Consider the following 72,089-nt stretch of genomic DNA (forward strand, 5'->3'; position numbering starts at 1 on the left):
ACCTAACATAAATGACCTCAATCAGTCCTTATCGTATTAAGGTTTCTCTTGGAAGAACTTGATGATGATGGTCATGTGAACTTCTGGCCTTTAATCCATCAACGTAGGGACATCACGGTGTTTTGATCGGGTTGTAATGGCGCAGAACGCCATCATAGAAAACCAGAAAAAGAACAGCAGAGAAAGTAGGGGTTAGTATGGATTTTGAAGCCACCATGAATAATAACGATAATTAATTGAATATACAGAGCATCAGCATTAAACTAAAATGAAGTTATGAAAAAGCCATGTTAAAGTAATGTGTTTTCAGCAGTGTTTTAAAGTGCTCCACCTTATTAGCCTGGTGAATTCCTATTGGCAAGCTATTCCAGATTTTAGGTGCATAACAACAGAAGGCCGCCACCTCACCACTTCTTTTAAGTTTAGCTCTTGGAATTCTAAGCAGACACTCATTTGAATCAGATTTAGAATATCTTTATTGTCATTGTAACAAATACAAAGAAATTAGGTGCAGTGTCTGCGGTGTCAAAATATAAATAAATATAATTACAAAAGGATAAGAAAGGATAAGAAGAAATAAGGTAGAAGACAAACATTCAACATAAGACCTTAATTGCACATGAACATTATTGTACAAGATGTCATCTATTGCACTGCTGCATTGGATGTGATAAGGTGGCATTCAGTGCCCTAGTTGCAACAGGGTAGTGTGGGGAACAGCCCGGGCTCAGACAGGTAGACATTGTTGGTTTCATCCCACACAAGTTTATTTACAATATTTACACAAGTGAAGCACACACAACCCAGTGCCGCAGCACCAATCACCCTCAAGTCCAGGCCCTTACACAATGCCTCTCTTCTGGTTCGCCTCCACTCCTCTCCTCTCTTCACCTCCGAGCCCCGTCCTCTTCCACCCGACTCCATTCCTCGACTGGAGGGAGGCGGCCCTTTTATTCTCACCCGGACGTGGGTGGCCTGGGAGGGCCGGCGGAAGTGCCGGATGTGCACCCGGAAGCACTCCGGGTGTCCCTGGTCTTCTTCCCCCCAGAACTTCCGGGTGTGGCCAGGGCTCCTCAGGGCACCCCCTGGCGGTGACCACAGGCCCCTATAGGGTTGAGCTTCTAAGCTCTGTTCCCATGGTCCCCAAAGCTACCAGGGCGGTCACCCCCTCATGGTCTTGAGGAGGCGTAAGCCCTCCTCTGGTCCTTCTGGGTGTCCTGGCTGGGTACCACCCCCCAGCCACTCGCCACAGTAGAAACTGTTATTCAGTCTATTAGTCTTTGTTTTGATGCTCCTATATCTTTTGCCTGATGGGGTGTGAGGAGTCTTTTAAGATATTTTCTGCTTTCCTGAGGCAGCGAGAGGTTAATAGGGGTTAAGAGTAGCCGATGATCTGCTGGGCAGTCTTTACGATCCACTGAAGTGTTTTCCTCTGCGCTGTTGTGGAGCTGGAAAACCACACACAGAGGCAGTTAGCACAGGATACTCTCAATAGAGCAGCGAAAGAAGGACACCAGCAGTGTTTGAGTTTTGATGATCTAAGGTTACGATTTGAAGTGTAAGGTGTAAGACATTCCGAAATATAAGATGGAGCGAGAATATTTAATGCTTTGTAAACCATAGGCAGCATTTTAAAGTCAATTCTAAATGACACAAGTAGCCAATGTAACGACGCCAAGACTGGTGTGATGTGCTTGGATTTTCTTTTCCTAGTTAAGATTCTAGCAGCTGCATTCTGCACTCGTTGCAATCGATTGATGTCTTTTTTTGGGTCATCCTGAGAAGAGTGCATTACAGTAATCTCGTCGACTGAAAACAAGAACGTGAACTAATTTCTCAGCATTTTGCAATGTTATAAGAGGTCTAACTTTTGCTATATTTCTTAAGTGAAAAAATGCTGTCCTAAAAATGCTCATGATATGGTTTCGAATTAGTTTTTTCCTGAATGAGAGCCAACTATCCAGTCGCAGATACAGCAAGGAACCCCTCAAGCATGATGCTCTCTCCAGAATACTTTATGGCTGTGCATAGTGTGGCACATTTCTGCAAAAGAGTTGTGTGTGTTTTTGTCTGAAACGCGTTGTGAAACTTCCAGGTGGTGTTTTGCAAACTTGAGACATGCTGTGATGTTTCTTTAGGAGACCTGTGGTTTTCTTGGTGGTGTCCTTCCATGAACATCATTTCGTGTTCAGTGTTTTTCTTGTGCTGGACACATGCATGGAGACTTTGGTAAGCCTGCAGATTCTTTGATGTTACTACAGTTTTCCTTTTCACCTTCTTCAGTATGGCAGGCTGCACTCTTCATGTGATCTTCTCAGAGTAGAGTAGCAACTGAATACTGAATTTCCTCTCATTTATGGTTCTCCTGCTTTACTGTGGGCTTAATTCTGAAACTAGAAGCTGTTGGCATCAGAGGGTACTTACAAAACTGGATGTCTAGTTGACAAAGAATACACATAAGAGGAGAATGTTTGAACAATTATTGCACACTTTCTGTAAATCCAATAAACTTCAGTTCACTTCTCAAATATCACTGTGTGTGTCTCCTATATGATATATTTAACTGACATTTTTTATCATAACAACCAACGATTTATACAGGAAAATAATGACTATTAACAAGGTTGCCCAAACTTTTGCATCCCACTGTAGAGTGAGACCATCAGTGGAATCCCGCAGGTGTCTGCCCTTGGACCCCCATTACTTTTTCTGATGTATAGTAATGACATTGACTTTGGTAAAAGACAGTCAACTTGTCACCTTCACAGATGACACTAACATTAGAGACAGTAAAGAGACAGCAAAAAGAATTCAAAATAACCTGGACAACCTTCAGGACTGGGCGTAGACCTGGAAAATGCAGTTTAATGTAGAAACATGCAAAGTGCTACACGTGGGAAAATGGAACATTAATTATAAATACAACATGGGAGACACAAAACTATAGGAAGCAACCTCTGAAAAAGGTTTAGGGGTTTATGTTGATGCAACATTTTCATTGACTAAGCAATGCACAGAAGCAATTAAAAAGGCACATAAAATGTTAGATCATATCATAAAAACTTGAATTTAAGTCAAGGGACGTTATGCTCTGTCACACACGTGAGCATGGGAGGCAGCTGGAGGGCTCACAAAGGGATAATTTCATGCCAGACCAGGGGGTGGCAGGGGGCACTAATCCTCCCTCTTTTTCATCGGCAGACCAAACATGGGAGATTTCGCCTGGACTCAAGGACATCACTTCTGGTCCCGGACCCAATGATGTCACTTCTGGTTCCTGCCCTGATTACATCATTTCTGGTTCCTACCCCGATATCATCACTTCCCCTGCCCGGCTTTAAAACTGCCATCTTTGTCTGTTATGTTTGTTCTATTGTTGGACTGAAGTTTGTTGAGACCTATTCTATGGAACCCACTTTTCAATTTTGGAAACCTAATTCAAGTATACGGGCAGCTGCCCCCAAACCTCTTCCTGTGTCTGTCCAATCTTTCCACAGCTCAAACTGTATAATGAACTCTTATGACCACATCTGGAGTATCGTGTTCAGTTCTGGTCACCACAGTACAAGAAAAACCATAGCAGCACTTGAAGCTGTGCAGAGAAGAGCAACCAGGTGCATCATGGGACTTAAGGACATGTCCTACTGTGACAGACTCAGAGAATTAAACCTGTTTAGTCTTGCAGAGGAAATTGTGTGGTGTCCTGATCCAGGTCTTCAGAATGCTGAAAGGCATTGATAAAGAAGACCCAGAAACATTCATTCATCTTAAGGGTGAATCACATACTCAAGGACATCTTTGGAATTTAAGGGGAAGTGCATTTAAAACTAAAGCCAGGAAGCACCTCTTTACACAAAGAGTTGTGGGACTCTGGAACAAACTACCGAGACATGCCATTGATGCAGAAACCTGGAAAACCTTTAAGAAGAATCTGGATGAGATACTGGGACAGCTTAGCTATTCGCTTAACAAAAGGGCTTGATGGACTGAATGATCTCCTCTTGTTTGTCAGATTTCTTATGTTCTTATGATGAACACCCAGACTTTTAGAAATGCTTTTGTAGCCTTTTCCAGCTTTCTTCTTCTTCTGAGGTTCTCTGATATTTCATGGTTCACATGAACAGATCTTTCTTGAGAAGAGTAGATTCTGTCAGTTGATGAGGCTGGCACCTACAAGCCACCTCTCCACTCTAATGGATTGGCCTGCTTCACTTACCAGTCAGTGATGTCTGTAGCCAAAATTTGCATGTACTTTTTGTAGTGTTCTCTAGATTGTAATAGTGACACACTCAGAATAACATTTCAAAAGTCGTTTATTGTTAACCCTGTTTTCTCAACTTCCCATTACAGTGTACCTTTTAAACCACAACCTTCCCTCCAGCAGCCATACATCTCACAAGACGCAGACCATAGCAATCAACATCCGAACATAAAGCAATGGACAAAAAAGCATCATTAAACAATCATATACAACACTTTTTCCAGTCTGGACCGTAACTTTGTTTGAACAAAGCATTAGTATTGACAAGTAGAAGGACAGTACCACATGTTTGTTGACTCTAGAATGCCCAGAGGGGGCTGAGTGGACTTAAGGCAATGAAACCCACCACAGATTTATTTTCTTCAACTTTCTGCCAATTGGAGTTTTAAATTTCCTCTCATCCCTGGCCATCTTACCATAATTGTTGTGATTGAGTGGCAATATAGTTTTCTACTGTGATAAATATTTTTTTTTAGTTTCTGTCTTCTTTAGTGGGGTGGCATAGCGGCACTGCTGCCTTGCAATAAGCAGGCCAGGGTTCTCATCCCAGGTCCTCCCTGCATAGAGTATACATGTTCTCCCTGTGTCTGTGTGGGTTTCTTCACGGTGAGTTTCCTCACACAGTCCAAAAACATGCAGGTTAGGTGGATTGGTGACGTTACATTGGCCATAGTGTATGGTTGGTGTGTATGTGTGTGTGTTTGCCCTGCAATGGACTGGCATCCTGTCCAGGGTTTGTTCCTGCCTTGTTCCCTATGCTAGCTGAGATATCTATCATGTAGTGCCTTTCATATCTATCTATCTATCTATCTATCTATCTATCTATCTATCTATCTATCTATCTATCTATCTATCTATCTATCTATCTATCATACAGTGCCTTTCATATCTATCTATCTATCTATCTATCTATCTATATATCTATCTATCTATCTATCTATCATGTAGTGCCTTTCATATCTATCTATCTATCTATCTATCTATCTATCTATCTATCTATCTATCTATCTATCTATCTATCATACAATGCCTTTCATATCTATCTATCTATCTATCTATCTATCTATCTATCTATCTATCTATCTATCTATCTATCTATCTATCTATCTATCTATCTATCTATCTATCTATCTGTATTGTAATCACCTGAAGAATTCGAGGAATCCACAGAAAAGAGATGAGGCGCCAAACAGGTGACCCCATTTAATTGTAACTGAAAGATTAAAAAAAATGTGCACAAGGCAACAGATGAAATTCTGGCAACAAATGCCACAAGTTAGCCAAGGTTAGGATTTTTTTCTTTTAATGTTTATGACAGGTAAGAGCTCCGTCCTGCACAATGCTCTGTTCTGAAATGGGATGCCTCCTGCTGGTGGAATGGGGGGCCTACTCTGGACATCATGGGCAGGGCCATGTGCCTTTCATATCTATCTATCTATCTATCTATCTATCTATCTATCTATCTATCTATCATGTAGTGCCTTTCATATCTATCTATCTATCTATCTATCTATCTATCTATCTATCTATCTATCTATCTATCTATCTATCTATCTATCTATCATACAATGCCTTTCATATCTATCTATCTATCTATCTATCTATCTATCTATCTATCTATCTATCTATCTATCTATCTGTCATATAGTGCCTTTTCTATCTATCTATCTATCTATCTATCTATCTATCTATCTATCTATCTATCTATCTATCTATCTATCATATAGTGCCTTTCATATCTATCTATCTATCTATCTATCTATCTATCTATCTATCTATCTATCTATCTGTATTGTAATCACCTGAAGAATTCGAGGAATCCACAGAAAAGAGATGAGGCGCCAAACAGGTGACCCCATTTAATTGTAACTGAAAGATTAAAAAAAATGTGCACAAGGCAACAGATGAAATTCTGGCAACAAATGCCACAAGTTAGCCAAGGTTAGGATTTTTTTCTTTTAATGTTTATGACAGGTAAGAGCTCCGTCCTGCACAATGCTCTGTTCTGAAATGCGATGCCTCCTGCTGGTGGAATGGGGGGCCTACTCTGGACATCATGGGCAGGGCCATGTGCCCTCAGTGGGCATTTTCTCTAAGCTGATGATAGAAGAGAACAAACAGTTATCGATAGCGCCACCTCTCTTTCTGGAATGATACCTCGATCTAACAGTATCAGTATAAGTATCAAAAATAAGGTAAGTGAGTTGGAGTTGTATGTAGCAGAGCATAATTATGATATTATAGCAATAACGGAAACCTGGCTAAATAACAAAGATGGGGATGAGTGTAACATAGAGGGATACACATTTTTAGGAAGGATAGACAGAACAGAAAAGGAGGTGGGGTTGCTGTTTATGCCAAACAGGGTTTAAATGTAAGTCATCTTCAGTTGGATGATGAGCCCCATCTTAGTGAGGACATGTGGCTTCGCCTGGAAAATATTAGGGAAAAAGGTCTCATTTTAGGAGTGTGTTATAGACCACCCAATTCAGACAGTAATTTCAACACACATCTTTTTAGTAATATCAAAAGGCAAGTTTACAGGGGATATTATAGTCATGGGGACTTTAATGATCCAAATATTAACTGTGATAACCTTGCAGATGGAGGAGCACAAGAGCAGGAGTTTTTAGAAGTAATCAGTGACTGTTTTTTAACACAGCATGTTAAAGCACCAACAAGGGGTGAAGCCTATCTGGATTTAGTATTCTGTAATAATCAGGATAGAATTGAGGGTGTAGAGGTGATTGAACCACTAGGGTCAAGTGACCATAATGTAATACAATTCTCAGTATTTTGTAAGAGTACAGATGCAAAGACTAAAATTGTTAAGTTGAACTTTAGTAGGGCTAATTTTGAGCAGATGTGACAAAGTCTAAGTAGGATAGACTGGGATAAGCTTTTAAATGTGGAGACAGTCGAGGAGCAGTGGAACAGGTTTAAAAATGTTTTACATGTAATGCAGGACAGATACATACCTAAATTTGGAAGTAATAGGAAACTAAAAAAAACTCCACGATGGATTAATAAAGATTTAAAAAGAAGTTGCAAAGGAAAAACTGCTGTATAAGGCATATAAGACTAATGACTGCAAAGAGAACCGTGAGCGTATGAGAAAATGAGGGCAACCATTAAGAAGGATATCAGAGAGGCTAAAAGACAGTTGGAGAGGAATATAGCAGATAAGGAAAGAAGACCCCAAGAGATTCTTTCAGTATTTTAGTAGTAAAAGAACAGTTAAGGAGGAGGTCAAGTTCATCAGGAATAGTAAAGGGGAATTAAAAGATACAGACAATGAAATAGCAGATGCCCTAAACTTACATTTTTCTGAGGTGTTTACAAGTGAGCAAGTGGATAACCTGCCAGAGGTAAACACAACTACTAAGGAGGTACTGAGGGATTTGGAAATTGTAGAGGGAGAAGTGCTGCTCAGATTAAATAAGATGAAATCAAACAAATCACCAGGCCCAGATAATATTTATCCTCGTGTTCTTAAGGAGGCTAGTGAGTACATATATAAACCCTTGACACATATTTTTAGGAAGTCACTGTGCACTGGAGAGATTCCAAAGGACTGGAAAATGGCAAATATCATCCCATTATATAAAAAGGGTGACAGGGCAGATCCAAGCAACTATAGGCCAGTAAGCTTAACAAGCATCACAGGAAAATTAATGGAAGGAATTATTAAGGATAAGATTGAGCAACACATGACAAGGACAGGAGTTATTCTGAACAGTCAGCATGGGTTCAGAAGGGGAGGTCGTGTTTTACTAACATGTTGGAATTCTATGAGGAGGCAACAAAGGATACGATCAAAGTGGAGCTTATGATATTATTTATCTGGACTTTCAGAAAGCATTTGATAAGGTGCCACATGAGAGGTTGGGCATCAAGTTAAAAGAAGTGGGAGTTCAGGGTGATGTTTTTAGATGGGTGCAGAATTGGCTCAGACACAGGAAGCAGAGGGTGATGGTGCGAGGAACCTCATCAGAACTGGCCGATGTTAAGAGTGGTGTTCCACAGGGGTCAGTGCTAGGGCCGCTGCTATTTTAATATATATAAATGATTTAGATAGGAATATAAGTAACAAGCTGGTTAAGTTTGCAGATGATACCAAGATAGGTGGATTAGCAGATAATTTGGAATCCGTTATATCATTACAGAAGGACTTGGATAGCATACAGGCTTGGGCAGATTTGTGGCAGATGAAATTTAATGTCAGTAAATGTAAAGTATTACACATAGGAAGTAAAAATATTAGGTTTGAATACACAATGAGCGGTCTGAAAATCAAGAGTACACCTTATGAGAAGGATTTAGGAGTCATAGTGGACTCTAAGCTATCAACTTCCCAACAGTGTTCAGAAGCCATTAAGAAGGCTAACAGAATGTTAGGTTATATAGCCGATGTGTGAGTACAAGTCCAAGGAGGTTATGCTCAACCTTTATAATGCACTGGTGAGGTCTCATCTTGAGTACTGCGTGCAGTTTTGGTCTCCAGGCTACAAAAAGGACATAGCAGCACTAGAAAAGGTCCAGAGAAGAGCGACTAGGCTGATTCCAGGTCTACAGGGGTTGAATTATGAGGAAAGATTAAAAGAGCTGAGCCTTTACAGTTTAAGCAAAAGAAGATTAAGAGGTGACCTGATTGAAGTGTTTAAAATTATGAAGGGAATTAGTACAGTGGATCGAGACTTGTATTTTAAAATGAGTCATCAAGAACACAGGGACACTGTTGGAAACTTGTTAAGGGTAAATTTCGCACAAACATTAGGAAGTTTTTCTTTACACAAAGAACGATAGACACTTGGAATAAGCTACCAAGTAGTGTGGTAGACAGTAAGACGTTAGGGACTTTCAAAACTCGACTTGATGTTTTCTTGGAGGAAACAAGTGGATAGGACTGGCGAGCTTTGTTGGGCTGAATGGCCTGTTCTCGTCTAGATTGTTCTAATGTTCTAACAAGGAAGGTGATCCCCAGACGCAGATGCGTGATACAATCTACCCGTCTCTGTCTCCTTCCATATACGCCCAAATACCAGCCAATCTGCTCAATGACAACTAACTGCAGAGAATGACAAAGAAGCTTTGATGTTCCAGGAAGTGTCCTTTCATCGGGGAGCACCTAAATAGTTGTACAGGTATGTAAATGAAAAGAGCAGTACTAAAGAAGGAAACACATTAAACTAGCTCATTCACATTCTGTCACCAGTTTTAGGTATTCACTATTGCTAATTTCAGGTGCAAGCTTTCAGAGTTGCAAAACACAGTCTTGGATAAAAACAATAAACTGTTCTCATATTTATGCAAATGTTACAGGTTCCCATTTTGAGGAAATGACTTCCATGTAATTGGTAAATAGAGAACAAATCTCATATTTCTGTCAGTCAGGCTCTTTATGTTAGATTCATAAGAGCACAAGTATTCCTTATTCTTTTTTACATGTCCTTATTTGGATGACTTACAACATTTTAGAGATAAAATTGGTCACATTTTGTTGGTTTTTCCACTTGGAGCACAGGCAGTATGATGATGCAGGTTCTGCTCCATCTGGCTTCTGGGAGTTCTTGAACCCGACACCGTCAGTAACGGAACTGGATGAGCTGGACAGTGAAGACATCAACGACGAACAAAGGGGATGGTGCAAAAAAGTGCAAGAGTGTTTTTATTTAAAACCAAACCAAAAACAGTGTTCAAATAAATTGCAGTGCTATCATAACTTTAATAAATAAATAATCCATTAAAAACAAGTGAAAAATGTGGAGGTTAAAATCCAATAAATAATTCCTTAAAAATGAGGTTAAAAACAATGGCTGGAAGCAGTTCTCTTTAAAACAAAGCCCGGTGCCTTCTTTCTACTGGCAGATCCCTTGCTTCTCCCATCCAGGCTATGCACCCTACCTGCAGCTGACCTTCTCTGCCTTCTGCTGGTCTGTTCACCCATCCGATGCCTGGCTCTGGTGGGCTCCCCAGCAACCAGGGTGCTCACGCTGGGGCTTTCACTTCCCAAGTCCCAGACTCCTGCAGCCATATGTGGCAAGCCATTCTCCTTCCGGTAACTCCCGCTCCTCACTAACGCTCAGCGGGAGTGACCACTGCCAACTGACCCTGGGTGCCGGCCAAACACCCCACTAGGGCTCACTGCCCAGCTGCCTTCTTTTTTTACAGTGAGCCTGCTCTTGCTCACTCGCCCCATCCCTCCCTCCCTAACACACGCACGCACAGGCTCCTTTGCTTCCAGCTGCCTTCCTTCTCCCTTAACCTCCGTTCACTTTTTCTTTGCCTTTTCTCCCCTCCGCACTCGCGCTCCTACTATATATATTGGGGACGTGGCTCAGGTGTGACGATTAGCAGTTCCCGGCATCAATTATGAATGTGGACGATTCCTCACCTGTTCACATAAACGAGGACCGCCCGCATCACAAAGTGCCCGGGATGCCATCATGAAAAATCCCCTTCATCTCCTCCAGGGGGCGCTCTCTTGGAGCACTGCTAGCTACAGACTCATTTGTTGATGGTGTGCTAAGAAGCACCTCTGAGGGTCTTTTTTGCCTGCTGCTATCTGGCAATTCAATGCTTCTTCCCAACGTACTCTTTAAATTCATTTTGAGATGTCTGCACAATATACCATTTATTTAAATTTTTATTTGTCGATTGATTGATTGGCTGTGTTATTTGTCCAGTGAGTCTATCTCCTTCTTTTTTTTTTGTTTCCACTGCTGCATGTATCTAAATTTCCCCTTGGGATTAATAAAGTGTATCTAATCTAATCTAATTTAATCTAATATGCAATCTGGTATGGGGTTCGTAAAAACAGTGTTAATGTTTGTAATGTGCCATCTGTTGGAATGACAAATGAAATGCATTTTATTACTGTAGATGTTTGTGATGTGCCATCAGTTGGAGCGACAGAGACATAGCAACTGGATGAACGCACACATACACAAACACACACACTTATTATTGTATTAAGGACGAATCAGGAAACAGCAATTGACAGAAGAGGTGGGTTCGTAAAAACAGTGTTAATGTTTGTAATGTGCCATCTGTTGGAATGACAAATGCAATGCGTTTTATTACTGTAGATGTTTGTGATGTGCCATCAGTTGGAGCGACAGAGACATAGCAACTGGATGAACACACACATACACAAACACACACACTTATTATTGTATTAAGGACGAATCAGGAAACAGCTATTGACAGAAGAGGCGGGTTCGTAAAAACAGTGTTAATGTTTGTAATGTGCCATCTGTTGGATTGACAAATGCAATGCATTTTATTACTGTAGATGTTTGTGATGTGCCATCAGTTGGAGCGACAGAGACATAGCAACTGGATGAACACACACATACACAAACACACACACTTATTATTGTATTAAGGACGAATCAGGAAACAGCTATTGACAGAAGAGGCGGGTTCGTAAAAACAGTGTTAATATTTGTAATGTGCCATCTGTTGGAATGACAAATGCAATGCATTTTATTACTGTAGATGTTTGTGATGTGCCATCAGTTGGAGCGACAGAGACATGGCAACTGGATGAATGCACACATACACAAACACACACACTTATTATTGTATTAAGGACGAATCAGGAAACAGCTATTGGCAGAAGTGAACACAATTACTGACACTGGGTCAGTTTATAGTCGCCAATCCATCGTTCATGCACGACGTTTGGATGTGGGAGTAAAGTAATAGCAAAGAAAAAAATCACAAGGTACAGGAAGAGAAAGTGAAATGTAAACATCGATAGAGGATGCAGATATAGACCTCGCGATTTAGCTTCTTGGTCGTGATGTTTGGAAATAATAAACGCAAGGCAACACAGTAAGCAGCAAGTGTGGCATCACGCGACAATATACGGTGACTGAATAGGCAGTGTTGTGTTGCAACGGCAGAGCCTGCAGTTCCTGACAACACGACCGATTGAAACGGCAAATGGAAAAAAACGAGAGGCGTGCAGACATCAAGCTGAGCAGACTTGTTTTCAGAACAGAGGGTGGAGGGGTGGGGTCATGGGAAGCGCTTTTTTTTTTAAGTATGTTTTATTTCCTTTCTGTCTTCCGATTCAAGTCCGCTGCCAAGACCGCCGTTTTTGGGAAAATGTAAAATATGCGCGAAACGTGTGACGCAAGTGAGGTGACTGGAAGAGAAAAACAGATGATCCCGGATAGGGGCGTGGCTACTGCGGCTTCTGCAATTCCAAAGAATGGTTAGCTTCCTTTGTGTCAGACGTCAGGTACATTCTGAAAAGTTAAATGCGCGGTATCAATGGATGATTCTAAAAGAGAAAAAAACAACTAGTGGTACACTGTACAATTTTTTAGCTGATCGTGTAACACATTTGTTTAGGGGTAATTCAATGTTATCGGTTAATGCATATATTTTTATTTTGAAACTGGAAAGAACCTACGACTAATAGAGAAATTGCCAACCGCATGCAGAAACTAGGTGTTGAACTCGATTTGAACGGTAGTAAGCCGATCGTCATAATGAAATAATACAATCTAATAGACGAGGCTGAAGTTGGCAACTTATTCAACAGATCATTGGTAGTGCAGGCTGCAGTTAAATCCATCTCTACTTATTTGCAACCAACCGAATAAAGAGTTCCAAAAATGTATCGTACTTCTCTTCCGTATCTGATAGACAAGGTGATTTTTATTTGGCAGATGCTTTGTCCTGTCCTACATAGTGGCGTCGTTAGGGGAAGAGCTTCTGATCTCTGGCGTCCAGCCCCTGATCTCCACGTGTGACCAATTGGATCTATCTGGTAAGTATGACTCCCAACTTAGGACCCAAACTCCTTTCTCTGATTTTATATTTTAGTAAAGCTGCGCTATGAATATACGCGAGGGGGGTTAAAATCTGCATATCCTGCAACAGAGTATAATTTCAGACAACCAATGAGGTCTAGTGGCTTAACGCCCCAATATCACAAAGCGCCCTCTACGTCAGTCACGAAACCCAACAGATATGTTAAGGATTGACACCTCTACCCCGTCCCTTTTTCCGCCAGGCCCCGCCCATTCCTCCGCCGATTATACGAAGCGTAAAATAACATTCTCAATTCAGTCCATATCTGAAGCAATGTATGGTGGAATATCGGACAACATAAATAAGTAAAAAAAATAAAAATACGGTGAAATGTGACAGTAAATGATAACATGAAATGTGCGTATGAATAATTAATTGTGTCAAGAACTATATTTCTATTGCTCTTAATTATTTCTTCATGTATTTATTTCAGTGACACGCACGCAACTTAAAAAAACGTCAGAATTAGGGCAAAACTGCCGTAATTCAGGATGTTCATAAGAAATGTAATGATTTATTTCACGGGGTAAAAGTTGAGAGGGTGAGCTCTAGCGGGTACCGTTTTTTTTTTAACTGGTGAATTGTTTTTTTTTTGTCTTCATTTTGATCGACTCGCTCTTCTAGAGTTAGACCCCTTCATTGTTTCTTTTTTCCTTAATGAGCAGACAAACAATCATGAGACAGCCTAGAAAACGAGCTACCACATGACCAAGTAACCTGCATCATTCATACAACATCTGAAAATAAAGAAGAAGATTTATTTCTGTAACATATTTCCATACAAAGGTCTGTCAAAAAGCTTTACAAGATGTCAAAGAGAAAGGCACAAGAAACGAAAAAAAAAAAACCAAATGAAGATTAGGTAAGAATATTAATGAATAAGTAACAAAGGAATAAAATCCTCACGATCTTATAAAAAATAGATAGTAGAAAGGTAGCGTCCGTATAAACAATATGATAACGTAAATCTCTAAAGATGAGTATGGTGATCAGGTCAGATGGTTGGGAGAACATATGAAAAAAAACAGTTAAGCTGGAGATGAGAGAGAGAGAGAGAGTAAAAAAAAAAAAAAATCATTTGGGTGGGGGGGTCCAAGGAAAAAAGACCATCCAGATTCCATTTGGCATTCTCGGTAACATTTCATTAAGTAATTTCTCGTTTCAGGCTTTGACTGAGAGGATTCAATGCATTGGGCTTCATGGACAACTGAGGCAACGGCCTTCATTCAGCATCATTTACTTATCTGGCTGACTCCTTTATCCAAAGTGACTTACAACATTTATACAGGAGAAAGTAGGATGAAATGACACCTTTAATTAGCTAACTAAATAGATTACGAATGCAAGCTTTCGAGGCAGCTAAGGCCCCTTCAGCAGGCAAGGATGACAAAGGACCCCCCATGCGTGGATTATGCATGTTCCTCTAGGTTTCCTCTAGGTCAGGGGTTCCCAACACCCAGGGGGTGTGAGATGACATTTCAGGGGGTATGACAAGAGAGGAAGGGTGCATCACGATTCACCAAAACTGAATGAGATGCGTTGTCCGACTTTGGTGCAATCGCTGTGTTGCAGTGTGTCGTCATCTGTAGGTCATTTATTACGTAGTGCTTATTGCACATGCAATTGTCACCTGCGAATGAGCCTCAGAAATGCACCTTCTCGTGGGTTGCTTCATGCGGGTGGAGCATTCATACGGGCGAATAACTTAAACTGGAATGTGGACCTTGCAATGATCCGTAGAGAGGATGGCGAGGTTGTGTATTAATTTCTGTGCAAGCCCTGATCATCAAACCTCACAGCAATTTTAGCCGTGCAGCGTATCTTTTTTTGAAGTACAGTGCAGGTGTTAGCAGGGGGGGTCAAAGGTCGTCGTTTGAATTTCACTGCTGAGTGGCTTGTCGACACCCATTGCTTCATGGTGGGGGCGTCTCCTGTTCCCCCAAACCCCTCGATCATTGATCATGTATCATTTTCTTGACACTCTTGATGCTTCATGGGATACCTCAGCCACCGGACCGTCACTTGAGTGTCTAAGCTTTTTGGGGGGACACATTTACAAAATTTTTGAAATTTGTTAAGGTAAATTGCTCAATTTATGTTTAAATTGTATACACTGAATTAAAAACTCATTTCCTTTATTTCAACTTGTTCACCCACAGTACTGCATGTGGTTCAAAAATTAGAACTCTGACTTCTTCATCTCGCCTTGCGATGGACTGACACCCTGTCTAGGGTTTGTTCCTGATTGTACCCTATGCTGGCTGGGATAGGCTCTAGCACCCCTCCCACTAATAATGACTGACTGACTTCTTCATCTTCAAACAAGATATTAATTTTGTAGAGGGTGCAAACATACGAGTAAATCAAACATTTTCTAGGGCTGCGGGGTACAGATAAGGTTGGGGACCGCTGCTCTAAGTAATCCATTTTCCTCTCAGTCCAAAGACACGCAAGTTAGGTGGACTGAAGACACTAAACTGACCCCAATGTGTGTGAGTGTATGTGTGTTCAACCTGGGATGGGCAGGCAACCTATATAAATTTAATATGGAGAAATAAGGGGCAGCCCCCAGATGTGATGCTTTATTGAAGAACAAAACATGGGTATCGTGGACGTCACCTTTGTTATGAGGCTCATGATGGGCAGACACTCATGAATAGACACTGAGGCCAGAATTATAGAGAGAGAGAGCACAAAATCTTGAACAAAGATATCCCCCAAACTCCTTTGCAGCGCCACCTGCTGCCTAGGAATGCTGCCAAGCATTATTAACTGCAGAACACCCTTGAGGTTTTCAGGAAGTCGTTTAGAAGGCAATTTGCACAAAAATATGGAGCAATTCACATTCCACATCAATTCAATATGGAACACGTCTTTCACTTTCCAATTAAGATTCCGCATTTTACGGGATGGCTGGCAACCCTACCAGGGATTGTTCCTTCCTTGCACACCATGCTTGCTGGAATCGGCTCCAGGTCCCCCACAATCAGGATAGACTATGAATGGGTGGATGGGTATTGAGCGGGGATTAGTCTGTCGCTGGGCCCACTCACCAGTCTAACTGGTACGTCTTTGAGAACGTGGGAGGAAAATCGGACTACCCCAAGGAATGCCCTCGTGTGCGAGGGAAGGGCAGACCAACTCCTACACACCACCGATTAAGCAGATCTTGACACCTTCAATTGTTTACTTGTGTATGTTAGATGACATCCCCTGGGGGTCACTCGGTGCACCGCCCACATTGTACTCTAAAATTAACGGTCGTAACCTTTCCAGCTCTCCGCTCATTACAGATGAAAGCAGCAGAGTTTTTTTGCTCAGTAGTGGGCGGGTCCACTGCACAGAAACGAAACAATTCGTCCCAGCCGAGGGATTTCCCGCTTGGGTCAGTTGGGCAAGAGCGTGACGAGAACAAAAAATAATCACCCGAACACCGGCCCCTCGGTCTCGTGGCCGCTGCCGCAGTCGTGTAGCCCAAAGCTTCCGGCGCTAATATGTTAAAGTAGACCTCCGGTGCGTTTCATCGAAGCCACAGGAGGTTATGTCGAGCGTCTGTGTTCTCGTTCGTTTGGGATTGTTAGCTTCCTCTTGAAGTTCAGTTGCAGATAACTTGACACTTCCTTCTTTCGCAGCATGAACTGGTCGCGTCATGTGTGTGAGAAAACCGTACTGAGATATCGGAAACGGAAAACTACCGCAGAGGTGTCGAAAGGGCGACAGCACGTTGGAAGCGCTGACTTGGAAAGACATGCAGATTTCTATCAAATGACGTAAGTACGCACAGAGGACTCATTCTGGACAAGTATGGCATCTGGGTGAAATTGGAATAACTTACGATCACCTTTTCTTCTTCTTACATACTCATACTCAATCTTAGAGTAAAATGCTATTAAAAATGTGGACGGGGTGCAGACTGGTAAGTTTCCTTCTGGCTCTAAAAATTGAATTAGTCTCATGTATATGCGCAGCTGTATTCTTCTTTTATTTCATCCCACAGACAAGTCCGAAGAAACCTGGTGTGGGTGAATGTGTCACGTGTTAGGATTGTATACCTTGTGTTCCTTGCAAGATGAAGGATTAAAAATGTTGACAATGCGTAAATTAAGTTGATTTAATTGCTTGCATTATTATGCAAAAATATGTAGTGCCTTTCATAACTAAAGTTCTCAGTGCCGTTTCCCTTTGTAAGATATAATAAAGAGGACTAGGAAAAGTGAGAATGGAATGAAAAAAGAAACTTAATCCCCCATTCTCACTGTGAATTTCCAAGGGAATTGCCCCTCCACTCGCGTGCGCACACACAGCATCACAAACTTAGACTCGGACTGAGGTTTTTAGTTTTAATCTATCTATCTATCTATCTATCTATCTATCTATCTATCTATCTATCTATCTATCTATCTATCCATCTACTATATAGTGCCTTTCATATCTATCTATAATATAGTTGCTTTCATATCTATCATAGTGCCTTTCATATCTATCTATCTACTATATAGTGCCTTTTGTATCTATCTATAATATAGTGCCTTTCGTATCTATCTATCTACTATATAGTGCCTTTCATATCTATCTATCTACTATATAGTGCCTTTCATATCTATCTATAATATGGTGCCTTTCATATCTATCATAGTGCCTTTCATATCTATCTATCTATAATATAGTCCCTTTCATATCTATCCACAGTGCATCCGGAAAGTATTCACAGAGCATCACTTTTTCCACATTTTGTTATGTTACAGCCTTATTCCAAAGTGGATTAAATACATTTTTTTTCTCAGAATTCTACACACAACACCCCATAATGACAATGTGAAAAAAGTTTACTTGAGGTTTTTGCAAATTTATTAAAAATAAAAAAACTGAGAAATAACACGTACATACAGTGGTGTGAAAAACTATTTGCCCCCTTCCTGATTTCTTATTCTTTTGCATGTTTGTCACACAAAATGTTTCTGATCATCAAACACATTTAACCATTAGTCAAATATAACTCAAGTAAACACAAAATGCAGTTTTTAAATTATGGTTTTTATTATTTAAGGAGAAAAAAAATCCAAACCTACATGGCCCTGTGTGAAAAAGTAATTGCCCCCTTGTTAAAAAATAACCTAACTGTGGTGTATCACACCTGAGTTCAATTTCCGTAGCCACCCCCAGGCCTGATTACTGCCATACCTATTTCAATCAAGAAATCACTTAAATAGGAGCTGCCTGACACAGAGAAGTAGACCAAAAGCACCTCAAAAGCTAGACATCATGCCAAGATCCAAAGAAATTCAGGAACAAATGAGAACAGAAGTAATTGAGATCTATCAGTCTGGTAAAGGTTATAAAGCCATTTCTAAAGTTTTGGGACTCCAGCGAACCACAGTGAGAGCCATTATCCACAAATGGCAAAAACATGGAACAGTGGTGAACCTTCCCAGGAGTGGCGGACCGACCAAAATTACCCCAAGAGCGCAGAGACGACTCATCCGAGAGGTCACAAAAGACGCCAGGACAACGTCTAAAGAACTGCAGGCCTCACTTGCCTCAATTAAGGTCAGTGTTCACGACTCCACCATAAGAAAGAGACTGGGCAAAACGGCCTGCATGGCAGATTTCCAAGACGCAAACCACTGTTAAGCAAAAAGAACATTAGGGCTCGTCTCAATTTTGCTAAGAAACATCTTAATGATTGCCAAGACTTTTGGGAAAATACCTTGTGGACTGATGAGACAAAAGTTGAACTTTTTGGAAGGCAAATGTCCCGTTACATCTGGCGTAAAAGGAACACAACATTTCAGAAAAAGAACATCATACCAACAGTAAAATATGGTGGTGGTAGTGTGATGGTCTGGGGTTGTTTTGCTGCTTCAGGACCTGGAAGGCTTGCTGTGATAGATAGAACCATGAATTCTACTGTCTACCAAAAAATCCTGAAGGAGAATGTCTGGCCATCTGTTCGTCAACTCAAGCTGAAGCGATCTTGGGTGCTGCAACAGGACAATGACCCAAAACACACCAGCAAATCCACCTCTGAATGGCTGAAGCAAAACAAAATGAAGACTTTGGAGTGGCCTAGTCAAAGTCCTGACCTGAATCCAATTAAGATGCTATGGCATGACCTTAAAAAGGCGGTTCATGCTAGAAAACCCTCAAATAAAGCTGAATTACAACAATTCTGCAAAGATGAGTGGGCCAAAATTCCTCCAGAGCGCTGTAAAAGACTCATTGCAAGTTATCGCAACGCTTGATTGCAGTTATTGCTGCTAAGGGTGGCCCAACCAGTTATTAGGTTCAGGGGGCAATTACTTTTTCACACAGGGCAATGTAGGTTTGGATTTTTTTTCTCCCTAAATAATAAAAAACATCATTTAAAAACTGTATTTTGTGTTTACTTGTGTTATATTTGACTAATGGTTAAATGTGTTTGATGATCAGAAACATTTTGTGTGACAAACATGCAAAAGAATAAGAAATCAGGAAGGGGGCAAATAGTTTTTCACACCACTGTAAGTATTCACAGCCTTTGCTCAATACTTTGTCGATTTTGCCTCAAGTCTTTTTGAATATGATGCCACAAGCTTGGCACACCTATCCTTGGCCAGTTTCGCCCATTCCTCTTTGCAGCACCTCTCAAGCTCCATCAGGTTGGATGGGAAGCGTCGGTGCACAGCCATTTTAAGATCTCTAGAGATGTTCAATCGGATTCAAGTCTGGGCTCTGGCTGGGCTATTCAAGGACATTCACAGAGTTGTCCTGAAGCCACTCCTTTGATATGTTGGCTGTGTGCTCAGGGTTGTTGTCCTGCTGAAAGATGAACCGTCGCCCCAGTCTGAGGTCAAGAGAGCTCTGGAGCAGGTTTTCATCCAGGATGTCTCTGTACATTGCTGCAGTCATCTTTCACTTTATCCTGACTAGTCTCCCAGTTCCTGCCGCTAAAAACATCCTCATAGCATGATGCTGCCACCACCATGCTTCACTGTAGGGATGGTATTGGCCCAGTGATGAGCGGTGCCTGGTTTCCTCCAAACATGACGCCTGGCATTCACACCAAAGAGTTCAATCTTTGTCTCATCAGAACAGAGAATTTTGTTTTTCATGGTCTGAGAGTCCTTCAGGTGCCTTTTGGCAAACTCCAGGCGGGCTGCCATGTGCCTTTTACTAAGGAGTGGCTTCCGTCTGGCCACTCTACCATACAGGCCTAATTGGAGGATTGCTACAGAGATGGTTGTCCTTCTGGAAGGTTCTCCTCTCTCCACAGAGGACCTCTGGAGCTCTGACAGAGTGACCATCAGGTTCTTGGTCACCTCTCTGACTAAGGCCCTTCTCCCCCGATCGCTCAGTTTAGATGGCCGGCCAGCTCTAGGAAGAGTCCTGGTGGTTTCAAATTTCTTCCACTTACAGATGATGGAGGCCACTGTGCTCATTGGGACCTTCAAAGCAGCAGAAATTTTTCTGTAGCCTTCCCCAGATTTGTGCCTCGAGACAATCCTGTCTTGGAGGTCTACAGACAATTCCTTTGACTTCATGCTTGGTTTGTGCTCTGACATGAACTGTCAACTGTGGGACCTTCTATAGACAGGTGTGTGCCTTTCCAAATCATGTCCAATCAACTGAATTTACCACAGGTGGACTCCAATGAAGCTGCAGAAACATCTCAAGGATGATCAGGGCAAACAGGATGCACTTCATGTCAAAGGCTGTGAATACTTATGTACATGTGCTTTCTCAATTTTTTTTATTTTTAATAAATTTGCAAAAATCTCAAGTAAACTTTTTTTCACGTTGTCATTATGGGGTGTTGTGTGTAGAATTCTGAGGAAAAAATGAATTTAATCCATTTTGGAATAAGGCTGAAACATAACAAAATGTGGAAAGAGTGATGTGCTGTGAATACTTTCTGGATGCACTCTATCTATCTATCTATCTATCTATCTATCTATCTATCTATCTATCTATCTATCTATCTATCTATCTATCTATCTATCTATCTATCTATCGTGCCTTTCATGTTATCTATCTGTCTGTCTGTCTGTCTATCAGTCTATCATTATATAGTGCCTATCTAAACCCTTTTAGTCCTTTATGTATTTGACATTTTTATTCAAATTTACATACCAGAATAAAGTACAACTGCTGATATACAGTACTGCTAGCTGTGCTACTTGACCGGGACAGGTTGAAATCTAAGTAATCAACATAGAGCTCAGAGTTAATGTCTGCATTGCACCATCTACTGGAATGTATGTTACACTGCATGTCAATAAATAGAACTTAATTTGTCCCAGAGGAGAAATTTGGCGTTTTACAGAAGCTCTTTAAATGAGTAAATTAATTAATAGAAACAGATGTATACATAATAATCCCAGTCTAACACCAGATTAATTAAGCTTCAGGGATATCAGTCTGTCCAGTTAGGAAACAGAAGCGATTGTGAATCACTTTGGTGTGAATGAAAGTGACAAGAGGTGCACTGGAGAGGCAAGACAAACCACCAGAAAGGGAATGCTGGCCACAGGCAGTTGCCCTCTCCTAATCCTTCCTGACTGATTCTTCTCTAGTTTGTCATTTTGCTAGTGTCATTGCCAACACTAGTAGCCTGAGGCAGTACCTGCAGCTGATTCAGGTTGCACAGGTAGTCCAGCTTCTCGAGGATGGCACACCCATAAGTGCCATCGCAAGAAGGTTTGCTGTGTCTCCCAGTACAGTCTCAAGAGCATGATAGAGATACCATGAGAGAGAGAGAGAGATTGGGAGAGTTGTTGCCGCACCCACCACATAATGAACTTCCTCAGGATCCCAAATTAGGACCCAAGCACAGCCGTGCAATGGGTGGCACCTCAGCACCATAGTGGTTCAAATGGAATGGAACAGTGCAAGTTTTTTTTTTTTTTTTTACAGTAGCTGGAATGCCATTCCTGCCACCAACCCTGCAAGTTGGAGGACCTGCTTGCAGGGCTGGTTGCAGATTAACTTCATACCCAGGTCCCAGGAGAATGGGCTGTTATATGAGGAGAACTGGTTAGGGCCGTAGGAGGGCATAAACCCAGCAGCTGGAGTGGTATCTGCTCATTTGTGCGAGTAGGAACAGGAAGAGCACTGCCAGAGGCCTACAAAATGAATGCCAGCTGGCTACTGGTGTGCATGTTCTTGACCAGTCAGAAACCGACTCCATGAGGGTGGAATGAGAGCCCAACGTCCTCTAGTGGGACCTGTTCTCAAAGGTTGCCACCGTGCAGTTCAATTGGCATTCGCCAGAGAATACCCCAATTGGCAACTCTGCCATCCTCACAGATGAGAGCGCACTGAGCACATGTGACAGACGTGAAAGAGTCTGGAGACACCACGGTGAACGTTATGCAGCCTGCAACTTCATCCAGCATGACTGAATGGGTGGTGGGTCAGTGATGGTCTGGGGAGGCGTATCCTTGGAGGGTCGCACAGACCTCCATATGCTTGGCTACGGGGTACCCTGACTGTTGTTAGGTACCAGGATGAAAACCTCAGAGCCATTGTCAGACATTATGCTGGCGCAGTAGGCCATGTGTTTCTCCTGGTGCAGGTGCTTCATTTGACCAGAGTGTGTAGGCAGTTCCTGGATAATGAAGGCTTTGATGCCACTGACTAGCCCACATGTTCCCCAGATCTGAATTCAGTTGAGAACCTCTGGGACATTATGTACCGGTGCATCTGATGCTACCAAGTAACAACAAAGACTATCCAGGAGCTCAATGATGGCCTGATCCAGGTCTGGGAAAAGATCCCCCAGGACACCTTTGGCCATCTCATCAGGAGCAGGCCCAGATGTTGTCGGGAGTGCTTACAGCCACGTGAGGCCATACACCTTATTAAGTCATATTATGAGTTGCTGTGATGCAATTCACACAAGTTGGATTAGCCTGTGGTTTCAGCTTTTGACTTTGATTTTCGATGTGATGTTGAATCAGCCTTCAATGGTTCGGTGATTTTGGTTTCCATTGACTTGTTACAGCATTTTATTTTCAACGAATTACACAGTATTATTCAGTAAAGATTTTCCACTTGAATATTGCATTCCTTGAGATCTGATGTGATTTAAGTGTTCCCTTAGCAATTTTTAAGCAGTATATATATTGTATATACACTATACTCGTACACACATCCAAATGACTAAAAAGGAAGAAAATGTTAAAGGAGAGCAAGTAAAGTACTGGTATCCCTAAAATTCAGTTCTGGGTTAAAAAGCGGTTAAAAACCCTAGTGGGAAATATTACTTTTTACAGAAGCTCTTTAAATAAATAAATAAACAGATAAATAATTATACACACACACACACTATGGGCTGAACACACACCAGAATGAATAAAAAAGAAGAAAATTAAAGAAATACTTCTGACTCGGCAGTCACAGTGAGGCGATATGCCAGAGGTGCTTCTTGACCCACTTCAGATGAATATATGGTTGGGTGAAAGTCCTCAGTGTGTGTTAGAGAGAGCATGTGTAGCTTTGTTCATAATGGCACTCAGTTTTGTTTTAATTTTCTCATTTGCTATATGACCTTCAGCAGAGAGTAGTAATAAAATGCATTGCATTTATCATTTCAACAGATGGCACATACCAAACATTAGTATTAATATATTTTATTATGCCATTTCAGGGCACCTTAATGTTTGGCACACAGCAATGGCAGGTCTGTTAAAGTCGTCATATTTAGTTCTTAGTTGCATATCCCTCACTTGCAATGACTGCTTGACATCTGTGATTCATAGACATCAACAGGTGCTGAGGATCTTCTCTGGTGATACCCTGCCAAGCCTCTAATGCAGCCATCTTAGCTCCTGCCTTTCATATCTATCTATCTATCTATCTATCTATCTATCTATCTATCTATCTATCTATCTATCTATCTATCTATGCTGCTGTCTGTCCTAATAAACATTACAGTGGAGTCAAACTTCACACATACAGAAAAATGAAAAATCACATGCATAATATGCACTTTTGTGATGGCAATTAATATCGATGCTTACGGCTGATTTCCACTCATGCACTGAAATCGGACAGTGCAGTTTTGCGGTAACCCGGCAGAGTCAGGCGCAGGGTAAAAATATACCTGGTGCGGGCCGCAAGTTGCATCTCGATTATTCTATTAAAGTTAAAAAAAATATAGCTTGATAACCCCAATCTTTCCAATTGTCCATATGTGAAATGTCACCTGTATATTCGACACGTCACTATTGACGAAGGAAATTTCACTTTGCGACGCAGGTTAGCCTATTTGCATACGTCTCAGTGCGCAGCCGCATCTCTCTCTCTCTCTCTCATATTAAAAGCTTGCAGTGGGGAATCTTCGCACTTGATCCTATCTTTACTCTTCTCGCGTTAAGGCTGCTGTTCAGATAAGCAATCTGCACTAAATGTTAAAACTGTGAAGTGGAAACGATTTCGACGTCTCAAAACATAGAGGGGGAATTCATGCCAGATTATTCAAGGCTTGCTCTCCCGTGGGCGGGGGATACCGAGGCTTCCCTCTTTCGCTGTGTAATTCCCCGCCACTCGTGGAGAACGTCTCCGCCCCTTCTTGAACAGTTTCTGTGACGAGCGGCTCATTTCACACTCATTTTGCCGCATGACACCGTCGGGGTTAGATGTAGAAGTGGCTTGCTCCCTGATGGAAATGTGTCTTGATGCTTTTGCGTTTTACCTGTAGGGGCGAATCACAGTCGCAGAGGAATGGAGAATATGAACGAAAATGCAGGGATTGAACTGTTGCTGGCGCACATGAAACTTGAAGATTTCATCGAAGCAATGGGAAGTTTGTATCCTTCTGAGGACTCCGCTGCTTTAGAAGGGAGCAGCCTGTACATGTCGCAGGGTGAAATGGACGAAAACGAGGAAATAAACAGTTCTGCGATGCTGGAAAATAATAGATCGTCTATGCTCAGGGACTCCGTTAGATACGGAACAGTGGACGACTTGTTGGCGTTTGCAAATCAACTCTCCAACAGCCCCGGCAGCAAACCAACGCAAGAGACGGGAGTGCTGCTGAACAAGGTGAGTCCAACCGACAAGCACAATGTCTTTTTTTGAGAGGGTTTCGCATTAAGTGTATTGTAGAGTCCGTCCCCTCAGACAGTCAGTTAGCAGGAGGCAATCCCTGCAGTTGATCACGTACCCTGCGGCGATGGTTTGCCTTTTTATCGGAGTTCTTTGTATTCTGCTTCTGCATTCATTGTTTGAACAAAGAAGTTAACAGTCGGCATGCAGTTTGTTATCTAAACCTGTCTGTAAATTCTAGACTGCTTCCTTGTCAGATTTAGTTCCTTTACAGTAACTTGGTGCTGGTTATGGAGATGGTAAAACAGATAGTTCAGTGTATCGAAACTGGGGAGTTGTGTGGGTTTCGCTGTGTTGAGTTAAACTAAAATACTGTACGTCGCACCGTATAACTGAGGGAGTATATTTTAGTGAAAGAATGAATAATCGAAGTTGTGGTATAAGTTTGCCTTTCTGTTTCAGTTTTCTCATGTAAAAGATTCCTGCACCTGATAATCCGGTGGTCGTCTCCAGATTCCGTTTTACAGTCCCCCAAAAACGAATGCTGTTTTTGCTCATATTTGCAGCAAACCTCATCACTTATGGAGGAATATTTTGGACAAAATAAAAAAAAAATGCAATAAATAAAAATAATGTGAACTGTTGCAATAAATAGATCACAGCAAAAAATACATGAATGCAAAATGCAATAAGTAGAAGTGATGTGACCTCTATCAATAAATACATAACAGCAAAAAATGGAAGGAAATAAGTAAATAATTAAATGCGTCACTGACTAGTTTTCTGTTGCTCATTTCTTTGTGTATTTCTTTAACTATTTCGGTGACAACATACACATTATTTGTACTACCAAGTCACATTCGTAGTTCATGTAAGTATACACTGCCCGTCGGAAGTTTGAGGTTTTTTCAGTTTTTATGGAAATGCATGCAGTTTAATGTCTTAATGTTTCATGAAATCAAGGCATAGAACAAACAGTTGTAAATAAATAATAAAAAAAAAAAAGAGTCAAGGAATTAAGTGTACAAAATTGTATTCAAATTTGTGATTAATCAAAGTAGCCCCCTTTTGCTGATATGACATCCAGACAATCAAAAATTGCTCAGAGAGATCTTCCCAGCACTGCCGCAGACGTCCCCACAGATGAGTTGCACTTGCCGGTTGCTTCCCTTTCGCCTTTCTGTCCACTTCTTCCCAAAATACCTCAATGGGGTTTAATTCTGGAGAATGTGCTGGCCAGTCCATGTTCTGAAGTGTACCACCTTGCTGTTTTCTTTTAACGTAGTTCGGACACAGCCTGGAGGTCTGTTTTGGCTCATTGGCTTATTGTAGGATGAACCCCTGACCTACTAGATGCAGACCAGAAGGTGTTGTGTGGTGCTGCTAAATGCTGTGGTAACCCTTGTGATTCAGAGTGCCAGTCACTCTGTGCAAGTCGCCAACTCTGCCTCCAGCAAAAGAACCCCAGACCAATCACACCATCTCCTCCATGTTGGACAGTTGGTGTCGTACACAGAGGGTCCAGCCTTTCATCAAATCAATGGCGTACAAACGCCCAGCGTGATGAACTGAAGATTTCAAATTTAGATTCATTGGCCCATAAGACTTTCTTGCAGTCTGTAGTCGTCCACAGCCCGTATTTCAAGTACCCTGTTTTGTCCTTTAAGGAATGGCTTTCAGACCTGCAGCACAAAGTCTCCCCGTCACAGTCCAAACTGGCACTTGCTTTTGTCAATCTGCTCTGTTGTGAGGCATTGATCACGCCATGCAGCTGGTGACCCTCAGAAACTCATCTTCTGATTGGCTCATGCCTTTGGCTCGGCCAGATCTCTTCCTATCAGAGTGTCTTCCAGTTTCCAATTGACTTTGGATTTGCAACTGGCTTACAACTTTTGCACTTTCTCTAAATGAAAGGCCGACACTTCCACGGGAAATAATGTTCTGTCTGACTTCATTTGTTAATTACCTTTTTGTTACCATTATCACCGGACTATTGTCGTTTTGCTGACGTGCTCGCCTCGCTTGTGTATTAGCGGCTAAGGGAGTTTCTCTTTTCTTAGCGGTTTCGCTTTGGCGACAGAGTCGCTTTCTTGGAGCTTCATGCTGTAGCCTCACACTTCCTGGGCCAGACAGACAGACACTTCCACGCGTAGATGTTTATATATAAGATAATCCACTTTAATAAAATGGGTGGCATGGTGGTACAGTGGTAATTTTGCCGCCTCGTAGTAAGGAGACCTGGCTTCACTTCCTGGGTCCTCCCTGCATGGAGTCTGCATGTTCTCCCCGTGTCTGCGTGGGTTTCCTCCCACAGTCCAAAGACATGCAGGTTAAGTGCATTGGTGATCCTAAATTGTCCCTAATGGGTGTGTGTGTTCCCTGCAGTGGGCTGGCACCCTGCCCAGGGTTTGTTTCCTGCCTTGTGCCCTGTGCTGGCTGGGATTGGCTCCAGCAGACCCCCGTGACCCTGTAGTTAGGATATAGCGGGTTAGAGAATGACTGACTGACTTTAATAAAATAACAAATGTCTTTTGTCTGTCCGTTTGGTTGCAGTGTCTCTGTTATGTGCCGTTTGGCATGAGACTTGTTAAGCAGAACTAAAGTTTGTGATGCACCATCTGTTGGAATGAAAAAAATGCAGTGCATTTTGTTACTACATGCATTGCAACATGTATGCCAGTAGATGGTGCACTGCAAACATTAATGCTGGATATGCTGAGGTCTACGTTGATTGCTTAGGTTTGTATCCACCTAATGTGGCTAGCACAGCCACTTTTAAACATAAAGTGCCTTTGTCTCTTTGTACATTGAATAACTTAGTTACACAAAACTCAATCCCATAAAAATATTCTAATTTCCAACAGGTATTTGCTTCCAATTTTAGTGTATACTTTTTACAGCTCATTGAATGAGTGTGTACTTTCAAGTTCAGACTGAATCATTATCATTACCCAAGAATGAGCCACACAATTCACCTTCATTTGATTCACTATTGAGCCACACACACACGACTCTTACTCATTTGAGAATGAATCACAAAATTGTAGTTTACTTATGATTCTCAAATGTTTTATTTTAAGATGCATTTCCACTATATTGTCATGCTTCATGCTTTTAAAAATGTTAATGTTGCACAATATTAATTACCAATATGTTTTATTATTAAATTGTATATTAAACAATATGTAAAACAATGTGTGTGTGTGTGTGTATATACATATTGTGATAGAAACAGCCGGATACACAATGAAGGTTTGGGGCAGCTACCCATATAGTTTCCCTGACTGCAAAAGGCGGCAGTGTGTACAGGTTAGAGTCCAAAACAGAACTGCTCAAGTATGGAGGATGGAGGAGTTTTAAGGCGGTTCAAGGGGAGTGATGTCATCGGGGCTGAACCGGAAGCGACGTCCTCAGACTGTAATCGGGCACAGACAGGATTTCTTGTGTTTGATCTGTGGCTAGAAGAGAGACAAGTTTAGTGCAACCCGCCACCCTCTGACCTGGCATGGAATTGGCATTTTCTGGTCCCTTTGGTTGACTCCCAAATGCATATGTGTGACAATATACATACATACATATACATATATGTATAAACAATATATTGTTTTGTATAAATATAAGAAATGATTTGTGAGTTATTTAAGGAGGTCCCCCTCTCCAAAATGGTTGTTGTGTAGTATGGACGAATCAAATGAGTCGAGTCATTCAATCGTTTACTTTGAAAGAATCAGATCAGTAAAGTGAATTGAAATGCACATCACTAATTCCCAAATCAAGCAAAGTGCATACGTCTGATCGGTGGACTATTCACCAATCAGAAATTGGCACTTGCTAGACCCCACTCTCTCAACTAGTGTGAAAGGGACAATTTTCATTTTAGGGTTTCAGGTTGCGTGTGTTGTCCCTAAAATTCCATAAGACTTAATTAAGTACTAGGGGGATCTGTCCCCTGCTCGCTTCACTCACGCACCCCTGGGTTTGGTTTACCGGATATACAATTTAAGGAAATGATTATTTTCATGGGAATTGTTACATATGCATTATTTTCCCTTTTGTAAAAACAACACTGTACTTGTCCTTTATTTTTGGCCCCGGGCGTGGTTAAATCTCTTTCTTGTAGGACATATGAAGCTGGTCGTGTTGTGAGGTGGGGCGGCTGAATGCACGCTAAGGAGAAGCGGTTGGATCATCTGCTGGCTTGCTGCTGGCAAGCTGCGTATTCTGCTTGTCCCGCTACGCGTTGATCATTTAAAAGAATGTACAGCAGCTGTCCTTTTGCCACTCCGCATCTCTGCCGCTCGCGTTGTGAAGGTGGTTTGGCTGAACGCATGCTAAGGAGAAGCGGTTGGATCATCTGCTGGCTTGCTGCTGCTGGCGAGCTGCGTGTTCTGCATGTTGCTTGTCGTTGTTTTAAGAGCTGGGAGCACATGAAGCGTGTCTGCTAAAAGCATTCCAACAACTGCTAGGTTAGATGTCCGTGAACTTGTTTTAAATGTTGTCTCACGGGATGTCAAATTGTCTTCCAAGAAGATCACGTCTCGTCTCCCTAGTCTCGCTCCCAATATTTTTTTTTTATAATGTATTTTGTGACACTTTTAATTATTTATGCATACATTTCATATTGTTATTAATTTATTGTCACATACTGCAGTACTTTTATTTATTTATGTATTTATTTAATCTTGTCCAAAATGTTCCTCCTTATTCACCATTATTATGCTGTCCCAGTTTTAATATTTCTTTTATACATTTTTGGCTCTTCCCCTGTCTCGACAGAGATCCTTTGGTGTTACGCCACCTTTCTTTTCCAGCTTGACCCACTGCACTGGATTCTAAGTGGCAGCCGCCTTACACAAAGTTCCTTTCCCCAATACAGTGCTTGTCTTTTCTTACAGAAAGACATGGTGGTGAAAAACGGTCGGTACCAGGTGGACACTGATGTGCTGCTGTTTCCATGGAAGCTGACGTATCGAAATATTGGCTCAGACCTCGTCCCAAGGGGCTCCTTCGGAAAAGTTCACCTGGCATTAGACACCAGGACAAGAAAGCGGATGGCTTGCAAACTGGTATGTGAGATCTGGCCAGCTGGCCCTGTTTTGTCAGTGGTTTGTGCTTTATACCAATTGGTGGACTGTTATTTTACTTTATTTTACATGGACTACTTTTAAGGTTTAAAACATTTAATCTTACAAGCTGGGTGGTATGGTAGGGCAGTGGTAGTGCTGCTGCCTCGCAGTAAGCAGACCGGAGTTCACATCCTGGGTGTTTCCTGCATGGAGATCACATATTCTTACTGCGTTCACAATGGCTTCCTCATGGGGCTCTCTGGTTTCTTTCTGTGGTCCAGAGATATATAAGGGGTGCAATACTTTCTGGAAAATTGTACTCCTAATTAATAATAATAATAATAACAAAAATAATAAATAATTCTTTGCATTTATATAGCGCTTTTCTCACTACTCAAAGCGCTCAGCAATTGCAGGTTAAGGGTCTTGGTCAAGGGCCCAACAGAGCAGAGTCCCTATTGGCATTTCCACCACTCCTCCCTATTTAAACTGAAATCCTTTCCCAAGTTAAAAAGCACAGTTACTGATGGAAACAAACTAATAACTTCGAGAGAAAAGATACACTTGGCATTTTTTATGCTGACAAACACTCCAAAATAAAACAACTGAAGTAAGCCCATAGAATAGCACAGGATTGTATGGGGGTCAGCAGTGCTCATGCGTGGGAATTAGTTAGGGTTGCCAGATATCCCTTATGTACAGGACATGTCCCATATTGGATCATTTTGTCCCCTGTCCCATACTGACTTTTCAGGGACACCCAAATGTCCCGTATTTAGTTCATTTTCAAATTTTGTAATAAAAATATATTTTTACTATCTTCTTACGGTACTTAGTTGTAACTTTATAAGTAATTATACTTTCTTTTCTTAGATTCTCTTAATAAAAAATAACCCAAATGTAACGAGGACACGAGTGTTTGCTGCCTGTCTGCACCTTGTTCAGTTGCTATGATTGGCTGAGGACGGCGACACTCTGACCGTTTTGCTCGCCAGCCGCGCTGCTGTGTAGTTCAGGATCAGCATTGCAACATACAGTGACTGTCGACAAAGTGTGTTCTTAGTACTTGCCGCTTTTTTCTAACTGCCTGTATTAATAATAAAATTTCTCTGTTGTCTGTATTAAACAAATATTTTCAAATGATTTCCTGCCTTGCGCCCTGTGTTGGCTGGGATTGGCTCCAGCAGACCCCCGTGACCCTGTATTTAGGATATAGCGGGTTGGATAATGGATAGATGGATTTCACTTTTACAGATTTTTTTTTTTTAGCTTGTATTAAAAATGATTTGTGAGTTATTCAATACATTTTATATATATATATATTAATATAGCAAGAGATTTTAAGAGTGTCCCGTATTTCTAATTTTCTAATCGGGCAGCCCTAGGATTAGTAGACATGTTTTACTTGACAGAACCAGGCAGGAATGTCTTGTTTATCATCAGGTGAGCTTTGAGATGTGTGTTCTTATTACCGCCATGTCTGCCACTGTGTAAATTTAGGAACTCCCGATCTGCCAATAACTGTCCAACCACATACACACACACACACAAATCCACCAATCAGGAAACAGTATGTTGTGAAATCATATACTTACAGAGAGTAATTACATCTTTAATAGATATCATCTCTTTTTTGGCTACCAGTAATGGTGCACTGCATGAATCCACTTGACTTGAGCATTCCTAGTTTTCATCCTCTTTCTCTGTACATTTAGCATTCATTTGCTCAGAGGTTGATGCGCTTGCTGCTTCCTGAACAGCTCTTATTTTCTCCACCCTAGCGGCCCACTTCTTCTCTTCTTCTGTCAGCCTCTTTTCACGTTAAAACTGATTAAGTCGGTGTTTGTGTTGCAATTACTTTTATTTTTCACATAAGCTGGCACTTAATTCTTCAATCTGCCTCAAGAATGATTTAAGATATGAAGAGGTAGGGGAAGTGACAGCGAAGCTGATAGGGATGAGAACGGCGCCCGTACGCATGTTCCGCATGGCTGCCCGCTGCAGAGAGTTGATTCTGCCATAAAATAAAAAGAGTAAAAATCATCACCCCGAAAGCGGATACGAGACGTCACGTAGTATATGTGTACCAAATTTCAGATCAATAGGTCAAACGGTTTGCGAGCTCCAGGTGATTTAAAATCCTGGACAGACAAAAGGACACCACGGTAGCGTATTATATATAAAGTTTGGCCTGACTTGCTGTGTGTTCGTAGTCAGCCACCACTTCAGCTGAATGGAAAATTCTGATCTCTTGCATTTTCTGGAAAAGTCCCTGCTTTTCTCTTTTTTTTTCCCCCTTGCTGTGTAGCCGCCTCATCTCTTTATGACACATCCTGCATACGGTATTTTTGTAGACTAAATCTGCAAGCCCTGTATAGGATGTGTCTTATTGTGGTATGAGTGGAGCTCATCAGGTTTGTTATTGACTTTTGGTCTGCTCTTGCACCTTACGCTTCACACCCATCCATCCACGCACACATAGATCCTAACCACACAAATATTTTTGGGTGATGGTTTTCATAATGAGGACAGGACAGAAATGAACTCCAGGTTAGTTGACTTTAAGGACAGCTTGAGTTTTCTTTCACATGAATGTATTCCCATCATTCTTTTGTGCTTTTACTTGAGTGATATACTTTATAGTAAAGATGCTTGAAGGTATTGTCCAGCTTGCTCGGATGGTTTAAGCAAAAGCCAAGCAAAATGACACCTTTTATTGGTTAACTAAAAAGGTTACAATATGCAAGCTTTCGAGGCAACTGCCTAAAGAAGGGGCCTGAGTTGCCTCGTAAGCTTGCATATTATAATTTTTTTTAGTTAGCCAATAATAGGGGTCATTTTGCTTGACTTCTCACTACATTCGTAATGGCTAACACGGTACAACACCCTAGTATTACTATACCTGAAAATGAAAACCTGGCATTAAATGTCTTTACTCTTGTTTTATAAGATCAGTCCTTCATGAGACTTTACTATGGGCAACTTATGCCATCAAATAGTGTCATTAATTCCTTTTATGAATTTTTCTTTTCCCTTTAAATAGGTACCAATGGAACACTTCAAACCAGCTGATGTGGAGATCCAGGCACGTTTCTGCCACGAAAATATAGCAGAGTTGTATGGTGCCCTCCTGTGGGATGAGACGATCCACTTGTTTATGGAAGCGGGCGAAGGGGGCTCTGTCATGGAAAAGCTAGAGAGCTGTGGGCCGATGAGAGAGTTTGAGATCATCTGGGTCACCAAGCATATCCTCAAGGCCCTTGACTTTCTGCACTCTCGGAATGTCATACATCATGATATTAAACGTAAGCAGTTTAGAATTTTGTAATCTGGAGGCTGGGCCTTACATTAAGATAATGAACAAGTATCGAAGCCTGAACTGTAATTGAATTTACTTTGCACTTTTACTACCATTAACCGTAATACTGCATACTGTGCATCCGGAAAGTATTCACAGCGCATCACTTTTTCCACATTTTGTTAAAATGGATTAAATGATTTTTCCTCAGAATTCTACAGACAACACCCCATAATGACAGCATGAAAAAAGTTTACTTGAAGTTTTTGAAAATTTATTAAAAATAAAACTGAGAAAGCACATGTACATAAGTATTCACAGCCTTTGCTCAATACTTTGTCGATGCACCTTTGGCAGCAATTCCAGCCTCAAGTCTTTTTGAATCTGATGCCACAAGCTTGGCACACCTATCCTTGGCCAGTTTCGCCCATTCCTCTTTGCAGCACCTCTCAAGCTCCATCAGGTTGGATGGGAAGCGTCAGTGCACAGCCATTTTAAGATCTCTCCAGAGATGTTCAATCGGATTCAAGTCTGGGCTCTGGCTGGGCCACTCAAGGACATTCACAGAGTTGTCCTGAAGCCACTCCTTTGATATGTTGGCTGTGTGCTTAGGGTCGTTGTCCTGCTGAAAGATGAACCGTCGCCCCAGTCTGAGGTCAAGAGCGCTCTGGAGCAGGTTTTCATCCAGGATGTGTCTGTACATTGCTGCAGTCATCTTTCCATTTATCCTGACTAGTCTCCCAGTTCCATCCCCACAGCATGATGCTGCCACCACCATGCTTCACTGTAGGGATGGTATTGGCCTGGTGATGAGCGGTGCCTGGTTTCCTCCAAACGTGACACCTGGCATTCACACCAAAGAGTTCAATCTTTGTCTCATCAGACCAGAGAATTTTGTTTCTCATGATCGGAGAGTCCTTCAGGTGCCTTTTGGCAAACTCCAGGCGGGCTGCCATGTGCCTTTTACTAAGGAGTGGGTTCCATCTGGCCACTCTACCATACAGGCCTGATTGGTGGATTACTGCAGAGATGGCTGTCCTTCTGGAAGGTTCTCCTCTCTCCACAGAGGACCTCTGGAGCTCTGACAAAGTGACCATGGGTTCTTGGTCACCTCCCTGACTAAGGCCCTTCTCCCCTGATCGCTCAGTTTAGATGGCCGGCCAGCTCTAGGAAGAGTCCTGGTGGTTTCGAATTTCTTCCACTTATGGATGATGGAGGCCACTGTGCTCATTGGGACCTTCAAAGCAGCAGAAGTTTTCTGTAACCTTCCCCAGATTTGTGGCTCAAGACAATCCTGTCTCGGAGGTCTACAGACAATTCCTTTGACTTCATGCTTGGTTTGTGCTCTGACATGAACTGTCAACTGTGGGACCTTCTATAGACAGGTGTGTGCCTTTCCAAATCATGTCCCATCAGCTGAATTTACCACAGGTGGACTCCAATGAAGCTGCAGAAACATCTCGAGGATGATCAGGGGAAACAGGATGCACTTCATGTCAAAGGCTGTGAATACTTATACGTACATGTGCTTTCTCAATTTTTTTTTTTTTAATTATTTGCAAAAACCTCAAGTAAACCTTTTTCACGTTGTCATTATGGGGTGTTGTGTGTAGAATTCTGAGGAAAAACGTGAATTTAAGCCATTTTGGAATAAGGCTGTAACATAACAAAATGTGGAAAAAGTGATGCGCTGTGAATACTTTCCGGATTCTCTGTATATTTAAAGTATTTTCACCTATTTTGAAATTTGTATCGATACATACTGTATATATTGTCGTCTACGGGGGGAATCCACGTGTCCAACAAAGAAATGTTGAGGCGTCAGTGGGGTTGACTCCTTTAATAAGTAATAAGTTTAGAAGAAACATGCGCACAATGGTGTTGAATAGAAAGGGTAAGGCCAAATCGTCTGGGGAAAACTGCTACCCAGTAAATCAAAAGTGTAGGTCACTCTGGTTCGGTTGGACCTCCTTCTGGCCGTGTCCTTATCCTGCAGTGAGACAACCCCTGCTATGAGCATCTTGGTTTTATAATCGCTGGACCAGAGGACGGAGCAAAAAATGGAAATGAAAGAAGCACGGTTTTGCGCTGCTCCCCGGTCCGGGTTTCTCATAAAGTGCTTTTCAGGTTCGTGCTCTGCTTTGGCCTTCCAAAGATGATGACTCTTTAGTCCTTTATGGCAAATGGACCGAAAGGGGTGAAGTTAGGTGCCCTTATTGGGCAGTTTCTCTGAGCTGTGAGGGAAGAAGCAAAACAGGACAAAGTTAGCGGTAGCCCTCTCCCCTAAATCTCGGTGGGTTTTTGAATACCTTTACCAATCTCGCGGTGGAGTCCTCCGATTCTCTTGCTTGACAGTGTATATCTAATATATAAGTGGAAAGTATTGAGACAGAGTCAAAATTTGGACGTTACATTTACATGTTGAAGCACTTTCTGTGTGCTTGGTGTCTTGACGTGAACCTGTAGACCTCGTAACTCAAAAACCGATTGCTCAGTCAGATTGAAACTCACACGTCCTAAAGTTATGGGCGTTCGATTTAATTGCCTTGTATGTGAGAATGAGCTTGTGAAAGTCAGGGTGCCCTACAGTCGACTGACTGACACCCCATCCGCGGTTGGCTTCTGTCTTGCGTCTGATACTGCAGGATACGCTTCTGCCTCTGATTCATCACTAGGAATTGATTAAGTGAGTTGGCTAAAGAGTTTTTCATCTTGACAGCCTTTTTCTGCTTGTTTTATAGCCAGCAATATTGTGCTGATGTCAACAAAAGCTGTGCTAGTGGATTTTGGGCTCTCTGTGCAGATGACTGAAGATATTTATATGCCGAGAGATCTTCGGGGAACTGAAGTAAGTCTTGTCATTGTTTGTTTTATTGCTTATTAGCCACAGTACCTGTCAAAGACTGATAACAGAATAATTAAATATTTGCTGTCTCTTACTCTATGTGTACCGTCATCGCCATTACTCTGTATTCGCACGTGTGCACGCCTCTCTCAGGTTCTTCCCCATAGAGCCTTGTCGTCTCCTGTTCGTTTTGATACTTGCCATCTTAGATGGCGACTCTCTCAGTGTGCTTCACCTTTACTCCTCCTTGAGCATCTCACACTTCCTTCTCTTGTCAAATTGCCAAAGCCAAACTGACCAATTAGATTGTTCAGAGGGTCTGGCCACGCAGACTTTAGTGTTTTATTATTGTGAACCTCGCCCCGGACACAGACAGGCAGACACGTTAATGTCGCCCACAAACACATCTTTATTCATCTTTTTCTCTTTCATAATTCCGCTCACCAACCCCAATACTCCTCAGTCCAGGCCAATCCAATGCCTTCTCTTTTCTCCTTTTCCTTTTCTCTCTCTCTCTCTCTGTCTTTCTCTCTCTCTCTCTTTTCTTCCCACCACCTCCTTCCTCTTCCAGACGTTGCCACTCTTCCACCCGACTCTTGTCAATGACTGGAGGGAGGCGGCCCCTTAAATGGGAACCCGGATGGGCTCTAGCTGCTTCCCGGCAATCAGTCCTAGCCACACCCCAGTGTGGCGGAAATGCCGGCTGCGCACCCGGAAGCCGTCTGGGTGTCCCCTGTCGTCGTCTTCCCCCCCAGCACTTCCTGGTGTGGCGGAAGTGCTGGGCTCCCAGGATATTCAGGCACCGGGGAGCCACCTGGCGGTGGCCACGGGTCCCTACAGGGCTGGGCTTCCAAGCCCTTTACCCGAGGCCTCCTGCATAACCAGAACGGATGCCCCCTCTTGGTCTGGAGGAGGCACACGCCCTCCTCTGGTCCTCCAAGGCGTCCCGGCCGAGGACCACACGGGATAAACCGGCATCGGGGCGCCGCCTGGCGGTGGCCACGGGCCCCTACAGGGCTGAGCTTCCAAGCCCTCCACCCGTGGTCCCCAACAGAAACAGGACGGACGCCCCCTCGCGGTCTGGAGGAGGCACAAGCCCTCCTCTCGTCCTCCTGGGCATCACGGCCGGGCTCCAGCCCCGGCCGGGGACCACATTATATAGCAAATATCCATCCATCCATTATCCAACCCGCTATATCCGAACTACAGGGTCACGGGGGGGTCTGCTGGAGCCAATCCTAGCCAACACAGGATGCAAGGCAGGAAGCAAATCTCAGTCAGGGCGCCAGCCCACCACAGGGCGCACACACACACACCAAGCATAAATTAGAATCGCCAATGCACCTAACCTGCATGTCTTTGGACTGTGGGAGGAAACCCACGCAGACACGGGAAGGGAAACGATCCCAGGTCTCCTAACTGCGAGGCACTACCCACTGCGCCACCGTGCCGCCCTATAATAGATATATGTCTCTCTATTATAAAAAATAATTTTGGGAGGAAAATCAAAAGACATGCAGGTTAGGTGCATTGGTGATCCTAAATTGTCCACATTGTGTGTGTTGGTGTGTGGGTGCGTGTGTGTGTGTGTGCCCTGCCCAGGGTTTGTTTCCTGCCTTGCGCCCTGTGTTGGTTGGGATTGGTTCCAGCAGACCCCCGTGACCCTGTAGTTAGGATAATGGATGGATGGATGGGAGACGAGACGTGATCTTCTCAGAAGACACTTTGATGTCCCGCAAGACAAGGCAGTGAGACAAAAGGACAGCTGCTGCACAGGCTTTTAAATGATTGACGTGCAGTGCGAAATGCATTTTATGTCATCTTATCTCATTACATCTCGACTGAAGAAGGGGGCCTGAGTTGCCTCGAAAGCCTTGCATATTGTAATCTTTTTAGTTAGCCAATAAAAGGTGTCATTTTGCTTGACTTCTCATTACATCCATAATGGTTAACGCGGACCCTATTACTGAAGATTTAAACAAATGGACAGATCGAGTAGGGTGGGGCTCCCACAGAGAAGATGAGTTTGGTGGGCAAGAGCTCAAAACAAAATTATAAGCTAGTTACTATTCCCAGATTTACAAAACCTAAGTGGTATCAATTAGATAGAAATTCACAGTATGAGAGTCGTCTTAAACACATTGAGGGAGTCAGAATTTTGAATGAAGGTGGGCAGCTTATTCTACCATTGAGGAGCTACACATGAAGAGAGTCCGGATTGAGATTTGATGCCACACACAGAGGTGGCATCACCAGAGTCCACTTAAAAGGCAGACCAGAGTGGTTGAGAAGAAGGATTAGACATCACAAGTGTCTCCATAAAGGACTGTAGACCTGCAGCAAGGATTTGAACTTCATAGGTGCCACTACAGGATGCCAGTGTGGTGATTTGAAGGGAGGAGTGACATGTGCTCGTCTTGGCTGGTTGAACACCAGTCGTGCCTCTGCATTTTGAATCATCTGCAGTGACTCAGTGACACATGCCAGTGCTCATGCCAGCAGAGTTGCTGTAGTCCAGCCGTGATAGGACCTGATGTTGCAAGTAATCTGTAAGAACGAGATACTGTAGCAACATGGTCCTTGAAGGAAAACGAGTCATCAGTCACCACACCAAAGTTGGATAGTGAGTTGGCAGGGATTAATGATAATGAACCAAGCCGAACAGAGATGGAGTGCAGAATTAAATCTACATTCAATTTCGGACGGGGTGCCACATTCTCATTTTAATTTTCTGTGAACTGAAATTGCTTTTTTTTTGATGTTCATTTCAGGTATTTTCTTCATGATTCTGTGCCCAATATTGTTATTCATCCATGTATTTGTTTATTTTTGGTAGATGTACATGAGCCCCGAGGTGGTTCTTTGCAGAGGGCACACGACCAAGGCCGATATTTACAGCTTGGGAGCCACTGTGATCCACATGCAGACCGGTGATCCACCCTGGGTGAAGAGATACCCTCGTTCTGCATACCCTTCTTATCTTTATATTGTAAGTATTGTTTACATTTTGCAAGAATCTTTGTACACCTTCTCCATGATCCTCTTGTTCATCGTGATTTGAAAAACACTGATGGTTTTTAATTTACGGTTGCCTGTTGTACACATTCCGTGGTATACGTGTGACTCTAGATTGACCCACTTGTAATAGTCGCATTAGCTTTATTCGGAGTGATGAGCGAATGCTGTGGAGTTTGCTTTGCTTCACTGTGAGTTTGGTAGAATCATGGGAATGTTTGTGAACTTCGACGAACTCTGCGGAATGCATTGATGTCAATGGGAGGAAGAACTGAACTACTTTTGAGAGGCTCATAATGGTGCAGTGGTCTTTTAAAGTTTAGAGACGCGCTATATGGGCAAAAGTATTGGGACGCCTGACCATTACATTAACAGGGATTTTAATGACATTGCACCCAAACACATAGACTTTAATATGGAGTTGGGCCCCCCTTTGCAGCTATAACAGCTTCCATTCTTCTTGAAAGGCTTTCCATAAGATTTCTGGAGTGTTTCTGTGGGAATTTGTGCCCATTCATTCTGAGTTATATGGAGAAATAACAAAACTAAATTGGTCAATTTTTATTAAAATGTACTAAGCACTTACTGTATAAGGGCACAGTTTTTTTGATGCTTTTTAACAATATTTTCATCTTGATTTTCATTCTATTTTTCCAGGTATTCTAATTGTTTAATTAATCCATTATTTTCTAATTAGTGGATCTAACGTTAAAGTAGCCTTTCATGATTCACTCCTGTTTGCCTGGCTGTCTGCTCTGCTCGCTTCTGTTTTTAATTGTCATTACGATGAAGGGAGCAAACCGCACAGAGAAAGGGAAAAAAAGCGAGTTAAGCATTTAAACCTATAGCAAAAATGGAAATATTTCTAAATGTCTTAAGTGTGAAAAGCATGCCTCGGTGCTTTCTTAATGTGGAATGAGAGAAGAGAAAAAAATACCAGCTAATTAATTGAGATCAGTTAATGTCACTGATTATGAATCCAGTTGAAGCACAGTGGGCCCCCAGGACTGACTATGAGAACCCTTGGCTTACTACATTTTTAGTTTGTTTTATTTATTTATGTATTTCTAAACGTAGTTTTCTAATTTCTACATTGTTCCCAAAACACAGAAATTAGGAAGTAAAGTTCACTTAATTAGCCTATTAATACAATTAAAAACATAAGCTGGCTCAAACAAAAATCTGCAGCTACAGTGGGTCCACAGGACCGACTCTGAGAACCCCTGGCTTAGTACATTTTAATTTATTTTACTTTTTAACTAAACTTAGTTTTCTAATTTCTACTAAACTTAGTTTTCTAATCTCTACATTGTTCATCTAAACTTAAATCTCTACACTGAATCTGGGAAATAACAGTTCACTTAATTAGTCCAGGAGTCCAATTAAAAAGAGAAGCTGGTTGGAACAAAACTCCAATTAAAAGAGAAGCTGGTTGAGCACAGGAGGTCCCCAGGACCCACTCTGAGAACCCCTGGCTTAGTACATTTTAATTTATTTATTTATTTATTTATTTTTACTAAACTTAGTTTTCTAATCTCTACATTGTTCCCAAAACACTGAATCTGGGAAATAACAGTTCACTTAATTAGTCCAGGAGTCCAATTAAAAAGAGAAGCTGGTTGGAACGAAAACTCGCAGGCACAGGAGGTCCCCAGGACCCACTCTGAGAACCCCTGGCTTAGTACATTTTAATTTATTTATTTTTCCTTTACCCAAACTAAGTTTTCTAATTTCTATATTGTTCCCAAAACACAGAATCCAAAAGCAATTAACTAGCAGCAAAAAGAGGTCACTAATTAAGAAAAGGGTTTGAATGAAAACCTGCATCCACAGAGGGCCCCCAGGACTGACTATGACAACCCCTGGCTTAGTACATTTTATTTTAATTTATTTTATTTTTTTTTTTTTACTAAATTTAGTTTTCTAATTTCTACATTGTTCCCAAAACACAGAATCTGGGAAATAACAGTTCACTTCATTAGCATATTAATCCAATTAAAAACATAAGCAGGTTGGACCAAAAATCTGCAGCTACTGTGGGTCCACAGGACTGACTCTGAGAACCCCTGGCTTAGTACATTTTAATTTATTTACTTTTCCTTTACCCAAACTAAGTTTTCTAATTTCTATATTGTTCCCAAAACACAGAATCCAAAAGCAGTTGACTAGCAGCAAAAACAGGTCACTAATTAAGAAAAGGGTTTGAATGAAAACCCGCATCCACAGAGGGCCCCCATGACTGACTATGAAAACCCCTGGCTTAGTACATTTTATTTTAATTTATTTTATTTTTTACTAGACTTTTACTAGTTTTACTTAGTTTTCTAATTTCCATATTGTTCCCAAAACGCAGAAATCGGGAAGTAACAGGTCACTTAATTATCCCAGGAGTCCAATTAAAAACAGAAGCTGGTTGGAACAAAAACCTGCAGCCACAGGGTCTCCTCGGGGCCGACTTTGGGAATCCCTGACTCTGGGACCTCCAGTGACCTGCATCCGTTTATTGCCCAGTCACAGTCCCATGTGATGTTTGCGCATTCTTTTGTTCTTGTGGATTTTCTCCAGGCTCTTGTGTTTTTTTTTTATTTAACCTTTACCCCTACATCTGAGACCTTTATTTATTTTTAAGTTTTCTTAAATTGTGTCCTAGATCCACAAACAAGCCCCTCCACTGGAGGATATATCCGAAGACTGCAGCCCCTCCATGAGACAGTTCCTGGAGTGTTCTTTGGAGAGGAATCCAAAAGTACGCCGCTCGGCCGCTGAGCTTCTAAAGGAAGAGGCCCTGCACCCTCCTCGGGAGGATCAGCCACGCTGTTGGAGCCTGGACTCTGCCTTGTGCGAGAAGACTCGGCTGCTCATGAGACAGGAGTCGGAGCTCCCTGAAAACGTCACTGGTGGGTATTCAGGTTTAGAGTGAATGTCTGCTTCTTCTTTTCATATAACAACCATTATGGTCCTCTTTGAGTCTGACCAGTTATTCACACCAGATTGGGCAGAAGAAACGGAAAAGCCTCTCTGAAAAGAACAGCATGTATAAGGTGGACTTACAAGTGACAAAGTGGGTGACACCTGACACTTGTTTTTGAAAGTGCATTCCTTTAGTGAGAAGCTGCACAGAGTTGCATGAAGACCTTGGGGTCGTCCAACGCTGCACATCTGGGCAACTCTGTAAGACGTTCTTGTGAGGCTGAAAATGTTTCCTCCTGTGTGTTGTTGCAGGAGCCCTGGTTAGGATGGGGAAGGCATGCAGGTAGAAAGAGACGAGATGGCCTTAATGTACAGTATGGTGTCTATTAACTGGCCCACTGCTCATGTGAGAGTGCCCAGCTATAGGCCGATGTCCCACTCCGACATTGTTCTTGATGTTGCTGGTCATATTTAATCAGTTTCCCTTGAAACTGACCAGGATCAAGTACGTCTAGAAATGATCCATCTCTCTTCTTTAACTGATTCCATCGTTTCCGATATAAGTTGTGGAGCATTTAAGCCAAATTCATTCATGATTGTCCCCAGACATATAATACATACGGAAACCCTGCAGAAGACCGAGGACCTGCTGGAGTGATTATATCACAAAGTTGGTTTAGGAACACCTGGAATCTGTAGCTGGGGGGACCCCACCAGGAAGAGTTACAGTCTGTAGCTGAGGGGACCCCACCAGGAAGAGCTATGATCTCTAGCTGGGAGACCCCACCAGGAAGAGCTACAGTGTGTAGCTGGGGGAACTCCACCAGGAAGAGCTACAGTGTGTAGCTGGGGGACTCCACCAGGAAGAGCTACAGTGTGTAGCTGGGGGAACCCAACAGGAAGAGCTACAGTCCGTACCTGGGGGGCCCCTCTCCCACCCCAGGAAGAGGGGGGACTCCACCAGGAAGAGCTACAGTCTGTAGGTGGTGGACTCCACCAGGAAGAGCTGGAATTTGTAGTTAGGGACCAGGAAGTCTTGATTGACCTTCCTTGGCCACAGCTACCCACATCAGGAAAAGAGGATTGATCGCTTGGGTAGGTAGCACATTTAAACAGTGGGTAGTACTTCAGGCTCACAGGCCTTGGGTTTGGCACCCTTGCTCAGCTGTCTATTTCTTCTCACGTTTTCATGGGCTTTGCCAGGAACTCCAGATTTCATTCCACATCCCATAAATGTGTACGTTAGATTAACCGACCCTGTGGTGGTGCATTTCTATCTATGCCATGTTGGACTGGCGACCTATCATGTGTAGGTTTCTGCTTTGGGCCTGACGTTCCTGAGATTGCCGGCAACCCCTTATGACCCCCTTGTTGACAGGTTGCTATCCTGAAAACAGAAAGGAACTGTCAACTATCAGTCTGCTGCAGACTTCGACTTCTTCTTCTTTTTTTTTTTTTTTAATCTCATTCTGTTTCTCTTTTTTTTCAGATTCTTCAATATGCACAGATGATGATTCCCTGGCAGCAAGAGGAAAACGATCTTTATATGTGGATCTGGGGGCTCTGGCTGGTTACTACAATATTGTAAGGGGACCTCCCACTTCGGAATATGGCTAACATATGAGGACTTTCCTGAGCAAGGACACTGTTGGATGAATTAGCCCTGCGGCGTACACATCTCATCTCGGTAGAGGGAGTCTTAACACGTTTATCAGGCCGTGTTGTTTGATCAGAGTATCTCTTCCTTTTACGTGCGCAGGTGTACGTGTGTGTGTGTGTGTGTGCGTGTGTGTGTGTGTGTGGGTGTATAATAAGGGAGCCTGACTCTGAGTGGTTAGGCAACAGTGATTAATGAGGCATGAATGGTCCAAAGTCACGGGATGGCACGGTGTGCAGTGGAACTGAAAAGAAATTCAAAAAGAGAATGAGGTGCATAATGCAGGTTTGTGTGCAATGGTGGAGCTCGTGTGCAGTCCGGATTAGCTACCCTTGAAGACAGGTATGGAGTTGATAAGTAAAGTATGTTTCTAATAGAAATAATCAGCTAAATTCTGCCGGTAACTGGCTCTCCTTTGTTTTTTTTTTAATATTTGCAACTACTCATTTTATTTCTGTAAATGGAAGTTCCAAATGACTATTTTTGTCTGTAATCTTAATAAAGCAAAGCTGAAAAGAAGCCGTACTATCATATATATATTTTAATTGTTCCTATGGAAATCGCCTTGGGGCAGTATTTGCTATGCAGGTTCGCCAAATATGAAGTTAACTCCAAAATACAGAAGCAGATTAAAAAATGTTATGAATCACTGTGAGTTATAAATGGGAGTTATTAATAGTCGATGCCATTCTTGGAAAATGTATTAATGCCATCAAGAAGTCCTGCTATTTCTATTCACATCCATTCAAAGTTAGCCGTCATAAGTTTTGAAGTTGAAGTACAGCAGTTGCTGAGTTTTACATATCTTGTGTTTCAGTTTATTCTTGTTGTTTTCTGTACATACATCAATAAACCAATCTAGTACAAGCATGGCTGTTAATCCTGATTTTTATGACTGTTGCTACTGTAGATCTGTCCCACAATATGTAGGCTTCATATACTTTGAACTTACACTGAGGACCCAAAACATTATGACCTCCTGCCTAATATGCTGCTGCTCCCCCATATTCAACAACAACGGCTATGACAAGACCTCTGAAGGCGTCCTGTGGCATCGGGCACCTGGCGTTTAGGAGGAGATCCTTTAACTCCTATAAGTTACAAGGTGGAGCTGCCATAGCTTGAACTTGTTGCTCCAACACATTCCACAGATGCTCAGTTATACTGCGGAATTTGGAGACCAGGGCAGCACCTTGAACGCTTTGTCATGTTTCACAGTCCATTCTGTGATCAATTTCTTTATTATGCTACTTCCATTGGGAAATACTATTGCCATGAAAAGGGTCTACTTGGTCTTCAATGATGTTTAGGTAAGTGCTGAACATCAACATGGAAGCCAGGACAACACCTTGTACCCTTCATCATGTTTATTGAACAATTTCTGGATCTACTTGGTCTTCAATGATGTTTAGGTCTACTTGGTCTGCAATGATGTGTAGGTAAGTGATAAAGATCAAGACGCAGACGAGGGCAACACTTTGAACTCTTCATCACATTTCTCGAATTATTCCCTGAACAATTTCTGGGTCTACTTGCACTGCAACAATGTTGAGGTAAGTGATACACTTCAAAATGGGGGCCAAAGCAACACTTTGGAGCTCTTCATGTTTCTCAAACCATTCTCTGAAAAACGTGTGCATTATTTCCGTTTGGAAACCCTGCTACCATGAAGAAGTCTACTTGGTCTGCAACAATGCTTAGGTAAGTGATACATGTCAGCATGGATGCCTTGACCCAAGATTCTCCAGTAGAACATTGTCCAAAGCATCACATTTCTCCCATCAGCTTGTCTTCTTCCCACAGTGCATCCTGGTGCCATGTCTTCTCCGATCAACCAAACACCTACCCATTCAGCCGTGTGATGCAGCAGGAAATTGGATTCATTGGACCAAGTGAGCTTCTTCCATTGATCCAAGGTCCAGTTCTGACAGTTGTGTGCCCATCGTAGGAGCGTTTGATGGTGGACAGAGGTTCTGCCCATGCAGTCCAACACACATCAGCGGTGTAATGTACTGTACCATAATGATCACTACATTTACTTATTTGGCTGACGTCATTATCCATGGTGCTTTACAACATTTTTGATACAATTGGTTCCATTTCTTTTTGGTTTTCCAATTGGAGCCCAGGTAGGTCAGGTGACTTGCTCAGGGTCACACAGTGTCAATAACAGGATTTGAACCCACAACATCAGAGTTTGAATTACAAAGCCTTAACCACCACACCACTCTACCTCTATCCATCCATCCTTTATCCAGCCCACTATATCCTAACTACAGGGTCACAGGAGTCTGCTGGTGCCAATCCCAGCCAACACAGGGTGCAAGGCAGGAAACAAACCCCGGGCAGGGTGCCAGCCCACCGCAGGGAACACACACACCCATTAGGGACAATTTAGGATCGCACCTCACCTGCATGTCTTTGGACTTTGGGAGGAAACCCACACAGACACAGGGAGAACATGCAGACTCCATGCAGGGAGGACCCAGGAAGTGAACCCGGGTCTCCTAACTGTGAGGCAGCAGCGCTACCTACTGCACCACCGTGCCACCCACCACACTACCTGCCTGCCCAAAAATCAATGGAGTTTACTGTGATTTGTGCCACAGTAGCCTTCTATTGTTTTGTACCAGGCAGGATATCATTTGTTCCTTGCAATGATGAGTCTTGACCATCCAACACCCGGTTTTGGACCACTGTCAGTAGGTACTCGCTACGACTGACCATGAGCTCCTCACAAGCCTTGCCATCACCTGGCCAAAAAGATTCACCAGAGTCACTCAGGTCTTTACACTTCTCCATACATATTCATCAGGACTTGTGGGTAGAAACTGTCGCTGAATCTGCTGGTGTGCGTGCCAGTGGCCAGAAGGGAGAAGTGAAAAAAGCAGCTGTGAACAATGGCTGAGGAAATTAATAATCCTGATGATCTGTTAAGGCAGCAAGAACTGTTGATGTCCTGAACGGAAGGTAACTTGGTGCCAGTGATATTCTGTGCCGCTTTCCCCGCCCTCTGCACTGCTGCTGAGCAGGTGCCATACTAGAATATGATGAGGCAAATGTGGACCGTTAGAAGGTCACGAGAACAGATGGAGAGATGCAAGCTGACCTCAGACAGCTAAAGAAGTGGAGGTGCTGGTGAACCTTTTGGACCAGAGCTGAAATGTTTGATGCCCCCTTCAGTGCATTGGTGATGGTCACTCTCACCCTCTCAACAGCACACCCCTTCTAATAGAGATGAGGGTTTGATGGGCCTGCTGCTTTCTGAAATCTGTCCTTGGCATTGCTGACGTTATATAATCGTTCAGGGCTCCTTGTTGCTTCTTTGCAATATAAGAGTCCCTTCAGTTTTCATTTTTATTGGGTCATAAAATCATTTAAGCCAGGGGTGTCCAACTCCAGTCCTGGTGGGCAGCAGTGGCTGCAGGTTTTTATTCTAGCCATCTTCTTAATTCATCCATTCCCATCCATTATCCAGCACAATATATCCTAACTACAGGGTCACGGGGGTCTGCTGGAGCCAATCCCAGCCAACACAGGCTGCAAGGCGGGAAACAAACCCCGGGCAGGGCGCCAGCCCACCGCAGGGCACACACACCCACACTAGGCACAATTTAGAATCACCAATGCACCTAACCTGCATATCTTTGGACTGTGGGAGGAAACCCACGCAGACATGGGGAGAACATGCAAACTCCACGCAGGGAGGACCCAGGAAGCAAACCCAGGTCTCATTACTGTGAGGCAGTAGCACTACCCACTGTGCCACCGTGCCACCCACCTTCTTAATTATTGAGCCATTTTTGCTGCTGATTAACTTGTTCTGCCTTCGTTTTAATTGACGTGACTCAGACCCCCTTATTTGCTTCTTTTTCCTTAATGAGCAGCCAAACAATAACAAGACACAAAAGAAGCCAGCTAACCTGAAAATAAAGAAAGGTGAAGGTCTCGGTCATGTTGGTCTGCTCAGGTCACCAAAACATCTTGATGGTGGTCTTAGAAAAAACAGAAAATCAACAGTGAGAGCAGCAACAAGTCCTGATATTCAATAACGGCTTTAATGGACAGCAAGAATTGGCTTCTTAATTGCGGTGGGCTGGCGCCCTGCCCAGGGTTTGTTTCCTGCCTTGCGCGCTGTGTTGGCTGGGATTGGCTCCAGCAGACCCCCCGTGACCCTGTAGTTAGAATATAGCAGGTTGGATAATGGATGGATGGATTCTTCTCTTGAGTGTTTTATTAAGCCAGCTAGTGTATGATGAACACACAGATGTGTAAATGGAAACAAGTTAGACGGAGAACTGCTGGCTCCTTTGTCATTTCCATCGTATTCCTAATAAGGAACCATTAAAACAGAGAATGCAGCTGTTTAAGACTGAAATAAGCACATAAGGGTGGGGGGAAACCTAACAAGCGAGACCACTAAAATGAAGTCTCAAAATGTCACTTCAGCAGTAAGTGCTTCATTTGCAATAATTGACTTTTCATTAAGAAACTGAGTGGGAACAAAAACCTGCAGCCACTGCGGCCCTCCAGGACCGATGCCGCCCACCACTGGTCTATAACATTCTGTGAAAAAGATCAAAAAGAGAATTAGCATTAGAATTATGGAAATCTCCAGTGAAAGAAAACAAGGCTCAAAGATGCCCTTCCAGAGAAGTCACTCATCTTCAGCCAATCAGCTTTAAGGTCATCCTCTGACATCATAAAGTGAGGCGGGTCTGATGAGGCACCCAAAATCCAGTGGCTGAAATCCAAAAAAGAAGAAACTTCCCTTTCCATTCATAAAAACACACCCCAAGTCATCTGAGCTTAGTGGAAAAAGAGTGTCTCATCATTTCAATTCCTAAAATAGGCAGATTTTTTTTTTTATTTTGCTTTTTTAAAAGCAGAACATTACAACAGCATACTATGCATAAATAATAATAACGGATGCAGCAATTTACTTTGAAATCAATCCAAAACTGAAAAAGCAAGAAAAAAAACTAAACAAAGCAACTTTTACCACCAACCCTGAAGAAAGAGAAAAAAGAAGCAAGAACAACACACAACTGGAAAAACCGTCTATCTTTTAGAACAGAATATAACAATTAATAGCATGAGACAGTAGGGTGGTCCACAAGCCAGTGTAAAGAGATGATGTTTGCAGAATATTTTCTCCACAAGGCTTATTTTTGTCCATTAGGGACTGGTTGATTACCTGTGAAATTATTGTGAAACATATACAGGTTGCTCCATTCTGAACATTTTATTTGTATTGTTATTACGTATCGTGACCAGCAGGGGGCATTGCAGCAGCCCAAACCTTGGACACAACCTTACAGACACCAGTTCCAGTATAAATAAAATGTTTATTCTCTGTAAGTACTTTATACAAAGGCCTCACAAGCAACATAAGCCACACAGTTCTTCTCCTTCTTTTTCCCCTCTCTCCTTCCATTCCTCCATATGATCTTTGTCCTTCTCCATTTCCGACGTGCCTGGATGAGGTCAAGTGATCTGTTTAATCTTAGTCCCGGGTGTGCTAGGGCATAGACCATTCTTGGTAGTTCCGGGTCAATCAATAGTCCCAACAAGTAGGGATTGTGAATCCTATCAGCTCCCCCTAGTGGCCTCCATGCACTCCAACAGGAGCTGCCTCATGGGACTACAGGTCCCAGCATGCCCTGCAGGCATCAGTGATGGGATCCTAAGTAGGCTGACGCCTAACATATTGGGGGAGAAAATATTTAGCAGTGCTCATCACCCCTGCTGGGTTCACTTCCCGGGTCCTCCCTGCGTGGAGTTTGCATGTTCTCCCCGTGTCTGCGTAGGTTTCCTCTTTGTGCTCCGGTTTCCTTCCACAGTCCAAAGACACGCAGGTTTAGGTGCATTGGTGATTCTAAATTGTCCCTAGTGTGTGCTTGATGTGTGTGTGTGTGATGGGCTGGCACCCTACCCAGGGTTTGTTTCCTGCCTTGCGTCCTCTAAAACATCGAGATTCATCAAAATTCTCTACATCGATAATTTGGACGATTACGATACTTTCACTATACTTCGTATATGAGAAAGTTGGGGAGGTCTAAAACGTTGAGATTCATCAAAATCTCGACATCAAATTTTTGGACGATTACGATATTTCCCCTGTTCTTCATATAAGAAAAAGTCAGGGAGGCTAAAACGTCGAGATTCATCAAAATCTCGACATCGGATTTCTGGATGATTACGATACTTTCCCAATTCTTCACATACGTAAAAGTCAGGGAGGGCTAAAACGATGAGATTGATCAAAATCTTCACATTACATTTTTGGACGATTACTTTCCCTATATTTTGAATGCGAGAAAGTAAAAAGCAGACCCCCGTAACCCTGTGTTAGGATATAGCGGCTTGGAAAATGACTGACTGACTGACTTATCATCTCTGGTCCTGTCATTTTACTGGCCTCCCGGCTGGGTCAGGATCCATGTTCAGTCCCTAGCGGGATGCCAGTCTCTGTATGCCAATCATTACAGTACATAGGTTAATAACTTGATTAAAGTGATTATTAAACAAACCCCCAAGAAAAAAAATTAAACAGGAAACATTCTAGTACTAAAGCGATGTTTCCACAACATTCTCCTAGTAAGTAAACGTTTTTATCTCTTTTTGAGGACAAAGTTTCAGCAGAAACAAATAACAGTTGATGCAAAGCCTGGAGTTAAGCACACACTTTTTTAATTGGAAGTACTCTACAGGGTGGGCCATTTATATGGATACACCTTAATAAAATGGGAATGGTTGGTGATATTAACTTCCTGTTTGTGGCACATTAGTATATGTGAGGGGGGAAACTTTTCAAGATGGGTGGTGACCATGGTGGCCATTTTGAAGTCGGCCATTTTGGATCCAACTTTTGTTTTTTCAAAAGGAAGAGGGTCATGTGACACATCAAACTTATTGGGAATTTCACAAGAAAAACAACGGTGTGCTTGGTTTTAATGTAACTTTATTCTTTCATGAGTTATTTACAAGTTTCTGACCACTTATAAAATGTGTTCAATGTGCTGCCCATTGTGTTGGATTGTCAATGCAACCCTCTTCTCCCACTCTTCACACACTGATAGCAACACCGCAGGAGAAATGCTAGCACAGGCTTCCGGTATCCGTAGTTTCAGGTGCTGCACATCTCATATCTTCACAGCATAGACAATTGCCTTCAGATGACCCCAAAGATAAAAGTCAAAGGGAGTCAGATCAAGAGACCTTGGGGGCCATTCAACTGGCCCACGACGACCAATCCACTTTCCAGGAAACTGTTCATCTAGGAATGCTCGGACCTGACACCCATAATGTGTTGGTGCACCATCTTGCTGGAAAAACTCGGGGAACGTCCCAGCTTCAGTGCATAAAGAGGGAAACACATCATCATGTAGCAATTTCGCATATCCAGTGGCCTTGAGGTTTCCATTGATGAAGAATGGCCCCACTATCTTTGTACCCCATATACCACACCATACCATCAATTTTTTTGTTCCAACAGTCTTGGAGGGATCTATCCAATGTGGGTTAGTGTCAGACCAATAGCGGTAGTTTTGTTTGTTAACTTCACCATTCACATAAAAGTTTGCCTCATCACTGAACAAAATCTTCTGTGTAAACTGAGGGTCCTGTTCCAATTTTTGTTTTGCCCATTCTGCAAATTCAGTGCGCCAATCTGGGTCATCCTCGTTGAGATGCTGCAGTAGCTGGAGTTTGTAAGGGTGCCATTTGTGAGTAGCTAATATCCGCTGAAGGGATGTTCGACTAATGCCACTCTCCAGTGACATGCGGCGAGTGCTACGCTGTGGGCTCTTGCTGAATGAAGCTAGGACAGCCACTGATGTTTCTTCATTAGTGACAGTTTTCATGCGTCCACATTTTGGCAAATCCAACACTGAACCAGTTTCACGAAACTTAGCAAGCAGTTTGCTAACTGTAGCATGGGAGATGGGTGGTCTGGTAGGGTGTCTTGCATTGAAATCTGCTGCAATGACCCGGTTACTGCGTTCACCAGACATCAACACAATTTCTATCCGCTCCTCACGTGTTAACCTCTGCGACATGTCAATGGCTGTAAACAAAGAGAAACTTGTAAATAACTCATGAAAGAATACAGTTACGTTAAAATCACACACCATTGTTTTTCTTGTGAAATTCCCAATAAGTTTGATGTGTCACATGACCCTCTTCCTATTGAAAAAACAAAAGTTGGATCCAAAATGTCCGACTTCAAAATGGCCACCATGGTCACCACCCATCTTGAAAAGTTTCCCCCCTCACATATACTAATGTGCCACAAACAGGAAGTTAATATCACCAACCATTCCCATTTTATTAAGGTGTATCCATATAAATGGCCCACCCTTGTATTACCATGTGAGGGTCTTTCTTCTAAGGACTTTCAGATATCTGTCTGATTGCATTACAAAAGTAATATTTGCAACTCTATTATACGCTTTTTTCTATTCACACACTAATTCAGAGGACATAAAATTAACATCTGAGGCAAGTATTTCAGTGACCTACCTAAAGGGCCTGAGACTTGTACACAGGACTGTAATATACTGTAACTCACGCTGCCTTTGAAAGACATGCAGTCGTATTAAAGGCCTCGGCCATCCCAAGCAGACACTTTACTTCCCTTTTTGTTCACAGATATTTTTATCCTCCGTCTATAAGGTTACTGAACAGCCACTCAGACTGCTAACTGCACGAGTGTTTCCTGTCTGTGTCACCTGACGGTGCCTTCACTGTCCATTGTCTGTACTGTGCTTACTGTCACTGGTCTGTAGGAGACGTACAAGCAAGAATCTCTTTGTACTCTCGACACGTGACGAAAAAAGGACCTGAATTGAAGGTTTGCTCATTTATCTGGTCTTTCTTAAAGTGTTTTTTTGTGCGGTGTGGAGCCTTTGCTGAATGATGAAAAGAACGTGAAAGACTGGAGCGAGTGCCTCCTCTACAGTAAGCAGAAGTTGGCCACTTCTGGTTTGGCAAATCTACATACACACTCAAAATATTAGGCAGTTTCACTTGTCAATTGAGTCACAAATATGTCACCTGTTAGTTCCCTTTGGTAAAAATAAGTTGCACACACACACACACACACACACAAACCCATAGCCAGCTCTCTGGCACTCTTAGTATTGGCCCTGAATTTTACTTTCATAGCGTCCCAGTTAAACGTGGGTCCGGTGGAACTTGTATGTGTGTAAATCAGAGATCGTGGGTCTTTCCTTCTGAAGGCACTACAATGTTCCGGTATATATATGTTGGTCCCACGTATACCGCTGGGCAGGCATTGCATGGAATGCTGTAAACTCTATACAGTGGGACCTCGGGTCACGACCATAATTTGTTCCAAAACTCTGGTGGCAACCCGATTTGGTCGCGACACAAAGTAATTTCCCCCATAGGATTATATGTAAATACAATTAATCAGTTCCAAACCGTATGAGCTGTATGTAAATATATATTTTTTTTAAGATTTTTAAGCACAAAAATAGTTAATTATACCAAAGAATGCACAGTGTAATAGTAAACTAAATGTAAAGACATTGAATAACACTGAGAAAACCTTGAACAGAGAAAACTAACATTGCAGGAGTTCACGCTACAGCCTTACAAACCGCTCTCCGTAAACACTTTTTTTAATGAGCTTTAAGCACAGGGAAAAAAATGAACATTTGAAAAATCCATAATTTATACAAAAACTAACCATAAATAGAAGTGAAGTGGAGGTTAAAATCCAATAGAAAAAAGTCTCCATTAAATATAAGATTAAAACAATGCTCGAAGCAGTCTCTTTAAAAACAAGCCCAGTGCATTCTTTAACTGCCTTCTCTGCCTTTGCATACTCTCTCTTTCTCTCGCTCGCTGCACAGGAAATGGACAGGAAGATACTGAGCATGTGCGGAAATCATCGGCGCATACGAACCGGAAGGGAAACTGGCTTGTTCGTCACCGGAGGGTGTGGTCGTGAACCGAGGCAAAAGTTTGGCAAACTTTTTGGTTGTAACCCGATTTGCACGTGGTCCGCTACTAAAAAGTACCCCAACTTCACACTTTCGTGATCGTATATTTTGTTCTGCTTTGTTGTTATGAATACATCTGTGTGGCACCAGACAGTTATGGGACAGAAACTATTTCTGCATTAGGCATAATTAAATAGAGTGGAACCTCGGTTCACGACCATAATTCGTTCCAAAACTCTGGTCGTAAACCGATTTGGTCATGAACCGAAGCAATGTCCCCCATAGTATTGTATGTAAACACAATTAATCCATTCCGGACCTACGAACTGTATATAAATATATATTATTTTTAGTTTTTAAGCACAAATATAGTTAATTATACCATAGAATGCACAGTGTAATAGTAAACAAAACATAAAAACATTGAATAACACTAAGAAAACCTTGAACAACAGAGAAAACTAACACTGCAAGAGTTTGCGCTATAGTGCTAGGAACTGCTCGTTAAAAACACTTTTTTTAATGAGTTTTAAGCACAGGGAAAAAATGAACATTTGAAAAATCCGTAATTTAAAAAACAACCAAGAAAAGTAACATTGCAATAATGCACGCTACGAACCGATCGCTGGAAACAGAACTGAACACAAAAACAAGCCTTCTCTACCTTATGTGTCCAGCACCCCCATCTCTCGCTTGCTCGCTCACTCTCTCTTTCGTGTTTGCGTGTGTCTCTCTTGCGAGCCTGGAGCACCTGTGCGTGTGTGTCTCTCTCTAGTGTGCTCCTGTGTGTGTGTGTCTCTCTCTAGTGTGCTCCTGTGTGTGTGTGTCTCTCGCGTGCCTGTGTGTGTGTGTCGCACTTTCTCTATCTTGCTCGCTCGCTCACTGGTCATGAACCAAGGCAAAAGTTTGGTGAATTTTTTGGTCATAAACAACGTTCATGAACCGAGACTCCACTGTATATATATATATATATATATATATATAGATATATATATATATACATATTATGGTGGACGGCCGGCACCCTTACCTGGCCAGGATGCCCCGATTATGGAAGGATTGGGGGAAAGAGTATTTCCAGGACAGTTTCTCCCCCTGACCAACAGAGGGCACCCCCTTGGTTTCCAGCAGGGCCACGGGTTATGACTATGGGAGCTCAACTCTTCTGGGGCCCGTGGCCACCGCAAGGGGGCACATGGATGTTTTCAGGGCCCTATTTGGCAGCACTTCTGCCACACCTGGAAGTACGGCTGGAAGAAGCTTGTTGGGTACCTGGTGACCTATAAAAAGGGACCTGTCAGCTTGTGGCATCATATTCAGAAAGACTTGAGGCTGTAATTGCTGCCAAAGATGCATCAACAAGGTATTGAGCAAAGGCTGTGAATGAATACTTATGCACATGTGCTTTCTCAATTTTTTTATTTTTAAGAAATTTGCAAAAATCTCAAGTAAACTTTTCTCACGTTGTCATTATGGGGTGTTGTGTGTAGAATTCTGAGGAAAAAAATTAATTTCAACCATTTTGGAATAAGGCTGTAACATAACAAAATTTGGAAAAAGTGATGCGCTGTGAATACTTTCCGGGTGCACTGTATGTATATATATATATATATATATATATATATATATATATATATATATATATATATATATATATATATATATATATATATATATATTGTGGACTTGAACCCGGACACAGACAGACAGACATCTTAAGTTCACCACACCCAAGTTTATTTTACAATATTTACAGTGCACTCCCCAGTGCCTCTTGCACCGTTCCCCCAATGTCCAGGCCTCACAGTCCTTTGTGCCTTTCTTTCTACTGGCGCCTCCAGTCCTCTCTCCAGCTCCGTCTCTCTTCCACCCGACTTCCGCTCTCGACTGAAGGGAGGCGGCCTCTTAAACAGGAACCCGGATGGGCTCCAGCTGCTCCCCGGCACTCCCCCGCAGACACGCCCCAGTGTGGCGGAAGTGCCGCCTGCGCACCTGGAAGCCGTCCGGGTGTCCCCTGTCGTCTTCCCCCCAGCACTTCCTGGTGTGGCGGAAGTGCTGAGCTACAGGGTTGTTCAGGCACCGGGCGCCGCCTGGCGGTGGCCACGGGTCCCTACAGGGCTGGGCTTCCAAGCCCTTTACCCGTGGCCCCCAATATAACCAGCCCCGGCCAGATGCCACTATATATATACAGTATACTGTATATATATATATATATATAATGTATATATACTTAAAGGCCTATTGTAAAAAAAAGCTACATTTCCCCCTGAGAAAAAATAGTTGTATCATATCATATCAGAAGTATTTTTAAATCTACTTAATGGTATCTTGATAACATAGTATAAAGGCCTGAAATTTTGTCAGTGACTCCAATCTTTTGTGTGTTATATAGTACCTGCCAACTAATACAAAGAGTACACGACACATGTTGGGGCTCATCAGGTGTACGCACCCTTGCTTCTCCTTATGTGGTGAAGCCCATGTCATGTACTCTTTATATTATTTGGCAGACACTGTGTCACATGTTTGCCATCTGCTTCTCTCAACTGAGAGGGTGTGGCGGATGTCTGCCAACTGGCCAACAAACCACAAGCTTTCCCTGGTAGGTAATCACCCAAATAACCAGATGAATATACAAGTATATGTGTATATATATGAGTATGTGAAACACAGAATTTATTCTTGCATTATTATTTATTAATTATTGCATTATTTATTTCTATTATTTGCCTTCTTATTATTATTGTTATGATTTTGCATGCTTCCTTAGCAAGTAAACTACAAGAATGTCAAAATAATGAAGGATGGCATTTTGAGCACTTACAAGATGGAACCTAAGTGCTCTGTGCCATTGTGACATCACATCACATTAACACTGTGAATTAATAAAGTTAATAAAGCTATTGTAATAATCATAACCTGCATATCTTTTTCCATCTGAGCACACACCAGAATGGCTAAAAAGGAAGAAGATTTAGTAAGAAAGAAAACGTCTGAGTTGGCAGTCCCCAGTCCCAGTAAGGTGCTATACAGGTGTGTTGTGTTTCTTGACCCACCTCTGCTGAATAATTCATTGGCTGAATGTCCTCCGTGTTGGCTTGTCACAGAGAGAGAATGTGAAGCATTGTTCATAGTGGCACTCAGTTTTGTCTTCATTCTCTCCACCACTTCTACCTCCAGGGGGGTCCAGAGTGCTGGATGATGTTGAATAGTGTACGATTCTTTATCTACTTCATGTTGGTGAAGGACCCGGGTTCACTTCCCGGGTCCTCCCTGCGTGGAGTTTGCATGTTCTCCCCGTGTCTGCGTGGGTTTCCTCCGGGCACTCCGGTTTCCTCCCACAATCCAAAGACGTGCAGGTTAGGTGGATTGGCGATTCTAAATTGGCCCTAGTGTGTGCTTGGTGTGTGCCATGTTTGTGTGTGTGGGTGGGTTGGCACCCTGCCCAGGATTGGTTCCTGCCTTGTGCCCTGTGTTGGCTGGGATTGGCTCCAGCAGACCCCCGTGACCCTGTATTCGGATTCAGCGGGTTAGAAAATGGATGGATGGATGTTGGTGAAGGATGTCCAAGTTGCCCATCCTCATCTGCTGATTTGTCCACAGAGGTCACTGAGTTTGATGTGGTGCTGTCTGAGGCAGATGCAGTCCTTGGTGTTTGCAGTGTTGTCTGCATCCAATGTCACTTGATTGGTATTGAGGAAGCTGTTCCTCGTCACATCTGTCTTAGAGTGGTTGATTGAGGGTCACACCTGACAAGATAAGTTGGGGGATGATGGTATGCCTCCCTTGATGGTACTGTGAGAAGTTCTTTGAATTCTGGGTAGTGGTGCTGGTGTCACAATAGCACCTGGATGGTAGCTCCATATGCACAGCATAAATACCATAACATGTATGTAATAATACTAGGAAAAGTAATATAAACATGATAACAGTTAAGACGGGGTATCCACCTCAGATCCTGGAGCACCATAGTCACTGCAGGTTTCCTTTCAAACTCTTTTCTTAATATGTGACCAGTTTTGGTTGATGATTAACTTATTTTGCCTTAATTGTGATTGACTTGACCCCTTTACTTGTTTCTTTATTCCTTAATTAACCAATAATGAGATACAAAATGAGCCAACACATGAGCAGTGTCCATCATAGAGTATCTGAGAATAAAGAAAGATGAAGGTCTCAATTATGGGGATCTGCTCAGGTCCACAAACATTTTTGGTCTTAGAAAAAGGAAAATCAACTCTTTTGAAGAAGTCTGCTGTGGCAGAATGAGAGCAGAAACAAGCCATGGAATTAAGCAACGAGTTTAATTAACAACAAGAGTCTGCATCCATTAAGAAACTGGTGGGAGGGAAATGGCCCCAACTTGGCTGCTCATTTTTGGGTTCATCAGTTTGGATTTACTGCCATTTAAAGAAAAAAAAGGAGGAACTTTAGAAGATTCATTTAAATGAAAAGAAAAGAAGCCAACAGCAACAGCAGTAAGCAGCAGTTATCAGCAAAAATTGGACACTGAGAAAGAAAGTGACAGGAAAGAAAACCTGCAGCCACTGCGGCCCCCCAGGACTGGAGTTGAATGCCTCTGAGTTAAGGCAATAGGAAAGCTTGTTTAAAACTTCTGTGTTCTTTCTTAAAAGAAGTAAAAGTTGCAAATGTTCCCAAGCTGAAAGGCAATGCATGTTAGAGTTTGGGTCCAGCAACACTAAATGTGAAGCTTAGAGGAAAGAACAGAAAAAAGATGAGACATAAAGGAGCACCGACAATGTCACGTCATTTTCTAACCCACTTAAACCAGACTCCTGTCACAGGGGGTGCTGGAGCCCATCCCAGCTAGCACAGGCCACAAACCCAGGAGAGGACACCAGTTCATCATACGGTGAACACACACACACACGCAGCTAACACACACTAGGGACAATTCAGTGTCACCAGTTCAACTAACCTCCATGTCTTTGGACTGTGGGAGGAAAACAGGGGGGACCCGGAGGGGACTCAGGCAGACACAGGAAGAACATGAAAACTCCGTGCAGAGAGAACCTGAACCTTGGTCTCCCTAACGTGGGGCAGCAGCACTACCACTGCACCACCATGCTGCCTACTCAGATAATATGATGGCCCGTATAACTGAATAAAAATATTGAGCTACAGTATACAGTATGTTCACATGTTTATGGACACCTGACCATCACACCTACATAAGCCGGTTTTGGAATGGGATGTCCAACAAACCCATATAGGTGTGATGGCCAGGTGTCCATACACTTTTGGACATATAATATAGCTCAATAGTCTTATTCAGTTATCTATCTATCTATCTATTTATCTTATCTATCTATCTATCTATCTATCTATTATATAGTGCCTTTTCTATCTTCTATCTATCTATCTATCTATCTATCTATCTATCTATCTATCTATCTATTATATAGTGCCTTTTCTATCTATCTATCTATCTATCTATCTATCTATCTATCTATCTATCTATCTATCTATCTATCTATCTATCTATTATATAGTGCCTTATGTATCTATCTATCTATCTATCTATCTATCTATCTATCTATCTATCTATCTATCTATCTATCTATCTATGGGAAACAGAGAGAGTGAGGGAAGGAGATAGAGAGAGAGAGAGAGCTCACGCTCCCAAGCATGTGTGTGCCCATGTCCATGAGTCAGGTGCTCTGGAGTGAGCGTAAGGGCTGCAGTAGCCTGAGGCTGAAGAAATGGCGCTCCTATTAAGTGTTTGCCTGGGAGTTGGAGAGGCGCAACATGCGGTGTCTCCCAGTGGAAGACGAATGTGGCTCAGTTTGGCACCAAAAGATTGCCAAAGGCCCAGCAATGAGGACCTGAGCCAGGATGTGATGGTGGACTGTACCTGTCAGTGTGGCATCTCCTCCTTTCTGCGAGGTCCAAACAGAATGAGGGGAGGAGATGCCAAGTTTAATAGGGCAGCATTGGAGCTCACAGTTTTTGTGGACTGTCCCTGTGATTTTTCTTTTTAATGGAATAGATGTATTACCCTTCACCTTCATGCTGTTTTTATGGATTATTTATTTATTGAAGAGCTGGTGCACTGCACTGTTCACATTTATTTTGAAATGATCGTAAATAAAAGCACTAACTCACTTTTGTACCCATCCCTTGATTGGATGTGCGTGTCATTTACCCGGCTCATCTCAGTGGCGGGTTCAAGTGGCTTCCTGTAAGTACAAGTAGTGTGGAGCCAACCTGCACTTTCACCTGACTCTAAACGTTGGTACAAACTCAAACGATTTGCTTCTGAGTGTGAAGCTGCTGAGATGAGGATCAGCACCTCCATGTCTGCGGTTCTGGTTCTGTCTCGGAAAAGAGTGGACTGCTCTCTCTCCATGTAAGGGGACAAGTGTTCTTAGTGGAGAAGTTCAAGCATCTTGGGATCTTCTTCATGTGTGATGCAAAAGTAAATGTAAGATCGACAAGCGGTTTGGAATGGCAGCAGCTGTTCTGCAGACATTGTACCAGTCTGTGGTGATAAAGCAGGAACTGACTCAAAAGACAAAACTCTCAGTTTACCAGTGGATTTACCTTCCCTGTCCTCACCTATCATTATAATCTGTGGGTAATGGTCAAAAAAATTACATCAAGAACACAGGAGACAGAGGCTCAGAGTAGAGCCGCTACTCCACTAGATCGAGATGTGCCGGTTCAGGTGGTTTGGACATGTCATAAGGATGCCCTCCCCCTAGAGTTGCTTCAAGCACATTCCACCAGGTGGAGACCCTGCCGCAGACCCAGGACATGCCAGAGGGATTATATCTCTTGAATGGCTTGGGAATGCCTGAGAATTCACTAGGAAGAGCTGGGATCTGTAAGTGGGTTGGGCTGATCTGCTTGGCCTGCTGCCACCGTGATCCTCACCAGGGGAACAAACGACCAAGAAAATGAGACATGAGATGAGTTATTAGTTTTAATGCATGACTTGCCATTACAGTTTAGGCCACCGGACAAGGACCAAATCAACACTTTTAGAGCTGCATTTCTCTAAGTTCTCACTCACATATGATGACATGAAGCACATTTATGCAAGCATGAAATGAAATATTGATAAGACTGAGGAATGCTTTTATCACAATTGTTCCAAAGTGGGGAGGGCAAGCCGGTTTGTTCCTTTGCCTATTGCTACACAATCTGACGCAAATATAAATGGCTCATGGAAAAAAATGATAAAGAAATAGGCTCGAGATTGAGAGCACCGAATGAGGAAGTGGTCGCTGAAGGCCGGAAGGCCAGACGTGTGCTCAAAGGCTTCATGCAAACTCTAACATTTTAAAGCAACCTTGGACCTTCACTCGTAATACCACAGGAACCTGGTTGTGGGTGGTACACTTAGCGGGGACTTTTCTTGCAATGGTATCACTTCAGTTTTTTTTTCTTTTTTGTTGTTTCAAATGAAAATGTGCACCAATGAGGAAAGGTGATGAAATGTTAATATGCTCATTTTTAACGTTTCCAGCACAGCCTGCAGAGTGTAGCCAAGTGAAGGCCATAATTAATGTAAATGGTCTCCTTGTTGATGGTCAAGCATTTATGAATTTATTGACCTTGACAGTATCAAATGCATGGGATCTGACACGGTGAACTTCATAGAAAAGCATCCATCAATTACCTATTCCTGTCCAGTGGTGTGGTAGGTAAGCACATACGGCAAGATTCAAATCTTCGGACACCAATGCTGAAATACAGGGCATATTCACCCACACGCTGCCGTATTAGGGTTACCAATGGATCTGTCATACGTGTCTTTAGGATGTCAGAGAAAAACTGGAGAAACCCTGAATGTAGACACAGGGAAGGCATGGAGTTCCTTCAGACCCGTTCACTTTTTACTTTCTCGCATCTATACTAATAAAAGGCAAAGCCCTCACTCACTCACTCACTCACTCACTCACTCACTCACTGACTCAATCACTCACTGACTCATCACTAATTCTCCAACTTCCCGTGTGGGTGGAAGGCTGAAATTTGGCAGGTTCATTCCTTACAGCTTCCTTACAAAAGTTGGGCAGGTTTTATATCGAAATTCTACGCGTAATGGTCATAACTGGAAGCAGTTTTTCTCCATTTACTGTAATGGAGATGAGCTTGAACGCCGTGGGGGCGGAGTTTCGTGTGACATCATCACGCCTTCCACGTAATCATGCAGTACATAGAAAATCAGGAAGACCTAAAAAAGCGCTGAAGAAAACATGCATTATATAATTGAGAAGGCAGCGAAACAATAAGAAGCGAGCGAGTGACATATACAACCATATTCATGAGTTCTGCTACTTCGGAAACAAAGCACGATGTAAACCTACACTTTAAATTAAGTTCATAGACAGGCTGCGCTGGCGTTTGTAATTTAGTGCCTGCCCATATAAGGCCGTCCGTCAGCGCAATCCAATAGCAAACTTCCATTAAATATTCACGGGTTAAGGACTGTGCTTATGCAGAGGAAGATGAGATGGTCAGGGTGGTGTTTGGTACAAACTCAGCGAAACTGCGAGAGAAAGTTTTAAGTGCCAGGACTAAGGTAACATTAAATACAGCCATGGACATAGCACGAGATGGCACCAGCACAGCTGGGAACCTTCGATGCATGTACACCGAAGCGGCTCCGTGAACTGGCGCGTGCACAGATAAAAGCAACAGTTCCAAAAGCGCTGAACAAAACCGAATTACACAATTGAAAAGGCAGCAAAAATATGAAGCGTCTGATACATACAAGCATATTCATAAATCCAAAACAAAGCACACGTTGGAAAAAGTCAATGTCCCGCTAAAGGAAGACAGTGTAAAAACCCGTGCATGCAGTGTGTCAGGTCTCAGATAAAGAAGAAGACGAGCTGTTTATTGATGCAGTAAGAAACGAATCGATGAATGAAACCTGTCATCTTTACAACGATTGACAAACACGGAATGTAACTTGAACACAACACATCCTACAAATACGAACCTGATTGAAAGAAATAATGATAATCAAATCCTTGATGACAGCAACACTCAGTAACACTCACAAAACAAATACTGTATATTGACAGTCATGTTACGTTATTTTTAAAATGTTCCCTTTTCTTTTCTAGCTTTTTAACACACTACTTCTCGCTGCGATACGCTGGTATATATATATATATATATATATATATAACCCGATCTACATACTCGAATAATGGATACTTTATTCGCCATCAATGATTGTTTTGGTAAAGCCATACTCAGTGTATTCATTAGATGAACGGTAAAAAGTAAGAGCGAGGAGGATGACTTATTGAGGCATGCAGGCTGTAGTCTTGCGTCAACTCTATCTGAATTGCGCGATCACATTTGAAAAAATATATCTTTTCAAGTTCTATTTAGTCCATATGTGTCAAACTCAAGGGCGGGCCACATCCGCCCGGCGTGTAATTATATCCGGCCCGAGATCATTTTATATACTGTATTATTGTTATTAAAGCCGGGTATATGAAGCGCTGGTAACACAATAAACTACAGATCCCATAATGCAGCGCTTCAGCTGCCTTGCCGAACACTTACCGAGTTAATCAAGTTATTGCGAAGCTAGCTCACACGATGCTGAAGAGAAAAGTTGATTCTGAAAATAGAGCCTTTAAAAACCGATGGGAGGCTGAGTATATGTTTACTGAACCCGTGTGTCTCATTTGTGGAGCTAATGTGGCTGTAATTACAGAATTTAATCTAAGACGGCACTATGAGACAAAACATCAGGGTAACCTGAATGCAATGCAGAAGATACAGAAAGCAGCATAATTAAATAAGAATCTGACACTTCAGCGGACGTTTTACCCGTGCACAATCACAAAGTGATTTCAAGTGAAGCTGCTTTTATGGGAGACACAAATGCACCAGTGCACTTGCCCCACTTTCCCTGTTGCCAAGTAATGTTAAACCAAGTCGTCACTACGGTGTTCCCAAATCGCACTTTGCTGATAAACTGAGCGCACTGAGTTTGCACGGCGCTTTGGTGACTTTGAAGAACAAAAAAAGTCCGTCTACATGCGGCTCGAACCTTGTGCATGTTTGGTAGCACATATCTGTGTGAGAAGCTCTTCTCAGTGATAAAGACTAACAAAACAGCACACAGGAGTCGCCTCACTGATGAGCACCTGCAATCCATCCTGAGAATCTCCACAACACAGAACCTCACACCAAACAGAAACGAACCTGTGGCCAAAAAGATGCCAGGCGTCCAGCTCTAAAATGACATATGAGCAAAGACAACTGAATGATTTGATTTGTTATTGCTGAAAGGAACACATTTTATTTATATTTCCAGGTTTTGTTATGCAGCATGTTCATATTTGAATTTGTATAATTTTGACAGGATATATTTTTATGGAGAGCAAAATCTTTTGGGATATTTAAAATCTAAGTTTATTTTTTATATAAAATTACATAAGAGTAAAGAAATTTGAATGTTTGTTCTTTTAACGTTTACTTTATTTCTAACTTGTATAATTTAGACAGGATATATTTTTATGGAGAGCAAAATATTATAAGTTGTTTAAGGTTTGAGTTGATTTATTCACGAATAATATTCCTGTCTGTTTTTACCATTCCTACCAAAGATATTTCTGTCGACTAAATAAAAATTCCTTCTATTTAAAATTTAAATAGAACTTGAACAAATACGATAGTTCATAATATCCACGCAGACTTGCACGTAAGAGCGGAGTTATCCGTTTTAACAAGCAGCGTATTGCACTGATACTGAAATAGCTGTGTGTGTATATATGTAGATATGTATGTATATGTATATATATGTTTATATATGTGTGTGTGTATGTATGTATATATATATATGTATTTGTGTGTATATATGTGTGTGTATGTATGTATGTGTGTATGTATTTATGTGTATGTGTATATGTATGTGTATATATGTAGATATATATGTATATATATATGTGTATATCTGTATAGATATGTATATATATATATGTTTATGTGTGTGTGTGTAAATATATATATATATATATGACAACAACACTCATCACTCACAACAGTGACAAAACAATTACATTGACAATCATGTTACGTTATTTTCAAAATGTTTCCTTTTCTTTTTCATTGCTTCTTTAACACACTACTTCTCCGCTGCGAAGCGCGGGTATTTTGCTAGTTTAAAATATAGGGAAAGTAATCGTCCAAAAATTTAATGTGAAGATTTTGATCAATCTCATCGTTTTAGCCCTCCCTGACTTTTACGTATTTGAAGAATAGGGAAAGTATCGTAATCATCCAGAAATTTGATGTCGAGATTTTGATGAATCTCGACATTTTAGACCTCCCTGACTTTCTCGTATTCAAAATACAGTATAGGGAAAATATCTTAATCGTCCCAAAATTTAATGTCAAGATTTTGATGAATCTCAATGTTTTAGACCTCCCTGACTTTCTCGTATACGAAGTATAGGGAAAATATTGTAATTGTTTGAAAATTTGATGTTGGGATTTTGTTTTGACCTCCCTGAGTCTGAAAATACCATTTTTGAAATTATGTCTGTGTTTCTGTCTGTCAGTGTTTGTGTGTGTACACTTTCATTTAGGTCAACCAAAATTTGCATACAAGTATTATGTACAAAATGTAGATTTCTATCAACGTTTGGGCTATTTCTGCTAACCAGAAGTGGTACTTTACCTTTTATTCGTGCAGCTGCAGATTCTGATTTATTGAACTTTATATTTATAATAATTGTTCAATATATTATTAATTTGATTTGTTGATGATAGTTCTTTAATGTACATAATAAAAAATATAATAATTGTCTTGCCGTTTACTCCTCAAATATCCATCCTCATATTTGAATAATTAAGAACATCTAGGGGAGATCACTTCCAATTTTTTCACATTATGTTAATGTTGCAGTATTATGTTTATCCATCCATCCATTATCCTTCCCGCTACAGTATATCCTAACTACAGGATCACAGAGGTCTGCTGGAGCCAATCCCAGCCAACACAGGACGCAAGGCAGGAAACAAACCCTGGGTAGGGTGCCAGCCCATCACACACACACACACATCAAGCACACACTAGGGACAATTTAGAATCACCAATGCACCTAAACCTGCGTGTCTTTGGACTGTGGAAGGAAACCGGAGCACAAAGAGGAAACCCACGCAGTCACAGGGAGAACATGCAAACTCCACGCAGGGAGGACCCGGGAAGCGAACCCGAGTCTCCTAACTGCGAGGCAGCAGTGCTACCCACTGCACCACTGTGCTGCCCTGCATTATGTTTAAATCAGTTACATTATTTTTTCCCCTCATCAAGCAATACCTAATTCCTCAGAAAGACAAAAACAGGATTTTAGGAATTTTTGCAAATTTATTAAAAATAAAAAACTGCACCATCAAAGTATTAAGACCCTTGGCTCTGACTCTTAAAGTCTGGCTCAGGTGCGTCCCATTCTATTGACCATCTTTGAGATGTTCCTAAACTTTGTTTGTAGTCCACCTTATTAAAAGTAAACACTGAAATATCCATTGACACCAGTACTCAGACTCTTTACTCAGTACTGTTGAATCCCCTCAGGCAGTGATTGTAGCCTGTGGTCTTCTTGAGTCTGACGTGATAAGTGTTGCACGCCTGGATTTGGAGATTTTCTTCCATTCTTCTCTGCAGATCTTCTCAAGCTCTGTCAGGTTGGGTGGAATCCATCAGTTGGGAGGCAGCAGGCAATATTCGGCTGGAGGAAGGAAGGAGGAAGAAAGTGGATGATTTATTGGTGTTGTGATTGAGCTTTGGAAGGCTGATTATCTGTGAAGGTCCCGTAAATGCCAGAAGTGAATCCACTCTGTTGGACCCTTTAGGAAGGCCTTTAGCCTGCTATTGCTCCGTCCTGGGTATGGCGTTAACCTGCATCCAGCTCTGCAACCAGGCCCTCCGACTTGCAGGGAAATCTCAGGGGCTGGTGGCAGGACTGGCACTCCAGCCCCTGTAATAATCCTCACACTCTTCCATTCCATTCAAACTAGTGTGGTGCTGAGGTGTCACCTGTTGTATGGCTGTGCTCTGGTACTAATTTGGGATCCTGAGGTGGTTTGTCATGTGGTTGGTGCGGCAATGCGCTGTATCAGTGCACGCTTCCAACCTCTCTGTGGTTTAATTAATATCTTTTATTTAATCCTGAAAGTGTGCTGGGCATTACCATGTCTGAGGCTTGGGGCCCAGTGGTTCCACCTGATGGTTACAATGGCTTGAAGAAAAGTAACACATGTGTTAAACACAAACCTTTCATTATATCAAATCTCCACTAACATTTGATTTTCACAGAAAATTGACATGATGGTCCAATGCATGATGCTGCAGCCTTGCAGTATCAGTGACTTTGGTTCAAATTCTGCTCTTGCCACCCTCTGTGTTCAGTTGTCTGTTCTCCCGATGTTCTTCTGCATTTTCCTTTGGCATTCCAGCTACCTCTTATTTCAACCAGCATTAGAGAGAAAAAGGTGAAGGTAGAGTCACATGTGTACTCAACAGGGAACAAGAAGGGCTCTGGTGATGGTAATTCTCCACCACTCCAGGGGTCGGCACTGTGTGATAATGCCTTCTCTTTTCCTCTCTCTACAGACCAGAAGATTGACGGTTTTTCCTCCACAGACGTCACCCTCAGCTTCTCTGCCCCTGCATGCTAGCAAATTGCTGCGGCCGTCCAGTCACAGGAGGGACTACAAGAACTTTTAAAGTAAGCTCTCTATCTTTAGGCCCATGTAGGCTGCAGCCTACAGATAGCAGTTAGGGGACTGGCTGACTTACGTTTAACCTCTTCTGGGCAGAGCAGTGAAGGTTCTGGCCTGCTTTAGTGGCCTGTTTTGGATGCCTCATATACCCTTTCATTATGTTTGTAACTCTGAATCATTTGCCAATCTAATCTAGTCAGCTGTTTTAGATGGACACCCGAATATTTATATGGTTTACATCACACTGCCTTCTTATAAAGATGATTGACCCCAAATTAAAGCCATTTCTCCTGCAATATCTGTAACAGTTCCTGCAACACAAACTGTTAAAATGTGAACAATGAATGTATTGATGAAACTGAATAATAACATATGGCCTAACTTTTCCTTAATGAGCAGCCAAACTATAATGAGACACAAAACAAGCCAGCTAACCTGAAAATAAAGAAAGGTGAAGGTCTCGGTCATGTGGGCCTGCTCAGGTCACCAAAACATCTTGACGGTGGTCTTAGGAAAAACAGAAAATCAACAGTGAGAGCAGCAACAAGTCCTGATCTATACTAATAAAAGACAAAGCCCTCACTCACTCACTCACTCACTCACTCACTCACTCACTCACTCACTCACTGACTCATCACTAATTCTCCAACTTCCCGTGTGGGTGGAAGGCTGAAATTTGGCAGGTTCATTCCTTACAGCTTCCTTACAAAAGTTGGGCAGGTTTTATATCGAAATTCTACGCGTAATGGTCATAACTGGAAGCAGTTTTTCTCCATTTACTGTAATGGAGATGAGCTTGAACGCCGTGGGGGGGAGTTTCGTGTGACATCATCACGCCTCCCACGTAATCACGCAGTACAAAGAAAACCAGGAAGACCTCAAAAAAGCGCTGAAGAAAACATGCATTATATAATTGAGAAGGCAGCGAAACAGTAAGAAGCGAGCAAGTGACATATACAACCATATTCATGAGTTCTGCTACTTCGGAAACAAAGCACGATGTAAACCTACACTTTAAATTAAGTTCATAGACAGTCTGCCGCTGGCGTTTGTAATTTAGTGCCTGCCCATATAAGGCCGTCCGTCAGCGGCAATCCAATAGCAAACTGCCACGGGTAAATATTCACGGGTGAAGGACTGTGCTTATGGAGAGGAAGATGAGATGGTCAGGGTGGTGTTTGACACAAACTCAGCGAAACTGCGAGAGAAAGTTTTAAGTGCCAGGACTAAGGTAACATTAAATACAGCCATGGACATAGCACGAGATGGCACCAGCACAGCTGGGAACCTTCGATGCATGTACACCGAGTGGCTCACGTGAACTGGCGCAGTGCACAGATAAAAGCAACAGTTCCAAAGAGCTGAACAAAACCGAATTACACAATTGAAAAGGCAGCAAAAATATGAAGCGTCTGATAAGCATATTCATAAATCCAGCTACTGCGGAAACAAAGCACACGGTGGAAAAAGTCAATGTCCCGCTAAAGGAAGACAGTGTAAAAAACCCGTGCATGCAGTGTGTCAGGTCTCAGATAAAGAAGAAGACGAGCTGTTTATTGATGCAGTAAGAAACGAATCGATGAATGAAACCTGTCATCTTTACAACGATTGACAAACACGGAATGTAACTTGAACACAACACATCCTACAAATACGAACCTGATTGAAAGAAATAATGATAATCAAATCCTTGATGACAGCAACACTCAGTAACACTCACAAAACAAATACTGTATATTGACAGTCATGTTACGTTATTTTTAAAATGTTCCCTTTTCTTTTCTAGCTTTTTAACACACTACTTCTCATGATACGCGGGTATATATATATGTATATATATATAACCCGATCTACATACTCGAATAATGGATACTTTATTCGCCATCAATGATTGTTTTGGTAAAGCCATACTCAGTGTATTCATTAGATGAACGGTAAAAAAGTAAGGGCAAGGGAGGATGACTTATTGAGGCATGCAGGCTGTAGTCTTGCGTCAACTCTATCTGAATTGCGCGATCACATTTAAAAATATATCTTTTCAAGTTCTATTTAGTCCATATGTGTCAAACTCAAGGGCCGGGCCACATCCGCCCGGCGTGTAATTATATCCGCCCGAGATCATTTTATATACTGTATTATTGTTATTAAAGCCGGGTATATGAAGCGCTGGTAACACAATAAACTACAGATCCCATAATGCAGCGCTTCAGCTGCCTTGCCAACACTTATCGCGTTAATCAAGTGTAGCTTATGATGCTGCAAGTTATTGCGAAGCTAGCTCACACGATGCTGAAGAGAAAAGTTGATTCTGAAAATAGAGCCTTTAAAAAGTGATGGGAGGCTGAGTATATGTTTACTGAACCCGTGTGTCTCATTTGTGGAGCTAATGTGGCTGTAATTACAGAATTTAATCTAAGACGGCACTATGAGACAAAACATCAGGGTAACCTGAATGCAATGCAGAAGATACAGAAAGCAGAAGAATTAAATAAGAATCTGACACTTCAGCGGACGTTTTACCCGTGCACAATCACAAAGTGATTTCAAGTGAAGCTGCTTTTATGGGAGACACAAATGCACCAGTGCAATTTGCCCCACTTTCCCTGTTGCCAAGTAATGTTAAACCAAGTCGTCACTACGGTGTTCCCAAATATGCACTTTGCTGATAAACTGAGCGCACTGAGTTTGCACGGCGCTTTGGTGACTTTGAAGAACAAAAAAAGTCCGTCTACATGCGGCTCGAACCTTGTGCATGTTTGGTAGCACATATCTGTGTGAGAAGCTCTTCTCAGTGATAAAGACTAACAAAACAGCACACAGGAGTCGCCTCACTGATGAGCACCTGCAATCCATCCTGAGAATCTCCACAACACAGAACCTCACAGCAAACAGAAACGAACCTGTGGCCAAAAAAGATGCCAGGCGTCCAGCTCTAAAATGACATATGAGCAAAGACAACTGAATGATTTGATTTGTTATTGCTGAAAGGAACACATTTTATTTATATTTCCAGGTTTTGTTATGCAGCATGTTCATATTTGAATTTGTATAATTTTGACAGGATATATTTTTATGGAGAGCAAAATCTTTTGGGATATTTAAAATCTAAGTTTATTTTTATATAAAATTACATAAGAGTAAAGAAATGTGAATGTTTGTTCTTTTAACGTTTACTTTATTTCTAACTTGTATAATTTAGACAGGGCGGCACGGTGGCGCAGTGGTAGCGCTGCTGCCTCGCAGTTAGGAGACCTGGGTTCGCTTCCGGTCCTCCCTCGCGTGGAGTTTGCATGTTCTCCCGTGTCTGCGTGGGTTTCCTCCCACAATCAAAGACATGCAGGTTAGGTGGATTGGCGATTCTAAATTGGCCTTGGTGTGTGGGTGTGTTTGTGTGTGTCCTGCGGTGGGTTGGCACCTACCCAGGATTGGTTCCTGCCTTGTGCCCTGGGATTGGCTCCAGCAGACCCCGTGACCCTGTATTCGATTCAGCGGGTTAGAAAATGGATGGATAATTTAGACAGGATATATTTTTATGGAGAGCAAAATATTATAAGTTGTTTAAGGTTTGAGTTGATTTATTCAGGAATAATATTCCTGTCTGTTTTTACCATTCCTACCAAAGATATTTCTGTCGACTAAATAAAAATTCCTTCTATTTAAAATTTAAATAGAACTTGAACAAATACGATAGTTCATAATATCCACGCAGACTTGCACGTAAGAGCGGGAGTTATCCGTTTTAACAAGCAGCGTATTGCACTGATACGAAATAGCTGTGTGTGTATATATGTAGATATGTATGTATATGTATATATATGTTTATATATGTGTGTGTGTATATATATGTGTATATGTATAGATATGTATATATATATGTTTATGTGTGTGTGTGTAAATATATATATATATATATATATATATATATATATATATATATATATATATATATTTATATATATATATATATATATATGACAGCAACACTCATCACTCACAACAGTGACAAAACAATTACATTGACAATGTTACGTTATTTTCAAAATGTTTCCTTTTCTTTTTCATTGCTTCTTTAACACACTACTTCTCCGCTGCGAAGCGCGGGTATTTTGCTAGTATTTAATAAAGGCTTTAATTAACAGCAAGAATGGGCTTCTCATTAAGAAGCTGTTTGGAGTGAAATTGGCTGGAGCTTGAAGTCCCAGTTTAGCTGCTCATCTGTTGGCTCGTCTCACTTCTCATTTCTGTACTTTCAAAGGAGTATTGGGCGTACTAATTGATAGTATTCTTGACATAGTAAACGTAGATACGGGGGTCTTCCCAGACTGTCTTAAGAATGCTGTAGTTAAACCCCTTGCTCAAGAAAAATAATCTTGACCCTTCTGCTTTTGAAAATTTTAGACCTATTTCTAACCTGCCTTTCTCAAGTAAAATTCTAGAGAAGGCAGTCATTATGCAGCTTAATGACCACCTCAATAAACCTGCTATTCT

At 42.1% G+C, this 72,089-nt stretch overlaps 1 protein-coding gene across 3 annotated transcripts; it reads left to right on the top strand.

Annotated features, from left to right (window-relative positions):
• The first annotated feature begins 12,967 nt into the window (after positions 1–12,967).
• map3k8 (mitogen-activated protein kinase kinase kinase 8) lies at positions 12,968–44,780 on the top strand. Of its 3 annotated transcripts, XM_039753876.1 has the most exons (9): positions 12,968–13,046; positions 16,723–16,860; positions 24,771–25,114; positions 30,013–30,183; positions 33,227–33,488; positions 36,223–36,329; positions 39,163–39,315; positions 41,992–42,238; positions 43,741–44,780. In XM_039753876.1, the coding sequence occupies exons 3-9, from the start codon at positions 24,794–24,796 to the stop codon at positions 43,866–43,868; spliced, it is 1,389 nt and encodes a 462-aa protein (XP_039609810.1). In that variant the 5' UTR covers positions 12,968–13,046; positions 16,723–16,860; positions 24,771–24,793; the 3' UTR covers positions 43,869–44,780. The 3 variants fall into 3 exon arrangements, with proteins under 3 accessions (XP_039609810.1, XP_039609809.1, XP_039609811.1); XM_039753875.1 differs by lacking the exon at positions 12,968–13,046 and having other exon boundaries at positions 16,474–16,860; XM_039753877.1 differs by lacking the exons at positions 12,968–13,046; positions 16,723–16,860 and adding an exon at positions 16,904–17,006.
• The last annotated feature ends 27,309 nt before the right edge of the window (positions 44,781–72,089 follow it).

The sequence above is a fragment of the Polypterus senegalus genome, chromosome 5, assembly GCF_016835505.1.
Source record: "Polypterus senegalus isolate Bchr_013 chromosome 5, ASM1683550v1, whole genome shotgun sequence".
NCBI classification, from domain to species: Eukaryota; Metazoa; Chordata; class Cladistia; order Polypteriformes; family Polypteridae; genus Polypterus; species Polypterus senegalus.

Excerpts from the sequence above, each read along its gene's own strand:
- map3k8 (XM_039753876.1), top strand. The coding sequence starts at position 24,794 with ATGGAGAATATGAACGAAAATGCAGGGATTGAACTGTTGCTGGCGCAC. Across the intron at positions 25,115-30,012 it reads CGGGAGTGCTGCTGAACAAG|AAAGACATGGTGGTGAAAAA; the intron begins GTGAGTCCAACC and ends CTTTTCTTACAG. Across the intron at positions 42,239-43,740 it reads GCTCCCTGAAAACGTCACTG|ATTCTTCAATATGCACAGAT; the intron begins GTGGGTATTCAG and ends CTTTTTTTTCAG.